The sequence below is a fragment of the Sapajus apella genome, unplaced genomic scaffold (assembly GCF_009761245.1).
Source record: "Sapajus apella isolate SASKATOON/1434 unplaced genomic scaffold, GSC_monkey_1.0 scaffold46, whole genome shotgun sequence".
NCBI lineage: Eukaryota > Metazoa > Chordata > Mammalia > Primates > Cebidae > Sapajus > Sapajus apella.
In genome coordinates this window covers 13,191,770-13,263,858 of record NW_022436986.1, presented here as the reverse complement: position 1 = coordinate 13,263,858, position 72,089 = coordinate 13,191,770, and the positions used below count along the sequence as shown (strand labels likewise).

At 41.1% G+C, this 72,089-nt stretch overlaps 1 long non-coding RNA gene across 1 annotated transcript; it reads right to left on the bottom strand.

Annotated features, from left to right (window-relative positions):
* Positions 1–28,568: 28,568 nt before the first annotated feature.
* LOC116524812 lies at positions 28,569–49,364 on the bottom strand. The gene is made up of 3 exons (XR_004257495.1): positions 49,354–49,364; positions 42,044–42,049; positions 28,569–28,682 (listed from the first exon to the last, which is right to left on the bottom strand). It is a non-coding gene; the product is annotated as an uncharacterized LOC116524812 (long non-coding RNA).
* Positions 49,365–72,089: the final 22,725 nt, after the last annotated feature.

Here is a 72,089-nt window from a genome sequence, read left to right as displayed (position 1 = left end):
CAGGGTCATTAGCATATCCATCGCCTCAAACACATCATTTCTTTGTGTTGGGAACATTAAAAAATCTGGTCTTTCTATAATGCTTTGGAGTGTACCTCTTTATATAGCATTTTTAGTGGTTATCTAGATATTATATTGTATACACACAACTTATCACAATCCACTGGTGGTATCATTTTACTAGTTCAAGTGAAGTGCCAGAAACCTTACCTCCTTTTATATCCCATTATCCTCCTCCTTTTACAATATAATTGCCTTAAATATTTCCTCTCCATATGTTTGGAACCACATCAGACAGTGTTACAATTTTTGTTTCAACCATCAAACATAATTTCGAAAATTCAAGTGCAAAAAGAAAGTCTATTATATATACTCATATTTTTGTTTATCATGTCTTGTATTGTTTCCCAAAATTCAGAAATTCTTTTATTGTTTCCTTTCTGTTTAGAAAACTTTTGTCATTCTTTGAGGGTAAGTCTGCAGATGACAAATTCTTTTAGTTTTTCTTAATCAGTGAATGTCCTATTTTTCCTTAATTTTTGAAGGATAATTTGCTGGAGGTAGGATTCTGGGTTGACAAAATTCTATACTTTTTAGCACTGGAAAATGTTGTGCCACTGTCTTCTGACCTACATGGTTTTTGATGAGAAATCCACTGTAATTTAAATTATTTTCTCATGTAAGTAAGGAATTTTACTGTGGCTGCTTTTAAGATTTTTTTCCTTGTCTTTAGTTTTCAGAGATTTGACTCTGATATGTCTTGGTGTAGATTACTTTGGGTTTATCTTGTTGGAGTCTCGCTCAACATTGTGAATCTGTAGATTTTATGTCTTTTGCCAAATTTGGAAAGTTTTCAATTATTATTTTGTTAAGCGATTTTTCAGCCCCACCCTCTCTCTCTTCTCCTTTCATTACCCTGATGACACTAATATTAAATATTTTCTTATAGTCCTAGACGTCGGTGAGTTTTTAAAAAAATGTTTTTTCTGTTGTCTCTGTAATTTCTACTATGCAATCTTTCACCTCAGTGATTTTTTTTCCGTTATTTTCTTCATTCTGCTGTTAAGCATATCCTTTTTTTGTTTTTAACATTCCAGTTCTATTTTTAGTTCCAAAGTTTTCATTTGGTCCTTTTTTATATCTTCTGCTTTTTTGCTGAGGCTTTCCCATTTGTGATTTGTCTAAAGTATGTTTGTATCACTTATTGAAACATTTTGTGGTGACTGCTTTATAATCTTTGACATAATTCTAATATCTCTATCATTTTAAGTGATAAAATCTATGGATTTTTTCATTTGATTTGAAATTTTTTTCAGTTCTTTCTGATTCTTGACATGTTGAAGAATTCTCCATTGAAACCTGGGCAATTTTGCTACTGTGTTATGAGACTATGGGCCTTATTTAAGCTGTCCATTTTATCTGGCTTCCTCTGACACTATTTCAACAAAGGAAGGAGAAGCAGTGCTGTGCTGTTACTGGCAGGTAGGGGTAGAACTCTGGTTTCCCCACTAAGTCTCTGTTAACACATGAGATGGGGGGGCTCATCATTACTGCTTGGGGATGGTGGGAGCTGTGGTTCTTTCTAGGCCTCTACTAATAACTCCCTGACTAAAAGGGGTAGGAATGCCTCTTTCTCGTTCCACAGGTGGACTCTCTGACGCCACAGAGGTGAAAGGGTGGCTTTATTATTACTGGGCAGAGGTGAAAGTCCTGATGCTCCACTAGGCTCCACTTATGCCCAGGAGGGAGGGAGGGGACACCTCATTACTAACAGGTGGGAGGTAGAAACTCAGGCTCACCAGCCTGACATCATGAGGAAAGGTATGAGCTCATGACCACCCACTGAGGATGGACATCCCAGCTACCTTCTTTGGCTTTCTGGACACCACCCCAGCAGGTGAGGAGGTGTGGTGGGTGGGGCACTTCATTACAACCTGGAGAGGGTGGGAGTCTAAGCTTCATACTCTATGCCTTTGTGTGTGTGGTGGGGTGGGTAAGGATAGCTTTTATCTGTGTTGTTTGCCTGCAGTACAGTGGTTACTGCCTAAAAGTTTCTATCTTGCCAGGCTGCCCCTTTCCTGGTCTCTTGGCTGGATAGAACTGGCTTCTGTTGTTTGTACTTATTGACATTTCTGGTTTGCAGCTTCTTCAGTCCCAAGTCTTGGATACATAAGGTGAAATGAAAACCCAGGGAACTCACCATGTCCAGAAGTTCCTAGCTGGTCTGTCTTCTTACGTTTACCTTTCAGGGTGTTCTTGTGTTTGTTTTATATATAATGTCCAGGGTTTTAGTTGTAGTTAGGAGATAGAATAGGGAATGATCCATCTATCCCACCTTTTTGGAAGCAGAAAGGAGAAGTCCCCACTTCAGCATTTTGTGTTTTTTGTAACAGTGGAAATATTTGATAGCTATCTTATATCAAAGTCCAGGACATGTTAATAAAATCTGTATAGTCGGCCATTCTGCTTAATGAGCAAATGTTTGAACTCTTTTGTTCAAAGGTTTTGGCTTCTAGTTCTGTGTCTACCTAGGAAGTTTTCGAACAATTCTACGGGGTTTGGGTTTGGGATAGATCCTTTCCAACATTTAATCTGTGCCCTGGATGAAGATATAGAAAGCATTCTTCTCATCTGCAAGGTTCTCAACTCTAGAAGTGAGTTTTAAACTATGTACTAAGCAGTCCTGGACAATTAGACATGCCTGCTGGAGACCCTGAGTGGATCATATGAGGTAGCCAGTGGTTTATGAAGCTGTTCTTAGAGTTCTTTGGTGAGAAACTTTTGCTTTCTAGAGTTCTGTCATCCCTCTTAAAGCTGGTTCACCTCTCGTTTCACATGTTTCTGGCAGAGACAGTCAGGAAAGGAGGAGAGCAGAAAACCTTGCCGTAGTTGTTCATTAGCCTTTAATAAGAACAGGAGCACAACCAGAGAAATGAAACAATGTCCCATTGCAAAGGACACCAACCCCCTGAGGACAACTGTGGCTGACAGAGGTTTATCCTGATTTTGAGATTGATGTTTTACTAATATGGTATTAACTCTGCCTTTCTATCATCCTGGGAAATGCCAACAACAAGGGCCTCAGTGTTGAAATGCAAACTGTGGAAGAGGCTTTAGTACAGGAACTGCTAATAAGGAAGTTGTTGATATTGCAGCTGGATTATTCTAGCAAATTTATTTTCTTCTTGGTAACTGCTCTGTGGAGGGGATGGAGTCTGAACTCCCTAGCCTGGTGGGTAAGGCTCCTGATGATCTTGTTGCAGAACTGCAGATGGCTCATAATAGAAGGTCCATAGCTAACACACAGGGTTTTTAGGTCACCTGATGCCCAGGGGTTCTAGTATCATAGCATTTAGCTAGAAAAATATTCACATCTCCAGGCCTGGCACGGTGGCTCAAGCTTGTGATCCCAGCACTTTTGGAGGCTGAGGTGGGCAGATCACCTGAGGTCAGGAGTTGGAGACCAGCCTGACCAACATGGAGAAACCCGGTCTCTACTAAGAATACAAAATTAGCTGGGCATGGTGGCACATGCCTGTAATACCAACTACTCGAGAGGATGAGGCAGGAGAATCACTTGAACCTAGGAGGCAGAGGTTGCAGTGAGCTGTGATGGTGCCATTGCACTCCAGCCTGGGCAACAAGAATGAAACGCAATCTCAGAAAGAAAGAAAGAGAGAGAGAGAAAAAGAGACAGAGAAAGAAAGAAAAAGAAAAAATATTCACATCTCCAGAAAAGCCAGTGTAAGGAACTGCAGATAACTGAAGACCCATTTCTTAGTCTTTCAGACAGCCAGTCAACTACAGTTTTTGATGTCTTCTTTGTTACTTTGACTCTTGGGGTTGCCAAGTATTGTAACTCACTTATGCTCCATCCAGAAATACAAGCTCAGTAAAAAAGATACATAGGAAAAGCCTTGAAACTCATAGAAAACCAAGAAGCATCTCCACTATGAAAACTATCTGGAAGTTCATGGACAATCCAGGTTGCAAGAAACATTGCAGCAATTCTTCACCTGGCCCAGGTGCTCTTAGGGTGGCTGTTTCCACCCATTAATTTTGTCACATAACCCCTCTAATCTTCTTTGCATGTCTCCTTCTACCATGCTTATTCATTCCATTAGGTTGGTGCAAAAGTAATGGCAGTTTTTGCATTATTTTTAATGACAAAAAATGCCATAACGTTTGTACCAACCTAACATCATACCTCTTTAGTTCACTCACAGCACCTAGTACCTATCTTCTTTGGAACTTGTGAGCTGTGGTTTCTGTTGCCAATTGGGTGAATCTGTCTGCATGTTATGGTTTGAATTTTTGAGACCCTGATCAGCTAATTTTGTCCCTATTTTGGTGGTACTTTTGACACCTAGATTAAGTCATAAGTTGTTGGCATGCACTGGCTGCTCTTAGGTCAAGTGCTAAGAAAGAGGGCACCACACCATAAAGCATGATTGCCTAAGGCTGAGCCCTCAGCAGGGGCTCGGGAAGGGGAAGGCACCATTGGAGGGGCTCAAGGATGCAACCTTTACCAAAACTTACTTGTCTGGTTTTCTTGCACCATGTTAAACTCTGTGGATAGAGGTAAACTAAGGGAGCCCTTGATGGTGGGAGACACAGAGTCTAGTGGATATGGGACACTGGATCAGGATTAAGGTAAGGGATCTTCTGTGTGACTATTGCAAATCAGGTGTTTTTAAACAAAGTAGAACATAAAAGGGCTTAGCAAAGAATTGTTAAAGGTAATTAGAAGTAAGCTATTTATGGCCGGGTATGGTGGCCCTCGCCTATAATACTAGCACCTTGTGAGACCAGGGTGGGAGGATCACCTGAGATCGGGAGTTCGAGATCATCCTGGCCAACATGGTAAAACCCTATCTCTACTAAAAATACAAAAATTAGCTGGGCGTGTTGATGTATGCCTGTAATTCCAGCTACCCAGTAGGCTAAGGCAGAGAATCGCTTGAACCAGGAGGCAGAGGCTGCAGTGAGCCAAGATCTTACTGCTGTACTCCAGCCTGGATGACTGAGCAAGACTCCATCTCAAAAAAAAAAAAAAAAAAAAAAAAAAAAGAAGTCAGCTATTTATAGAACCTAGAGTGGAAACTTAAATAGTAGTTGAATTAAATCTAAACTGTGAAAAGTGGAGACAGTTTGAAGGAATTGGGAGAAGTATGCATTGCAATGAAAGAAGGTAATAAAAATCCACTGCAGTGTAGTATTAAGAACAAGGACTTTAGAGTCACAGATTTAGGTTTTAGTTCTGGTGTATCTCAAGCTAAATGAATGACTTTAAACAAGTTACTTAGCTTTCTGAAGTTTGGTTTCTTTCCTGTGAAAGTGGACTAACATTTACCTTGGAGTTTTTATAAGGATTAAATGCAATAATGCATATAACATACTTAACATAGAGCCTCAAACATAGATGTTCAATAAATACTAGTTTTTGTTGAGTTGGTGCAAAAGCAATTGTGATTTTTGCCATTAAAAGTGGCAAAATTACTTTTTGCCAGTACAGTAATTACTTTTAATGGCAAAAGTTGTAATTACTTTTGCACCAACCTAATAATTAACAATGATAAAGATGCATTCATGGCTTCAAAAAAAGTTCTTGGTTAACAATGCCTGAGAAGTCAACAAAAAGTCAGCTTTGTGGCTAGGAGAGGAGGTCGACCTGAGCTGGTATACATTGGGGGACCTTGTTTAGGTCCAGGGAGCTGGGCTATTAGCCAAAGAAGTTTCAGAAACTTTAGGCTTTGAAGTCCATCAGAAATTTTCCCCAGACACAGGACACTCCAAGCCACAGATGTGCACATCAGCAGGGGTTCAATGAATGATTATTGAATCAGAAAGTCAAAGAGATCTGAAACTTTCATGAGAAAGGGGAATGCTATAGTTCCTCTTTGGACCTTGGTTACTCCAGCTGTCAAATGAAATGCTTTCTTTGAGTTATGACATCTCAGGATTGTATTTTTATTATTTTTAAATTGGCAATGAAATGGCCTGTATTTATGATGTACACTGTGATGTTTTGAAATATGTATACACTGTGGAACCACTAAATCAAGTAAATTAACGTGTACATTATTACCTTACATGCTTATTTTTTTTGTGGTAACACTTAAAATATACTCTTAGCAATTTTTAAGTATATAATACAGTATTATTAACTATAGTCACCATGATGTACAGTAGATCTCTTGAACTTATTCCTGTGTCTAACTGAAATTTTGTATACTTCAACCATGATCTTCCCACCCACCCTCATACCCCCAGTCACTGGTAGCTACCATTCTACTCTTTACTTCTATGAATTCATGCTTTTTAGAATCACATATGAGTGAGATCATGTGAAGTTTGTCTTTCTGTGCCTGGCTTATTTCGCTTACATGATGTCCTCCAGGTTCATCAATGTTATCACAAATAACAGGCTTTCCTTCTTTTTAAATAGTATTGTTTAAATAGTTGAATAGTATTCCATTATATACACACACACACACACACACACACACACACACACACATATATATATATACACATACACATATATATATAATGGAATACTATTTTTTATATATATAATGCTTTTCAGGAAAGACTCTTCTAGTAGATCAGAGTGGGTGAAGAGTAAAGAAAGGAGATGGCACCAGCATATGACACAGCTCTTTTTTCTTTACAGTCTTAAAGAAAAAGTTACTGAATTTGGAATCTCTGGAGATTATTGTTGATTTAATTTTGGAGAAGTCATTTGCCTGCATTTATTTCTGGGGACCCTGCTGTATATTTTTATTGTTGGTCTTTCTTCCATAGATTCTTTACATTTTCTTTCTTTCTTTCTTTCTTTCTTTCTTTCTTTCTTTCTTTCTTTCTCTTTCCTTCTTTCTTTCTTTCTTTCTTTCTTTCTTTCTTTCTTTCTTTCTTTCTTTCTCTCTCTCTCTCTTTTTTTTTTTTTTTTTTTTTTTTTTTTTTTTTTTTTTTTTTTTTTTTTTGGCAGAGTCTCACTCTGTCACCCAGGCTGGAGTGCAGGGGCAGTGGCTCACTGCAATCTCTGCCTTACAGGTTCAAGTGATTCTCCTACCTCAGCCTCCCAAGTACATGGGATTACGGGCACCTGCCACCATGCATGGCTAATTTTTGTAGTTTTAGTAGAGACGGAGTTTTACCATGTTGGCCAGGCTGGTTTCGAGTTCCTGACCTCAGGTGAGTGATCCACTCGCCTCAGCCTCCCAAAGTGCTGGGATTACAGGTGCGAGCCACGGTGCCTGGCCACATTTCCTTTCTTGTCAAAAGAGAAGTAATTTATGTTTCAGTGAAAACCACAAAACAATGTCCCATTTCATAGACATTATCAGTAAATTCCAGAGCTAACATGGGGCCTGGTAGGCAGTACACACTAAGGAAATGTTTGTCACACGCTAAATAAATGAAGTGTCCTAGAAGAAAATGTAGGCAAAACCATTCAGGACATAGGCGTAGGCAAGGACTTCATGACTAAAACACCAAAAGCATTGGCAACAAAAGCCAAAATAGACAAATGGGACCTAATTAAACTCAAGAGCTTCTGTATAGCAAAAGAAACAATCATTAGAGTGAACTGGCAACCAACAGAATGGGAAAAAATTTTTGCAATCTACCCATCTGACAAAGGGCTAATATCCAGAATCTACAAAGAGCTAAAACAGACTTATAAGAAAAAAACAAACAAACCCATCCAAAAGTGGGAGAAGGATATGAACAGACACTTTTCAAAAGAAGACATATATGAGGCCAGGAAACATGAAAAAATGCTCATCATCACTGATTATTAGAGAAATGCAAATCAAAACCACATTGAGATACCCCCTCACTCCAGTTAGAATGACATCATTAAAAAATCTGGAGACAACAGATGCTGGAGAGAATGTGGAGAAATAGAAACGCTTTTACACTGTTAGTGGGAGTGTAAACTAGTTCAATCATTGTAGAAGACAGTGTGATACTTCCTCAAGGACCTAAAAATAGAAATTCCATTGACCCAGCAATCCTATTACTGGGTATATACCCAAAGGATTATAAATCATTCTGTTATAAAGACATAAGGACACATATGTTCATAGTGGCACTGTTCACAATAGCAAAGACCTGGAACCAACCCAAATGCCCATCAATGATAGACTGCACAAGGAAAATGTGGCACTTATACACCATGGAATACTATGCAGCCATAAAAAATGATGAGTTTGTGTCCTTTGTAGGGACATGAATGAACCTCGAAACCATCATTTTCAGCAAACTGACACAAGAACAGAAAATCAAACACCGCATGTTCTCACTCATAGGCGAGTGCTGAACAATGAAAACACATGTACACAGGGAGGGGAGCATCACATACTAGAGTCTGTTGGGGGGGACTAAGGGAGGGACAGTGGAGGGTAGGGAGATTGGGAAGGGATAACATGGGGAGAAATGCCAGATATAGGTGACGAGGGGGATGGAGGCAGCAAACCACATTGCCATGTGTGTACCTGTGTAACAATCCTGCATGCTCTGCGCATGTACCCCAGAACCTAGAGTACAAAAAAAAAAAAAAAAAGAGGAATCTAGTATAATCTGCCTATTTAACAGATTGGGAAACTGAAGCCTGAAGAAGAAAAATGAGTTACACAAAGTCATCAGTGACAGGGCAGGTACACAAACCCAAGATTCCTCCAAGCCTAAACATAATTATAAAACTCCAGGTTTGTAATGACTAGGTAGATATGATGAACAAAAGAGATTCAGTTTTAACTAGAAAATAGTCTCTGGCAGGCATTGGCAAAAATTTTATATAAAAAAGCCAGAGAGTAAATATTTTAGGCACTACAGGCCACGTGGTATTTGTCACATCTACTCAGCTCTATTATTGTAGCACCAAAATCACCACAGATAATATGTAAATGACTGAACAATAAAATTTTACTATTCGTGGACACAAAAATCTAAATTTTATACAATTTACATGTGTCATGAAATATTATTCTGATTTTTTTCTAACCATTTAAACGTGTATAAAAACATTCTTAGTTTTCAGGTTGTATGAAACAAGATGGTGGGCTGGATTTGGCCAAACTTTGGTCTGTGACATTACAAAACAAAAAAATTTCACCATCAAAAGTATCTTTTTTCTCCAGAATTTTTGGCAGCTGCAGAAATTCCCTTAGCTCTTCTCTCACACTGCAATTTGGGAAGAGTGCCATAAACTTAGAAGAATGGAATTCCAAAACTTATTTTAATTGTAATCTGTTTCTGTCCACAGTTTTTCAAAGGCTATCTTTTCAGGATCGGGCTAATTTCTTTTAGAATAGTTCTATGGGTTTGTTTGGTACTGAAAAAACTAAAATGGTCTATAATGACGGTTGGTTAAATAATTATTTGTTCATCCACATAGAATAATAAGCAGCAAAAATATTTATAAGATCTATTGATATGGAAAAATTTGTTAATAATTAAGTGTGGAAAGGCAAGTTATTAAACATTATCCAGTTCAATCTCATTGAAGTAAATTTAGTGCTATGTAAATCCATAGGAAAATTATAAATAAATATAACATGTTCAACAAAGATAACAGGTATTATTTGTATTTTTTCTTATATTTTTATTTTTCAAAAATTCATAATGGTGAATTGTGTAATAATTTTAAAATTACATGCAACAGAACCTTTAAAAGAACAAAAGTCTTCTGATTCTTTTTGGAAATTAGAAATTTATTATTCAGTTTTAAGAGGTCCTTAAAACTGTATATACAATCTGTATATAAGTCCTTTATGAAATATGTGATTTGCAAATATTTTCTCCTAGTCTATGGCTTCCCTTTTCATTCTTTTAAGTATGTCTTCAATAAAGCAAGTTTTTAATAACAGAGTCTCTAACTGGTGATCTTGATACAAACTGTACCAAAGACCAGATTCTACCCAAATAGTGGCATCAGCTTAGATCCTTCCTGCTCTGCATATTTTTCCACACATCAGCCCTGTTCAAAGGGCACAGATGCAGCCATGCATGACCATTTCTCCACTTGTTTTTGTTTCTTTCTCTTTTTTTGTTTTTTTTAAGCTACAAATATTTCCATTTTACAGATATACCTCTTGGATGGAGGAAGCGCTGATAAATTTGTTAATAGATAAATCAATTTCAGCATCCCTGAAAAGAACATTGTTTGTCAGTACAGCAAACTTCCAGCCTTGCTGGGGGGAATTTCTGTAACCTTTTGTCTCATGCAAATCTAATCCAAATGTTAGATATAATTAATTACTCAAAAATATTTCAGGGACATTATCTCTTTTGCTTATGTATAAATTCTTAAATTAGATGTGGAGGAAGGAAGGAAAGCAAAAATAAATATTCGTGGAATAATTACTGAGTGCTGGACATTGCACCTGTCTTTTCATTTACTTCTCATACAACTGCGTAAAGAAGTTAATAGTCCCTCTTTATAAGTGAGGGCTGCAAAGCTCAGAGGGGTGAAGTAATTTGGTCAGTGTTACACAGCTAGTATGGAGAGGAGCAGTATTAAGAGTACAACTCCACCTGGCTTCAAAGGCCATGTGCCTGTCATGATGCAGAGGTTATTAATTCAGTTTTACCCATGTAAATGGAGCTCACTCATTTTGCTTTTAGGAAAAACTTGAGAAACAAAAATTTAGTCAATGTCTTTAAGTCTCAAAACAATACTGAGTAAATATTTAATAAGCATATCTAAAAGACACAAATTTACATAAAATTAGAGTACACATCTCAGGAACTGTAATGAACGATCTGAAAACTGTCCTAGAATTCAAGATTTTTAGAGACAGGAGAGAAAGAGACCTTGGTGATTCTGTAGTTCAATCAGCTCATTTTATAGATGAGAAGACTGAGGGTCTAAGAAAAGACATGGTTTGTCGGAATTCCTAGCAATCAGTGAGACAGCTGGGGCTAGATTCAAGTCTTCCAACTTGTCTCCTTCTGCCTAGTCACAGGGTTTTATGCTTTTCTGTTCAGCAAATTAGACTCTGTGTGAAATGTCCAAGAGGTTTTGAGAGCTCAAACTGAGGAAGGAAACAAAGATGATGATTAAGAAAAATGTCCTGCTCTTGAAGACCCTCCAGTCTATTGCAGGAACATCCTTGGGAAACGAATTCAGCACGTTCAGTGTGAGAATAGAAGTGGACATACATTGATGGTTCACACAGCTGCAGGAGGTAAATATATTTTATTTTTTTCCTGTGTGTGCTGTGTGTGTGAGTGTATGTATATGTGTGTGTCTTTTCCACGGGTGACCTCTTAAATTCTCAATTAAATTCAGTTTTGAATCACAAAAACCTAATTTTAAAGGTATCCCTAAATAGTACTTCTTGAGATATAAGAGTTAGATTTATAACTGGTCAATTGCTTAGTCTCTCAAGAAGTAAAATTTAGGGATACCCTTAAAAATCTAGTTTTTGTAATTCAAAGCAGAATTTAATTGAGAATTTAAGGGGTCACCTATGGAAAAGACACACTTCTTGAGATATAAAAGTTGGATTTATAACTGGTCAGTTCCTTAGCCTTTTGTTCAGGTGCATGTGGCTTGAAGAAACAACTCTGGTTCAGAGGGAAAAATTGCTGACAGTTTACAACAGAGCATTCCCCAAGCAAAAAAAAAGTGTTGAAAATCTTTCTGGGTAGCCAAACTCTTGGCAAACAAGGAGTTTGTCAACCTGCTTGGGTCCTTGCCAGAAGCCTTTGTTGTACAGGCTCACAGCTCCTAATAAACCCTTTTGAGGCACAAGCTTGTTGCATGCCTCTTGGTGCTTCTTTTTTGACAGCATCTGAAGGTCTTTATGAAGAAAAATCACCTTTAACCAAGGAACTGCCCTGTGTTTCAGACTTGTTGTGTAATCTTGATCCAGTTTTTTCTCTCTGGACTTCAGGTTCTCTCTGTAAAAGGAAAATGTAGGACTGTCTCTGGGGCAGCAAATTCATGCCACTTATACCAGTGGTGTGCTAGAATTTCCTTGCACCAGCTCATGAGAACCAATTGTTACATTTTTAGAAATTTTGTGAGCCAGTTCACAACTTATTGGTCGCTTGAAATCAGCAATGTGAGAAGGTTTACACCACATATTGATAAATACTACAAATCAGGATGTCACTGTCCCACTGCCATCAACCCTGAGAATTAGTTACTAGTACTAGTTAAACATTTGCCAGTATACTATTGTCTTTATCCCACATCTGTGCTGTTCTGCAGTCATGGAAGATAATGCTAATCATTCACAGAATTTTCACCTAGTCCAGCCTGCATATGACTTAGCAGTTTTCCCTTTCTCCCTTCCTATCTCACCTCTATTCCTTGCTCTGCCTTTCCTTTCCCTCTCCTCCCCACCTCTCCCTTCCATTCTCTTCTCCTCCCTTCCCTTCCTCTCCTCTTCCTTCCCTTCTTCTCCCTTCCCTTCCCCTCCAGTTCCTTCCCCTCCCCTGCTATTTCTTTCCCTCCCCTCCCCCTTCTCCTTCCCCTCCCTTCTTTTCAGTGTCTTCCTTCCTTTCCCTTTCCATTCTTTAAAGCAAAATAATCTTTTAAGTGACTTCATGTGCCAGGCAGTGGGGACAGAGTAATAAACAAAATCTTTAAGATATTTCTTCTCATAACATTTATTTTTTAGTGGCAAGAAACAGGTATTAAACCAGTAAAAATAAAAAGAAAACATAACTTCATGTAGTATACGTGCTGTAAAGGAAACAGATTCAGGTGGTATGTTAGTGCCTAAGAAGACACATTCATCAGGCAAGACACCCCTGAGAAAGTGGCTTTGAGCTGAGACCTGCATGATAAAAAGGAAAATGATCGTCTTGCACACCCAAGGGAAGGACATTCTGGGGAGAGGGAACAGCAAGGGCTAAGGCCCTGTGGTGGGTGAGAATAAACTTGTGTTGAAGAAAGCACAAGCTGCATGCCTAGTATGCAGGATAATAAGAGGTGAGAGAAGTAGGTGGGTTGAGATTTTAGAGTCACATAGTAATGAATGTGGAATTAATTGCAAAAGAAATGGGAAGTTGATGGGGCAGTGGGAAGGGTTCAGCTACTATTCAGCTACTATTAACTGATGAGATTTCTAAAAATTAATGGGGGTGAAATTCATATAACGTAAAATTAATAATCTGAAAGTGAGCAGTTCGGTGGCATTTAGTGCACTCACAATGTTGTGCAGCCAGCACCTCTATCTAGTTCCAAAGTATTTTTGTCATTCCAGAAGAAAACTCCAGACCCATTAAACTCTACCAACAAGATTTGAAGTGCCAGACTGAGCTTTCTTGATAGTGGATCACCTTTCACTTTTGTTCCACTTCATATGAATCTATGATTCCATGAGCCTTAATTACATATAGCAGAGCTTCTTAGGTTACTGAGGACTCGCTTTTCAGGTACAGAAGAAAATGTCTCAGATTAAACCTAATGTCTTAAAAGACCCTGGTCTCATTACCAGTGGGGTTCTCTCTTTTATAATGTAAAACATTGTGCTAAAATTTTAAGAATTAAATTCTTAGAGCAACCTTATTTACTTTCAGAGTTGTTGTAGGTAGTATTTCCTGTAGTAGTTAATGCTAGTTACCGAAATACTCAACATGGTTTTTTCATTACCTATTACCAGTTTTCTCTATTTGTAAACCAAAATCTCAATGCCTTTGGCAAGGACTCTAGAGGTCTTCATTTTCCTCTTTGATCAACTTCTTTAGCTCAGTGTGGCCCATCCTGCTTCTCTGCAATAGCCTCTTCACTACCTGGGACAGTGCTCATGTGCCCAGCACTGTATAGTAGACTGGTAACATGGGGGTAACTTCTGGAGTTGTTCCAAACCATCAGAAATGGCTCTTTCATGAGCAGGTCTTATCACACAACATAAATGTCACAGGAATTGAAGATTATTTTGTTAATCTTTTTTTTTTTTGCTTTGGAGTGCAGTGGTGCAATCATGGCTCACTGCAGTCTCAATCTCCTGGGCTCAAGTAATCATCCTACCTCAGACTCCTGAGTAGGGACTACAGGTGTGAGCTACTGCACTCAGCCTTATGCTGTTGATCTTTAATATGTTCTTATATATCCTCAAATTTCAGACAATCCAATTCCAAAAGCATTACGAATCTCACAGCTTGATTAATGTTGCTCCCTCTGCTATGTCTTACTCACGGAGAGAGGAAAAATGGGTAGATGTTAGTGTCATTTATTTCTCTCTCTCTTTCTCTCTCTCTCTCTCTCTCTCTCACACACACACACACAGAGACACACACACAGAAAGAAGAAGAGAGAGAGAAGAGAAAGAGAGAGGGAACATGGGATAAGAAGATTTGGAAGTCGGATGTAGGTAATTTTGGACATATTTGAGAAATATACCAGTACAACATCAAGTGAAAATGTGGCCATTGTGTATGTGATTCTAAGGTCGGGGAATGAAGTCTGTGTTGGGAGTTTAAATTTTAGTTATCAGATTGCATATGGCAGCTGAAACTGTGGGATTACATGAGATGGTCCAGGGAGACGATATAAAGCGACCATAAAAGACGACCTAGGGCAGAATACAGCACCAACATTTAAAAATAGAGAAAGAAAAGATTCGGAATGTCCAAGAGCTTCCTAGAATAGGATGTACAACAGTCTTCCGGGCAATATACTTTCATGAAGGGACACGATCTCTTCTCTGGGCCAGGAAAAGCTTCAAGGTGGTGTGGAAGTACCAGCTGTGATACTCTTGAGGGACAGTAATCACCAGATGTCCTCCGGCCACGTCTACTTCAGTTGCTCTCAACTCTTTCTTTCCAACACAGAACTTGAACTTCAGACCTATATTTTCCAGTGCTTCCTCAATACCCACCAGTATCTCATCCTTCTTCGCAAAGCCAATCCCCACTGAAAAGTGTTTAGAAGGTGGAATATCAGGGATCAGAGACTGCCTAATGGGAGGAGTGAAGACAAGGAAGGTGTTCACCAATCAAAGGCTGCACCGTCCTTTAAAAGAAAGACATATAAGGAGAGAAAACCTGTATGTTTTTAAAGAAAAGATGTGCTTTCAGAAGTATTTCCTATATTAAATTTCTATATCTACTGTAGACTTGAGCTCTTGATAGCTAACTCTGTGTTATTTATTTCTGTGTCCGAGAACTTAGAGCAGTGTCTGGCACAGATAAGAGCTATGAACAAATGTTTATATCATTGATTTGAACGCACTTTCAAATGGGGCCAGCAACAGCTTCCCACGAGGATTTATCACAAACATTCCCTAGTCACTTTTGCTTAGGCAATAATTTCATCAGTTAAATTAGGGAATTGGGTCACATTCTGGGACAAGCAGCATAAAACTTTTCTCAATTGCACCAGACTAGCTTATTACAGCTATCTACACTTTATCACTGATATCATTGTTTTCACTGCTAACCTTCATATGCGTGTGTGTGTGTGTGTGTGTGTGTGTGTGTGTGTATGAGAGAGAGCACATACGAGAGTGCACACAAGAAAGCTCCATTTTATATATATACACACAACCATTTAATATATATAAAACCATTACATATACATAACGTATATATATTATTGTGTATTATGTATACACATACATTACACATGTATATATGTAATATACATACGTCAGTATATATTACATATGTACATGTGTATGTATATTATGTATATACAGAAATATATAGTTTTTATATATGTATATGGAATGGTTATATATATAATGGTTATATATTATATACAATGAAATTAAAACCTTGGTTTAGAGCAACTGAATCATTAATTATCCATGATAAATTCCATACTTAGAAGAACCATCAAGGGAGTGAAGGATGGGTGTTATTGTTTAATGGGGACAGTTTCTATTTTAGCAGATACAAAGGGTTCCGAAAGTGGATGGTGGTGGTTGCACAATAGTGTGGATGTACTTAGTCATTTAACTGTACCTTAAGAAATGGTTAGAGTGGTATTTTATGTTATATATGTTTTGACATATGTATTGGGAACCACAATTAAAAATAATAATTAGGGCACAAGTGGTGGCTTACACATGTAATCCCAGCACTTTGGGAGGCTGAGGAGGGTGGATCACCTGAGGTCAGGAGTTCGTGACCAGCCTGCCCAACATGGTGAAACCTCATCTCTACTAAAAATATAAAAATTAGCCAGGTGTGGTGGAGGGTGCCTATAATCCTAGCTACTCGGGAGGCTGAGGCAGGAGAATCGCTTGAACCCAGGAGGCGGAGGCTGCAGTGAGCTGAGATTGCGCCATTGCACGCCAGCCTGGGCGACAGAGTGAGACACCATTTCAAAAAGTAATAATAATAATAATAAAAGTTATAGCTCAATTTGAAAAAAAGAAACTATCGTTTCTTTTTCTTTTCTTTTCTTTCTTTTTTTTTTTTTTGAGACAGAGTCTTGCTCTGTCGCCCAGGACGGAGTACAGTGGCACAATCTCGGCTCACTGCAATCTCTGCCTCCCAGGCTCAAGCAATTCTCGCACCCCAGCATCCCAAGTAGCTGGGATTACAGGCATGCACCACCATGCCTAGCTAATTTTTACATTTTTAGTAGATATGGTGTTCCACTATGTTGGCCAGGCTGGTCTCAAACTGCTGACCTCAAGTGATCTGCCTGCCTTGGCCTCCCAAAGTGCTGAGATTACAGGCATGGGCTGTGGCGACTGGTCACTATCATTTTCTAAATAAGGGTTTTGGGGTTACTGTTGTCTCTCAGCAGGAAGGTAGAGAGGAAGTATAAGCTGGGGTACTCATCTGCAGTGCATGAAGGATGGCATTATGTGACTCTGTGAGTAAGCTGTACAGGAAGGGTTGTGGGTTGAATTGCGTCCTCCTGTGAAAGATGTTTAAGTCCCAATCCCCCCTATCTGTGTATCTAACCTTTCTTGGAACAGGATGTAATCAAGTTAAGATAAGCTCATACTGGGTTAGGGTGGATCTTAAACCAACATGCCTGGTGTCCTTATAGAATAAAAGGGACATGGGGAAAGGAGACACCACATGATGAGGCAGGATTGGAGTGAGGCACCTACAGCCAAGGAACACCAGGGGTTGCCCACAGCCACCAGAGTGAAGAAAGAGGCAAAGAAGGGCTCTGCCGTTGCCTTCGGAGACGGCATGCCAACACTCTTATTTCAGTCTTCTGGCCTCCTGAAATGTGAGAGAATAAATTTCTGCTGTTTTAAGTCACTCCATTTGTGGTAATTTGTTACAGCAGCCTGAAGAAACTAATACAGGTGCCAAGGAGAAGGGGATCCCTACCAACCCTTTCTGGGGTTGATTTGATTGGCTAACGGGGATTGGCTGATATTAATCATCTTTACAGAACATTCTGACTGTATACCAACCTCATTAAGGAGTATGTGTGTGTGTGTTTGTGTGTGTGTGTGTGTGTGTGTAGGAGGGAGTCTTGCCACTACAGGTAAGGATTCATAAAAGAATGACTGACAGTCCTTCTTTAATGGGTGACAGGAGGCAGAATTTAAAGGCTACCTATGTGTTAAGAAGCTATGACAACACCAATCAAATGTTTCCATTTCAAGGAGACAAACTACTGAGATAGTTTAGCCACTTCTCCACAGGAAAGAGGTAGTTTGGAGTATTGGAAAGGATGTGAGTTTTAGCATGAGATGAAAGAGAATTAGTTACACGCTTTAGGAAGCTTATAGTCTTGAAAGGGTAATAAGATACAAATAATTAAATCTATTAAAAAGAAGAATGATTCAACTCCATCTGTGAGATACAAAATGCCCCAAGAGTACATATGATTCTAACTCTCCAGAAACATTTCCAGGAAAGAAGGGCACCCCAGTGAATTTCCGGGAACATGGGGGCAGAGAGGGCTGGCCATCTAGTTAGGAGGAAGAGAGTGAATAAAATGCAGAGAAAGGGACAATCAAGGCCTAGGGAAGCTTAATGAGAGCCTTCATTCCATAATGGCAGGTGGCATCAAAGGCCAGGCTAAAAATTACAGGTTTGCTTTACCAAATGTTGAGGAGACGCTGAAGGTTTCTGAGCAGGAGAGCAATGTGATCTGAGCTAGGGCTTTGAGTAGAGTATTATGGTGGCTGGGTTTAATATGAATTAGATACACAAAAATATGGAAGCAGGGAGAACAATTGAAAATTTATTCTTAAACCAGTTGTATTTTCTTGGGTGGCAGCTTGCTTCTTGATTTTCTATTCTTTAGAGATTTAATTACAAATGAGGCTTGGAATCTATAAAGAAAGTTCATAGAACAAGAGAGTGTTCAACAGTAAAGTTAGAATAAAGGAGCAAGTCAGCTGCCTCCATTTTCCCTCTTCCTGTCACCCTAAATAATAATAAGTACCAGGGAAGCTACTGATTCATTTGTTTTTATCATTTCTTTACAGTTAACAGAATGTAAGAAGAACAATTTTTCTAAGCAATTTAATTGTGAGCCCCTGATTTCTAATTGTAATACAGAATTACTGTAGGCTAATTGAGATTTACTAGTCACCTACAAAGTCTACATTGAGAAACCTTAGTTATTTATTCCAAAAGAGTTATAAATGTTCTATCCAGTAACAGGAAACACTCTCTCTCCCCTCAAAAAAGTGTATATGACCCATTTTCTATTTTTCTGTCAGACAAAATGAAAAAAAGCTTTATTGATTCCTGTGGGAAAATGTATATTCTAATAATTTTATATCTGTTATATTTTAGTATAGAAAACCATGTAGAAAAATGTCAGTTAAAGAATTTGGCACTGCCTTTTTGTCACTAAAATGTTAATTTCTGGGAATATTGTAGAAATTGCAATAAAGAAGCAACTTTCTCATTTCTAACTTTATGCTTAAGTTATATTGAAGATAATATTTGCTGTCATAAATTAACACACAAATTAGATTATGTGTGTAACTAGGTGAGCCAATGCATTCTTCAGGCCCAGAGTTTGCTCATTGCTGATTTAGGCAAAACCTTTTATTGCACACCTGGGAAAATGAATTCTAAAGATGTAAAGTGATTTGCTTGTGGTCACATTTCTAGTAAATTATTTAATTCTAACACAGGTCATTCATTTAGGAGCCTGCATATTTAGCGTCTTATTATTTTTCTACTATTTACACTCTCACGTAGATCCTTCTCTTAGGTTACACAGAAAGCAATTTGGGCTAATACCCTGTCATTCACTCCTGAAAGCAAAACACCATTCACAACTTTTCAACTCATTTTCAGAACTGTAGATTTTTGGGGTTGTTACCACTACTTGTATTGGTTCCATGAGAATGTAACCAGGACACCAGTTCTTTCCTGTTCTCTTATCTGAACTAACTTACAGAATTAAATTGTACAACAGCATTTGTGAACACTGTGGATTTCCCTGGAGATTGTATAAAGAGCGCAGAGAAGGCTTCACCATCCACTGAACAGCATTCAGCTTGGAATCCCAAGTTCAGACATCTTTCTTTATCTCAGTCCCTTTTCTATTGCCCAACCATAAGGGGTCCTTCTTCCTATCCTTTGCACCAATGGCAAGATGGCCATTTTCCTGTCCCACTGGTCAGCTCCACCACAATTGCTACCTCCAAAATACCCCCAGAGGATCAGTGAAAGAAAAGGTTGGCCAGTTCATAGACCCACCACTGTAGCAAGCAAGGGAGAAGCCCCCTTCTGCACTTGATCTCTTTTGAACTCTTGCTCTTATATACATAGCTTTCACAGCATTTTCCCACAAATTATAGAAATGCTCTACCAGAGGAGAAATTCTATTTTCTACTCATTATTGGGGTGATAGATGAGTAAAGCAAATGATGCCCCTCAGATGTTGTAGATGAAAACTTCTGTGCACAAGGGTGGAGAAGAATCTTTAAAGCCAATGATTGAGATTTTGTGTACTCTTCTGTGCTCAAGGTTGGTTGCTTAATTAATACCAACTGGCTCATTCACCGCTAGCTAACACAAGGAAATACTTAGAGGACTGGTTTTCTGATATTAAATATTAGTTTTGAAACTCAAATAATTCTTATTATTAAGCTTAGCTCAAAGTTGAATTTAATTAGCTTTAAGAATAGAACTGTAAATAGAAAAGGCATTCATCAACAAGCATATTATACTTCGTTGCAGATCAGCTTACACATCATGTATCTCTTCATGATGATGAAAAATAACATGTTTGGGGAAAAATATTAGCATAATGCTATCAAAGGAATTTGCCTGACATAAATGTATATTAAAAGAAGTTTTTTATATGCAAATGTATATATGTATGTAAATACTACTGTGATGTCTTTTTATATGCATATATACAAATATATATATAATATACATTCTACAAATATATGTATATAAAAAGACTTCTTTTGTCACAGTAATATTGTATTTCTCCATGGCTTCAATTTTTTTTTCCTAAGATTTTCCTCACCATCAGACATTCAGAAACATTTCCTGAAGGATCATTTAGTAAATTAATACTGCTATATTAATATTCTTAAATCCTTTAATAATTCTTTGAATAATTCCTAAATGACTCTAAGAACTGTAGCCTTGGAAATAAATCCTAAGAACAAAATGAACATGGTTTTGTTGGAAGGACCAGCCAGAGAAAATAGGCATCTTAAAATGCAGTCTAAAAGTGGCAAAAGCTTTCAGACAACCATTAACTATCCTCGTGGAGGAATAGATTAAAATGTCTCAAAGAAATAGAAATGTTAAATGTTCTAATTTTGCATCAAGTATGTAATTTCTTTTTTATTTTGTTTCATATCCAACCAGTTGGAACCTACAAAATAATACAGCACAGATTTCTTTTTGTTGGTCTTATAATACTTCCCCTGTTATAATTATGCATGCAGTTCGGGGACTGTCACAGCCAAACTGATGTCCTCCCTTGGGACCATGAGGAACAATTGCCCTTCCCCATGGGGTGGCTCTGAAAGCTGAGTCTAAAAGCTGAGCCTGTTTAATGAATGGCAGCAGCCCTCTGGACTGTGCCACCCTTTGTGGATGGGACAGAGAAGCTACACAATTGGGCCAGAATACTTTCTCTCAAATGGTCAACTGCAAATTGTGTATGACTGCAGCAGAGCTCTATAATAACCAAGGAGGAGAAACCATGACAGTTTTTAAAAGCACTGAAAAACATGTTTGTTTTTCTAAATACCTTAGGGTCTTTTTGTTTATTTTTTTACTTGTCCCAGTTTGTTTCCATCCTTTTCTAGACTTTTATGTCATCAAATGAACAAGGCATGGACATTTTATTTGCAAACTGGGTAATACATAATGTATTTCTGTGTTCCAAACCCCACATGATGTAACTTCAAATCCACAATGTGTGAAAAACAGGTATTAATTTAATCGCTCTCTAAATATCTATCTTTTAATTCTCTCTGAATTGCTCTCCCATCTCACAGGGTTTTAAACTTCCAGAAAATGCAATGATGAGTTCTAGTAGACCCTGCTTTTGCCTCTGGATACTGGAACTCGAGCATGTATGTCAGGCTTTAATTTGCAAAAGCTATGTACACATTAATAAAATAGATTATGTTAGGGGAGATGGTGGTGTCAAATTATTGCTTATGTCATTTCTTAAGCAGTTTTGCTCTTAATGCTTAAAAGGAGGCTAGCACAACTTTTTGTGCACAAAAAGTTAGTGATTTCCTCCCCCAATAGTAATGAAATTACCTCTGTTGAGTAAACTTGTAAAGTCATTTTAAAAGCTGAAAAGTTGAAAGAAAAAAAAAAACCTTCCAGAAAATGAACCTATAGAATGTGTCATAAATAGGGTCACAATGTGGGCCTTGGAGGCAGGGATTGAAATCCCTGCTTGGCTAATACTGGGATTTTTAGAAAAATGTTTTAGCTTCTCTGTAACTCAACTTGTTGTCTGTAAAATGGGCCAGTAAAGCTGTCAGCATATCTGAAATGATTAAATTATAGAATGTGAAATATAGCTGTAGGAGAGGAACAGAGGTTAGGCCAGGGGTTCAGGAGCCAGCAGCCTGGGTTTGATTCCCCATTCAACCACTTACTATGTACGTCAAACCCCTTCACTTCTCTGTGCTTCACACTTTCCTCATACATAGAATGAAAACAGGCCCAGCGTGACAGCTCACACCTGTAATCCCAGTACTTTGGGAGGCCAAGGCAAGTGGATCACTTGAGGTCAGGAGTTCAAGACCAACCTGGCCAACATGATGAAACCCATCTCTACTATTAATAAATATACAAAAATTACTTGGGAGGCTGAGGCAGGAGAATCACTTGAACTTAAAAAGAAAAGGTTGCTGTAAGCTTAGATCACACCACTGCACTCCATCCTAGGTGACAGAGTGAGATTCTGTCTCAAACAAAAAGAAAGAAACAAAAACATTGTGTACTTTGGCTGGTTGTTGGAAGGCTTAAATGACTTCACACATGCAAAGTACTTAAACAATGCCTGCCCCACAGTAAACAGGCGATGAATACCTGCCACTGTCATTGAACAGCATAACTTTCCTGCTCTCAATCTACCTTCTCATGTTAATGGGGTGTCAGAGTCATATCTTCTCTCTCCACCTTAAGCTCAAGGATACTTGAGTAAACCTGACCAGGTCCAAAGTTCGGCTATTTTCCCATAGAGAGATAACACAGTGTCCCTTTATGAGTTTATGAGTGTGTGGTGGTGTAGCTGTGGGGTGCCCGCTGACAATGGCTAGATTTCTGTCTTGCAAGGTTTAGAAGTGCAGGTAGGGTGTTGATGGCATTTCTTAAGCTGTTGTGTTGATGGCATTTATTCCAGGGAAGAAAAAGTTGCAAAGCTAAATGATGACCCCAACCACCAAATGGTCCCATCTGCCCTGGCCAGTCTGTGGGGTTGGGGTGAGTGCCTTAGGCCAGCAGGGCTCTGGGTTATGATCCTCATTCAGGAGACACCTGAAGAAGGCCTAGTGCTTCTGCAGAGCTTCGGATTACACAGTAATCACCAAAGAGCTGACCCCCAAGAAGTACTCGCCTAGTCATACCAGGCAGAGTAGGACCCTTGCTTGTATACAAGGTACAGGGAATGATTGGCCTAAGGGAAGTCATAGTGATCCAGTGAAATAACTGATTGTCAGAGATCTGGTCATGAGAACAGCCGCAGGAGAATAGCCCAATACAGTTGAGTCAGCCAAGTGGAAGCCCATACCTACTCTGCAAGAGGAACTTAAGACATTTGACACCTGCCTCAGTCAAGGAAACCAGAGTATCCAGGCACAAGCTTCACAAGTGGAGTTTTATTAGACTTGCACCCTCCCATTGGACTGGGGCCTTCTATTAGACAAACTAGTATTAAGTTTGTCCTGAAGCTGCACCCATACATATGTTAATCTTGGCCTAAAGGTTTCTTCATACATATTAAACTGTAACCTAACTTGCTGTGTACACAGAATGTAACGTACTCTTGTAACAGGCAGCTGAGCCTCAGCCAATCACTGCAGCTGAGTTTCAGTCCATTACAGGTAGCCAAATGTTTAAACAGTGTTCAGTTAAGGCAAATGCCAACCTGTACCTAATCCTGCTGTTTCTGTACCTTGCTTCTGTGTTCTGTATGTCACTTTCCTTTTTTGGTCCATAAATGTCACCCAAGTAGCAGCCCTGGAGTTGCTCTGAACCTATTCTGGTCCTTCAGACTGCCCAATTGGTAAGTTGATCTTCATTCAATTAAACTCTGTTACATTTGATTATTCTAAAGTTTTTCTTTTAACACTATTTTCAGAATTTTTACATCATCTGGGTAAATTCTGATAGGACACCTACATACTAAAAACACCCTCTCTCCCATAATCTGGGTGACTTTGGGTTGTGGAATAAGCCTGGCATAGTGGGTGAAGCAATGAGTTCCCGCCTGTGTATTTCCTGGGTGTGGGCTCCTTGCTCCTCCAGGCAATGGATGTGTAAGCAGGTGGTTGTCCGCCTTTGAACCGGCACACCCAGTGACCCCCTACACATATGCCCCAGCCTTGCAAATGATTGCTTAAGGCCAGCAGTTCTGATTTGTGAGTTGGGTGCCTGGTCTGTCGTATACACAAGGCTTTGGTAGTGAGATCTGTAGAGTCCCTTTCCTCTTCATTTTTGCTCTAATGTAATTTAATCCCAGGCCCTCAAAGCTGACTTTTTGCATAAGATAAGGACTTAATGGAATCTTGTGAAGGCAGAACTCTAAATACTTGGTCACAGGCCTCCCTTTACCAGTTCTCCAAAGGCGACAGGCAGTGGTGGTGGAGATGTTGGGGTTATTACTCCCAGAGCTTCCTCTTCCTCTTAAATAGTACCCCAGTCTTAACGAGATAACCTCAAAATAGATCACTAAGTAGTTTAGCAATCCAGAAATAATCTTTCACAAATATCCTATAATGCCTTTACCTGCCCCAAAGCCATCCTATTCTGAGAAGCACTAAACGTACCCTGTCAGCCAAGGTCTTCTTTTTAAAGATGGACAGATTCTTGCTACAGCAGAAAATAAATGTGTTCTCTGCAGGTCATCAAAATAGCCAGGTATTTGGCAAAATAAGTTGCTGTATTCACAGCCTTTTTTTTTTTTTTTTTTTTTTTTTTTAAGAAAACAAACATGAGGTCTGGACTATAAGACCCTTAGGGACCCAGCAATTAGTTGGGATATTTTATCTGAAATATTTGGCCATCAGAATATTGGAAAGGTTATTCTGGGACAGCTGCAGGCACTTCTCATGATGACTTTTTAAAAAGATAATTTAAAAACTTTTAAAGCCTGCCAACCTCAAGTTATGTAATCCATTCGAGCCATGTTGCTAAAGCTGAATCCTAAATAGAACCCATGAAACCAAAAGCTTTGTCCCTCCTGGGGACATTGTCTCTAGAGGATTATTGTAGAATGCTGAGGAAGTCATTTTACCTGAATAAAGGGTTGTGGCATGGTAGAAGTCATGCTGATGCATTGAAGACTCAGTGTTTGAATGACTGATTTGGCCTTCTTCTAGCTTGGAGCTAACAGAGTAGATCTCACACCAGCACTACAGCGTTAAGGTAGAGACAACATGATAATGGCAAAGTAGAATTACCACAACCTCAGCAAGTCAGTACGGTCAGAATCAAGGTTGTTTGCTTGGAAGGAAGTATGTAGAGGAGAGTTAATACTGGCAGTAAAGTGGGTGTGGCCCTCTAGGGTCAGTATTAAGCTAACATTCTTAAGGTGGTCTCACTGGCATCGAAAAGCAGATACTCATTTAAATCAGGCAAACATTTGTAATATCCAGCAATTGTCATCATCTGATTTAGCTACCAAGACCTCCCCTGGAAAGCCTTATGACTCCCTTGCCTGTTTTATGCACAGACATTTCTATCTTCATTTGGGACAATCCCTGAAGAAGACACCAATATCTTGCTTTTATTTTTTGCAGGTGATTTCTCTTGACTTTACCCTGTCTTTGTTTTGATGTCTGTAGAGAGTGCTGAACACTGGCCTGGCCGCAGTTACTTTCTTTTTTAGCCTGGCTTGGCTTGGCTACTGAATAATTTAAGACCTGTTTTGGAACTACGTTTGGGAGTTGGAATGATGTGGAAGTGAAGGTCAGATAAATAACTGTTGTCATGAAGAGACCCAGGCAGAAATGGGTCTGCAGAGGCACAGAGAATGTTCTTCATGGGCCCTGTTCCATTGGTTACAAATGACCCTTTTATTTTCCTTGGAAGGGCTAAAGAAAGTTGTCCCCTGGGAATGTTCTCCCAAATCCAAGGCCCCTTGCTCTTGCAGAAAGATATAAGAGCTTGTAGTCCTGAGGGTTATCTCTTTCCAGGAATTCCTCATTTGGAAAAAGAGATGGTGTTGGAATCCATCTGAGATGCTCACATGTTGGGGTCAGAAGGTAGTGACTGGATGGATGCCGTTTTTCTAGTTTAGATGAATAAAGACTTCCTTTGCTATTGCACTAGCTGAGCCTTTACAATACACAAATCAGATCATGTCCCTTCCCTGCTTAAAGCTCTCTGACGATTCACCATTGATTCCAGAGTCAAGTCCTAGATTTCCATCTGCCATTTTAGCCCTCCATGATCAGCCAGTGCTTGCCTCCCTGGCCTTTCTCCTCAGTGTGGACCCTCCCTACTCATCCTTTATGGCAAGGGGTTGGCATACCACAATCCAAATTTGGCTCTCAAGGACTAAACTATAAGCTAAGAATGGTTTTTACATCTCTGAACAGCCACATATTAAATGATTATGCAAGGAGCTTGCAAGGCAAAAGGGATTCAGTTAAGGGTTTTCTCGGCAGATGAACAGCATGTGAAGCCATACAAGTGTCAAGACTTCATATCAGGAGGAAGTTGTTGTGGGATCATAGAAGGATTTTTCACAGAGAATGGCAAAGTCATATACGCCCCATATGGTAGGAGCAGAAAGGAGAGGGCAGGGTCAACCTGGGAGCAGGGAGACCAGATAGGAGTTAATTTTACTCGTTCAGTTAAGCAGTCATGATATATAAACTAAGGCAAATGTGAGGGTGAGGGGAGGAGGATGAGCACTCAGATTTGAGATTGCTTAATGAATTATTGGTTACAGATGGGCTGTCACTGTGGGGTGGGGGAAAGCTTCGCTCTGGTTCCCTCTCACAGGTGGTTGGTTCTGGTCACTGCGGAGATGATGGAGAAGCACCTGAGCTAGAGAATGCCTTGGAAGTCAAGGTGCTGGCTGGCAGGGAGGATGAGGCATTGGGTCTTTCATTCAAATGTGAATACCTTCAGGCATCACCTCCTCTAGGAAGACTTCAGACCAAGTTAGGGTGCTCCTCTGTTGGAGCATTAGTTAGTCATTCAGAACCTTTACCAAGTAGCTTTTAATTGGTTTATACTTTTCTTTTTTTACCCCACTTAGATGGGATGAACTCATTCAAAGTTGATGTAGTGATTAATTAATCTTTTTTTCCTCAGGGCCGGGCAGCATCCAGTTGCTTAATAAGTGATCATTGAGCTTCACTGAGTAGAGGTGGGGCCTCTTGGGGAAGGTCCGCCAGGGTGATGTGGTGGGCAGAGCAACCGCTGTGTCCTCCAACAGACCTGATTAAAATCTTTCCACTTTCTACCTTTGTGAGTGTTGACAAAAAGGGTCAAACTCTGTAAAACATTTAAAGAGATTTATTCTGAACCAACTATGAGTGACCATGGCCTGTGACACAGCTCTCAGGAGGTCCTGAGAACAAAGGCCTAAGGTGGTCAGGGTGTGGATTGGTTTTATACATTTTAGGGATACATGAGACTTGAATGAAATACATTTAAGAAATACATTGGTTCAGTCCAGAAAGGTGGGACAACTCAAAGTGGGGGTGGAGGGGTGTTGGAGTTAGGGGTTCCAGGTTAAGTTACAGGAAGATTTAAAATGTTTCTAACTGGTAATTAACTAAAAGAGTTATCAATAGAAAGGAATGTCTGGGTTAAGATGTTGTAGAGACCAAAGTTTTATCATGCAGGTTGCAGGCCTCCGAGACAATAGATTTTACATGCTTTTTATCAGACTTAAGGTTGATGTTGATGTTAAACCTGGAGAGACGTAATGAGTTATGTCCCACCCCCACTTTTCTTCATGGCCTGAACCAGTCTTTCAGGTTAAATTTTAAAGCGTCTTGGCCTAGGAGGAAGTCCTTTCAGATGGTTGGAGGGTCTTAGAATTTTATTTTTGGTTTACATGAGTTTTGCCAGATCACTTTATTTTTATATAAAAACTGGCATATTTCATTTTATTGTGCTTTGTTTCACTGTGCTTTCAGATTTTGAGTTTTTGACAAGTTGAAGGTTTGTGGCAACCTCGTGTTGAGCAAATCTATGGGTGCCTTTTTTTCTACAGCACGTGTTCACTTTGTGTCTCTGTGTCACATTTTAGTAATTCTTGTAATATTTCAAACTTTTGGCCAGGTGTGGTAGCTCACTCCTGTAATCCCAGCACTTTGGGAGGACAAAGGCGGATGGATCATCTGAGGTCAGGAGTTTGAGACCAGCCTGGCCAACATGGTGAAACCCCATCTCTACTAAAAATACAAAAATCACCTGGGCTGGTGGCAGGTGCCTGTAATCCCAGCTACTAGGGAGGCTGAGACAGGAGAATCACTTGAACCCAGGAGGTGGAGGTTGCAGTGAGCTGAGGGGTACAGAGCAAGACTCTATCTCAGAACACTTTTGCATTATTTTTGTATCTGTTATGGTTATCTGTCATTCTGTCGCCCCAGAGTAGAGTGCAATGGTGTGAACTCGGCTCACTGCAACTTTTGCTGCCTGGGTTCAAGGGGTTCTCCTGCCTCAGGCTCCCAGGTAGCTGGGATTACAGATGCCTGCCACTGCATCAGTGACCCTTGATATTACTATTGTAATTGGTTTGAGGCACCACAAATTGTGCCCATCTAACAGAGCAAACTTAACAAATAAATGTTGTGTGTGTTCTCACTGCTCCATCACTGGCCATTTTTCTCTCTCTCTCTCCCCTCCTGCCTCTCTATTCCCTGAGACATGACAATATTGAAGTTAGGCCAATAAATACTTCTACAATGGCATCTCAGTGTTCAAAAGTGAAAGGAAAAGTTGCACATCCTTCACTTTAAATCAAAAGCTAGGAATCAATTAAGCTTAGTGAGGAAGGCATATTGAAAGCCGAGATAGGTTGAAAGCTAGGCCTTTTGTGACAAAAAGCCAAGTTGTGAATGCATTGGAAAAGTTATTGAAGGAAATTAAAAGTGCTACTCTAGTTACTACACAAATGACAAGAATGCAAAACAGCTTTATTGCTGATACTGAGAAAGCTTTAATGGTTGGGATATAAAATCAAACTGCTGCAGCGTTCCCTTAAGTCAAAGCCTAATTCAGAGCAACGGCCAAACTCTCTTCTATTCTATGAAAGCTGAGAAAGGTAAGGAGCTGCCGAAGAAAAATATGAAACTAGAAGAGTTTGACTCAAGAGGTTTAAGAAAAGATGCTGTCTTCATAACAAAGGGTGAAACAGCAAGTGCAAATGTAGAAGCTGCAGCAAGTTACCCAGAAGATCCAGCTAAGACAAATTGATGATGGTGGCTCCATTAAACAACATGTTTTCTTTCTTCTTTTTATTTTTTTTCCTTTGAGACTGGGTCTCATTCTGTCGCCCCAGAGTGGAGTGCAATGGTGTGAACTCGGCTCACTGCAACTTTTGCTGCCTGGGTTCAAGGGGTTCTCCTGCCTCAGCCTCCCAGGTAGCTGGGATTACAGATGCCTGCCACTGCATTCAGCTAATTTTTGTAGTTTTAATAGAGACAGGATTTCACCATTTTTGGCCAGGCTGGTCTTGAACTCCTACCTCATAATCCACCTGCCTTGGACTCCCAAAGTGCTGGGATTAGAGGCATGAGCCACCATGTCTGGCCACATTTTCAATGCAGACAAAACAGCCTTCTATTGGAAGAAGGTGCCATTTAGGACTTTCCATAGCTAGAAAGAAGAAGTCAATGCCTGGCTTCAAAACTTCAAAGGACAGGCTGACTCTCTTGTTAGGGATTCAAGCAGCTGGGGACTTTTAAGTTGAAGCCAATGCTCATTTCCCATCCTGAAAAGCCCAGAACCCTTAAGAATTATGCTAAATCTACTCTGCTTTTGCTGTATAAATGGAATGACAAAGCCTGGATGACAGCATTCTATATATACCATGGTTTATTGAATATTTGAAGCCCACTGTTGAGACCTACTGCTTAGAAAAAGATTCCTTTCAAAATATTAAAGCTCATTAAGAATGTACATGATCAACCAAAAGCTCTGATGGAGATGTGTAGAAGATCAATATTTGTTTTTCATGCATGTTAACAGAATATCTGTTCTTTAGCCCATGGATTCAAGAAGTAATTTTGATTTTTAAGTCTTATTGTTTAATAAATATATCATAATGTTATAGCTGCCATAGATGGTGATTCCTCTGATAGAAAAGTTAATCCCAACCTTCACAGATCACTGTGAGGCATTCAAGATTTTAGTGTAATCCCAGCACTTTGGGAGGCCGAGGCGGGTGGATCACGAGGTCAAGAGATCGAGACCATCCTGGTCAACATGGTGAAACCCCGTCTCTACTAAAAATACAAAAAATTAGCTGGGCATGGTGGCGCGTGCCTGTAATCCCAGCTACTCAGGAGGCTGAGGCAGGAGAATTGCCTGAACCCAGGAGGCGGAGGTTGCGGTGAGCCGAGATCGCGCCATTGCATTCCAGCCTGGGTAACAAGAGCGAAACTCTGTGTCAAAAAAAAAAAAAAAAAGAAAAGAAAAGATTTTAGTGGAGGAAGTAACTGTAGATGTGGTGAAAATAGCAAGAGAACTACAATTAGAAGTACAGCCTGAGGATTTGACTGAATCTCATGATAAAATTTCATTATAAAATTTGAACAGAGGAAGAGTTGCTTTTTATGGAGGCGAGGAGAAAGTAATTTATTGAGGTGGAAACTACTCCTGGTGAAGATGCTATGAATATTGTTGAAATGAGAAAAAAAAAATTTAGAATATTAAATAAACTTAGTTGAAAAAGCAGTGACAGGGGTTGAGAGAATTGACTCCAATTTTGAAGGAAGTTAGGAAATTCTACTGTGAGTAAAATGCTATCAAACAGCATTGCATGCTACAGGGAACTCTTTCCTGAAAGGAAGAGTCAATTGAAGCAACAAACTTCATTGTTGTCTTATTTTAATAAATAGCCATAGTCACCTCGATTTTCATCAACCAGCACCCTAATCAGTCAGCAGCCATCCATATTGAGGCAAGATACTCCACCAGCAAAATAATTATGATTCCCTGAAGGCTTAGATGATATTATAATTGGCATTTTGTTTTAGCAATAAAGGATTTTTTAAATTAAGGTATGTACTTTTATTAGACATAATGCTATTGCACATTTAAGAGACCAACAGTATAGTATAAACATAGCTTTTATATGCATTGGGACACTAAAAAAATTTATGTAATTCATTTTATTGTGATCTTTGCTTTATTTCTGTGATCTGGAATAAAACATATAATATTTCCCATATATAAAGAAAATGTACTTTTCCTTCATATTTTTCAGGGCTACCATAAGGATGAAATGGAGGCAGCTTACATGGATAATGGAAAGAACATGGGAGTTTGGAAGTTGGAAGGTCTGGATTCCAATCCTCGGTCTGACACCAGGAGTAATTTTTTCCTGCTCTCATAGCCTCAGTTTGTTCATTTGTAACATGAGGGTGTTGGATTAGATTATGTTCCCCTTCCTTCTGGAATTCTATTAGAATTTATGAAACTAGATGACATGTAGAATTGTCATGCAAATGTAAATCCAGAAGCAAATTTCGATGGTTTGAATATATCCTCCTGAAAGCATGTGTTGGAAACTTAATCCCCAGTGCAACAGTGTTGAAGGGTAGGGCCTAATGGGAGGTGTTTAGGTCATGAGGGCTCCACCCTCATGAATAGATTAATGTCAGTTATTAAAGGAGTTCATGCCAGGAGTTCAATCTCTGGCTTTCCTGCCTTCTCTTCTACCTTCTACCATGGGATGATGTTAACCAGAAGGCCCACACCAGATTCTGGCACCTTGATCTTGGACTTCCCAGCCTCCAGCACTGTGAGAATCTCTTTTCTTTACAAATTACCCAGTCTGTGGTATTCTGTTACAGTAACACAAAACAGACTGAGACATAAGTGACAGAAAAGAGTCATATTTTAGAGTCCAAAAGGGGCTTCACCAGTAAATTGTATATACTTAAAGAGTGGCCTCATGGTGGGTATGATACCACTCACATTCCATCATCAGAGCTGAGGCATTCACTCCCCAGCTGCTGGGAGTGTTGCCTACTAACTATATACGAAAACATCCTTAGCTGAAGGGAGCTGCCTTTCCCAAGGTAGCCCCCTCTGTGGGGGACAGCCTCTATTCAACCACTAGTCAAGTGGTGGGGATAAAAAGTCCCAGCCCTCTCATCTCAGTTTTGGAGATCTCTCAGAGGCATTTCAGCCTCAGAGCTCCCCTGGGTTCTGTTGGAACTACGTCTCAGCTCTCCCGCTTCAACTCCACCCAATTCTGCTTTCTTCACTTCCTCACAGGTATTCTTAGGGCATTTCCAAGAAAACATCTGCACACAAATCCAGGCATTTCTCCTTGGACTTGATCTCTGACTTCTCTCCTGGCTTCTGGACCTCTGTGGACTTGGCTTGGGCACCTCATCGATAGGCCAAGGTGGAAGGCGGCAAAACCTGGGCTCCCTTATGCTCCTCACTCAACAGTTACAGAAATGCAAGTTGGGACCTTTTACGCTAAAGATAACATCTGTGTATCCCATTGTACTTTAAAATAGCAAAGAAGATTTCTCCTCCCAGGAAGACTGTTCTAATAGCTAAAGTCAGACAAAGTAGTAAGTCAGAAGGATTGGTCAGTAAAGCCCCCTCCAAATGGTGCCATGGCAAAAATAAAAACAAAAGACTCTAGGAAAATGAATTATACTTAATGAATCTTAGCTCTATAAGTCAGCAACTGGAAGGTGGGGGCATAAGCTTTCTTTTTCACGGGGCTTGTACCAATTGTCTGAGCCTCACAGTTTGGTCAAATCTCAGCCACAAGTTTTGTTCTGATATCATAAGTCTTGGAATGAAGAAGCTAGAACTTCATTCTGTTCTCCAAGTTCCGAGTACTATAAAGAATACTATAAAGAACTAGAACCTCATTCTGTTCTCCAAGTTCCGAGTACTATAAGAAAAGAAAAAAGAGATCAATGGTTATAATTCTTTGAATAGCTAGATAAATATTGACTAAGAGGGCCTATGAAAAAGAAGCATTCAGATCTGCCCTGAAAAATTAGCTTCCCTTCCTCCCTCCCTCCCCTACTGTTCAGCATCTCTGCTGCAAGAATCTGGCTCCGTTATTTCTCTCAGTGGGAGCTGCCATTTTAATGACTCAGCACAGCACTTTTTCAGCAGGAGATCCTGCCTCAGGTGGCAGATCAGGCCTGGGAGAATTGAGGTCTCATTTAAACTAAGTCAGAAATTTCCCAACTGGTTTTAAAGTGAAATAGATTTGTAAAAATAACAATAATAATTATTTGACAGTGCTGTTATAGCTCCCATATCAAAATTTAATCTTTAAAGTAGAATCCATTCTTTTTCTTTCCCAAGGAAACTAACTCTGTCAGGCATTACCAACCTGAGTTGAAACATTCACCAGCTCAGAGAAACCTCATGTGCTTGAATAAGACAGCAGCAGAACAATTCATTTGAGTTTGAGGTCTTTCTTAAATACTCATTATTGTTCACATATTAGGCATTGTATTTAGATTTTTAAGAGTTATTTGATCTTCTTTATACTTTAAACCTCTGAAAAAAGTATATAGAACCCAAACTTCTTCATTTGGGGGAAATGGTTGATATATTTCTATGTAATTTACATCATTTTTTAAAAAGTTGCCCTCATGAGCATTCATTTCATTTTATAAAATTGGGATATAATTTACATACAATGAAATGCACTAGTCATAATGAGGCTTGCTGTCTTCCTCAGTCCAAGGTCCATCTGGTAAGCTCCTCCCTCCCATTTTCTCAAAGTGCCACCCCGGTCAGCCGTGGCCCATTCTCAAGCCATTCTCCTCTTGGGATCTCCTCTGCATTGGGCCTCTCTAAGATCCCTGCCTATCCTCAAAGGCCTTCTGGTATGCTCTCTGTACTGCTTCATCTGGGCTGAGACCTGCTTGCATCTGAGCCCACAGTATCTTTCATGGCTGCAATGGACTGAATATTTGTGTCCCTCACATTCATATGTTGAAACCCTAACCCCAATGTGATCGTATTTGGAGTTGAGTCCTTTGGGAAGTGATTAGGTCATGAGGGTGGCACTCTCATTAATAGGATTAGTGTCCTTTTAAGAAGAGCCCGGACAGTTAGTTAGCTCTCTTTCCATGTGAGGATACAATGAGAAGTTGATAGTCTGCAAACCAGAAGAGGGCTCTCAGGAGAACCCAACCTTACTGGCACCCTGATGGTAGACTTCCCAGCCTCCAAAACTGTTGAAGTTAATTTCTGTTGTTTATAAACCAGTCTATGGTGCTTTGTCCTAGCCACTGGAGCCGACCAAGCCTCTCAAGAAAAGGTTGCTCCTGCTCTCATACCTTCCACTTCAGGGCCACACCATGGAGCTGGGAACCTTCCTACCTTTCTGCTCACCTGTCCAGAACACTATCTGACTCTTTCCTTATGCATCTTCTTTTAGACAATCCCACTGCTCTTTTCCTAACTCCAGTGATGTTCTTTACTAACCTTTGTGCCACTTTCTTTCAGTCATCAGGGATTTTTGTACCCTATTCACAGACTTCTTCTCCTCCCACATACCTGTCATCTTTTTAAAAGACTTAAAATCCGCAAAGATGAGCTTTTCAACCAACCCCTTTATAGATCCCTAAGCTTGTCCCACTGTCTAGTCTTCTTGATGGCCACTTCTACCCAGAACTATCAGCGTGTGGTATCTCCCTATTGCCCTGGACTTCTGAGGCCCCAGCCCTCTGTCCAACTCACCAGCTCATAAGGCTCATGAGGCTCCTGCAAGCAGCATTTCCCAAACTGGAACTAATATCTGATCTTCCCCACCATCTCTTCAATGGCTTTCCATTGATTTGACTGGGATTTGCAAGTGCTGCCATGCTCTTTCCAACACACCAGTTCTATACCCTAAAGCCAAATTCTCATGTAATATTTTAAATTTTGGACCTTGCATATCCATATCATGGTAAGCTGGCTAGCTTTTAATCAAACCCATTCACTCCTCCTGCTCTGCTCATGCAGTAAGATTACGTTTCTTGCCTTTCTTGCTGTTCGGTGGGGTCATACAATGGCAATCTAGCTGATGGAATATGAGTGGTGGTGTCCCTCTGAGGCCTGGCCCACCAAAATCTCCCACATCTAATCCTTGATGCTCTTCTGCTTTTGCAAACTGGATGCTAACACCAGGATGACCTTGAAAGTCACTTGATGCAGATGGCAAACTCTGCCACCTTGAATCCCTAATTGGAACACAAGCTCATCTCTACCTTCCCGTGCAGACTGCTCCCCTTGACTGAAGAAAAACATACACATTGACCACAAATAAAAAGCAAGCTTTTAACAGAGTTAAGCCACTGAAATTTTAGAATTTGTTACAACAGTTAGTTTTATCTAACAAATACAAATGTGTAAGGAGAAGGAATTCCAAAATGGATCATATTCAAATAGAGTCATCAGGGACCAAGAACTGGGCCACACTGAAGGCAGCAAGCTTTGGGCGAGGCAACAAAGAGACCTGAGGTTCTCTCTTCTTTGTAGTTTTTTTTTTTTTTTTTAATAAAATGTTTTATTCTTTCCAGAATGTTCCATTCATGGAACTGGTGCTATCCCTGTCTCTATGTGTAATGCCAGATAGGAATGAGGGAATGATCCAGAGAAAAGGAGGAATTCAGCAGGGTGAGAGGAGCTAATAATGACCTCCCCTCCCACAATCTAGATGTTCCCCCACCCCCAGCCCCTCAGCCATTCAAGTGGCAGACAAAGTGTTTATGTTCTTTTTGTGGTATGCACCCACGAGGGACCTGTGACATCAGTAAGCAGCTAGGGAGGGAATTTGGAATCCTGGATCCTAGCTGTCTTTTCTTCTGTCATAACTGACCACAGGAATTAGGATGGGAAGTAGAGCACAAGACAGGTAAGAAAGAAAGGTTTAGGGCCAAGGCTGTGAGCAAGGCTCCCAAGCCCCTGGCAGTCTGTTTAATGTGTGAGTGACATGTGGCCCAGGGGACAAACTTGTGGGTGTTTCACCAGTGAAAGATACCACATAGGCCTGAGCATCTGGACCGAAAATCCCCTGACAAACTGGTGTTTCTCTGTGCTTGCTGTAATGGATTGTTCTAGCCATGATGCTAATGAGAGAAACTACTTAAGGACCAAGTCTTCCCCCTTCACCCTGCCTCTGTTTTGTCTAGCATTCCTGCAGTCTGGCATCTTCACTCAGAAACATTATCTCCCCAGATCTTGCAGAGTCCCTAAGTGGTAGTTGTAGCATATCACCTTGGGGAGTTCAAAGCACCTTATGAATATTATCTCATTAAATCCCTCAGCCTTTTCCCCCAGGAGTAAAGCCACACCCCCTCCCCTACTCCAACTCACAATCCCTGCTTCACTGAAACCAGACTCTGAATAATAAATATTGTGATTTATTGCAAGTCATTTAGAAGGAACTGTAAATGGACCCTCAACTTCTCCATCCATCTGAAAGGCACCATCTTAATGTGTATATAGAAGAAATAATGGCTGTTCTGACACCTACTTACCTGGGACACTAGTAATTTATGGTTCTTGGGCAGAGAGTGCCAGATGCCCTTTATTCCCATGGGACAAAGAAATCCCAGAATCCTTATTCTTTCCCTGAATACTGGCATTTCACACCTTCCACTCCTCTCACTCTCCCAGCAATACAGCAGGCATCTGGAAGTATTTGCTGCTCTTTAAATGTACCAATTTTCTTCAGGCTTTCAAAGCTCTGAATAAACTGTTTCCTCTGTCAGAATGCTCCTCTCCACCCCAATCATCCTCTACTTTGTGATCTCCTGTTCATCCTTAAGAACCAGCTCAAATCTCATGTCTTTCATCAAATCTTCTTTGACTTCTACAGGATGAGTTAGTTGATCTTTCCTCTAATCTTCCACAGCTTCAAATAGAAGAGCTACCACTTCTATCAAGCTCTAGTTACATGTGTACATATATATTATCATTTAATTCACATGATAGCCCTCTGAAGTTGGTGATACAATCATAACTAATTTTACTGATAAGAAAAAAAGAGGCTTAAAGAGGTTAATAACTCTCCCAATGTTTCATTGATAATTAGGAGGTAAAGCCAAATTTCAAACCAAGGTCAGACAGCAAAGCCCACAATCTTTTACTTCATAAGCTGCCTCCACATTTTTTTTTTTTTGCTCACTTGTTGACCTCTCTATTAGGCTTGAGCTTCTTAAGTTAAGGGATTATGACCTTCATGCTTCTATCTTTGTACCTAGCACAGTACTTAGTATAAAATAAGCGCTCAGTAAATGTTTGTGGAAAGAATGGGTTAAAGAAAAAATGAATACTAATTTTGTTGCTTCAGATAAATTTGTCTTGTATTTTTAAATTTGGGGGAGCATGTAAGTTGCCATATTTCCCTTCTGATGAAATGTGGAGAAGAGGGGTCCCTATGGAGAGGAGAGGATTATTTCACCAATGAGGCAAATCCAGGAGTCATTAAAATTGGGCTATACACTTGAACTCATGGAAGCTCTTGAAGAGCTCGGCCTCCAGTGGGCTTCCCCATAGAGTAATTGGAATATAAACATAATCTCTGAGCTCATTCATCCTTTTAGCGAATATCAATAGAGTTCTCTCTATGTGGCAAGCATTGGGCTGGGCTTTGGGGAAACAAGAGTTAGCACAAATAGTCATGGTCCTTAAAGTGGACTTTTGTTGTTTGCTTGTCCAGTATCTCTTCTGCTAACAGAACCACTATTTTTTCTTGGGAAAATATTCTTCCTGTTCTCAGTGTGTTTTAGGTTGGGCAATTTCCGGTTCTTGGCTGTGAGTTAGGGCACTGGGCCAGGCACGACCAGTCACTGTGTTGTGTCCTCTTTATCCACAGTGATTGGCTTAGGAATGGTCATGTGGCTCAAGTTCGGCAAACGATTGTCAGTGATGAGTTTTTGACTGGAACTATAACATGCATCAGGTCTCAACGGGTTCATTGAGAATACATTCTGAGAAATGTGTCCTTAGGCAATTTCATCCTTGTATGAATATCACAGAATGTACTCACACAAACCTAGATGGGATAGCCTACTACACACCTAGGCTGTATAGTATAGCCTATTTCTCCTAGGCTACAAACCTGTAGAGCATGTCACTGTACAAAATACTGTAGGCAATTGTAACACAATGGTAAGTATTTGTGTATCTAAACATAGAAAAAGTGCAGTAAAATATTGTATAATCTTACGGGACCACCATTGTACATGTGGTCCATTGTTGTTTGAAATGTTGTTATGTAATGCATAACTGTGTTAGAAACGTGAATCTTTATTTCTTCTGGTTAAATATAAACGTGGAATTACTGAAAGAGAATCAAATCAATTCAAAGGAAATCAGAGCTGAGATTTTGAGGGAGCAAGTGTAGACTGATGGCATAATTTCAGGTTTTAGAAATGGCCACATCTAAAGCAAGCAGAAGCCCTGGATTTCCCATTCACATGAGCCAATACAATTCCCTTTTTTCCTAAGCCATTTTAAGATGGATTTCTTTCACTTGCAATGAAATGAGACCTAAATAACAATAGCATTGGCTCTTGGAAGTGGGGTTTTATAAGTGACATCCTAAAATGTAGAACTGGCTGAATCACAATAGGTTGCAGAACAGCAAGTCTGTTCTTGGCTGGGAAGTCAGCTGGGTTGAACTGTCTTATGTAATATCTTAAGGCTCAAACCATGTTCTAGAGATAGAAAATATAATTATATTGGAAAGAACGGTCCATTTCTTATGGCGTTCAGTAATGTCCTATAAGGAAGAAGCAAGCTTAATGGGAAGAAAAGAGAGCCTCTCTCAGAGAAGCCCACCCTGTATCAGTCAGCAGTCCAGAATGGCAGAGAGGAGTACTGTGAGTTGGAAAAGCTAAATTCTCTATCCCAGGATAAACTTAACATAAATGAAGTGAAGGGAGGCTAAACACAAAGGGAGGAGATTAGAACCTGGAGGCAGCATGATATCCAACCCTTCCAAACATCATCTTTCTTTTGTAGCATAAAAAGTCATTCTCTGGGATGCAATGGGAAGCAAAAGGAATTTCAGTCTTGCCTCCCTGCCTCAGTGCATCATTAGCATAGTAGATGGAAGAAGAAGGCCTGCTGCCAAGGGACAGAAGCTTCCAGATGGTGGTTGAGATTCAAGGACCCATCTTTCTGACTTTGGATTTGACCAAATGCAAATCAAGTGTTATTTAAGAAAGCTGTAATGCCTGAAAAACACAAAACCTGACAAATGATAATCTGCAACACAGTGATCAATAATTGGGGCAGTCCCAGGCTCATGAACTCACGAAGAGAAAGCAAGTAGCCATGGGAAGGGAAGCCTCTTGTTGTCCCGCTTAGTTATGGCTACAGGAGCAATAGACAAGGAATTTCCCTGAAGGGAAGACAGATGGGTTGACCAAGGAATACCTTTCATCACAGGGCAGAGATGCCCTGGTCATTCCTACCCTCCATGCTCTTATCCCCATGGTAGATGCTATACACTAATGATTACAATATATTTTTTCTCCTTTGTTCAAGAGGGAGTTTTTAGTTGTAGTTATCTTTTTCTTTCTCACTGTGTATCATGTATTTTGGGGAGGAGTGAGTGAATTTGTCATTTACCATGAGTTTCTAGACACAAGAAACTTTATCCACAGCAAAATAAGATTTTCATTGCAGAAATCCTGTCTTTGAAGAGAAATGCAGTCAACTAGTGAAGATTGTATAGATACTATGAGCACTGGCTCTGGAATCAGATTGCTTGTGTTGGTATCCCAAGTCCACTACTTAACTTGCATAACTGAGCAACTAGTAACACTCCACTGTGCCTCTGTTTCTTCATATGTAAACCTGGAATAAAACAGTACTATCTTTTTTTTAAAATAATTTTGTGAGGATGAAATAAGTCAATACATGTAAAGCAATTGTAGCAACTGGCATAAATTAAGAGCTTAATAAGTGTTAGTTATTTTTATTATTTATATGGACTTCCCTTTAGAAATGTATGAGTGTGTTTTCAGTTTTAGATGGAATATTTGTATCATGTTAGGTGGGGGAATTTTGGAAACTGTATGTACATATGTTGGGCAATGGAGTTGTCTGAATGAATACTGTATTTTTCTTCTGGTAACTGAATACATTTTTTCCTTAAAGAATCATTTCTGTGGTAGATGTGGGTTGGATAAAGATTATCACCTTGGCCCCTCTAATATGGGGCTAAGAGTACATACTGCACAGAATTGGTAGTATTAAATGTAACATTCGAAGGCACTAGAACAATGCTGAACACATAATAGTGAGTCCAAAGTCTCAGGACTCTTCATTGATGCTGCCTATACTATTAGACCCTGGAACTCAACAATGGCAAAAGAAATAAAAGATTCAGGGACCCCTCTCCCCAACACCCTTACCTGCTGCTTGACTCCTGATCTATTACTTCCTGAAATGGGCTGTTCTGATAAATGTCTATTAATTTGGTGCAGGGAATGCGTAAGGGGAGAGAGTCAAGTGGATCACTTTGAGCCTAATACAGCCTAATTACCCACATTCTGGTCTTACCAGGAAGGCTCCCAATGTCCCTTCTGTGCCTGTTCAGTGTGTGCCCTTGCCTACAATGTCCTCCCTCCTCTCCTTCCTCTACACAGAGTTTAAACCACTTTTTAACTTCAAACCCAACTCATTCCTTCCCTCCTCTCCAGCCACCTGCACCTCACTTTGTCTTGGCCAATGCAATATTTTTTGCTCTTTCAAGTCTCTAGAAGCAGAGTCAGCAAATTATGACCCATGAGACAAATCCTGCCTTTCCCACATGTTTTTGTAAATAAAGTTCTAAAATGCCCATTCATTTATGTATTCTCTGCGGTTGCTTTCAGGTTATAATGCAGTTGAATAATTGCCACAGAGATTCTATGGCCAATAAAGTTGACAACATTTAATATTTTGCTCCTTACAGAAAAAGTCTGCAAGCCCCAGCTCTAGAATGTAGGCATGACCTAGGAGCTCATTAGAAATGCAGAATCTCAGGACAACCTCAGACCAACAGGTGATTTTTATGCACATTGAAATTTGGGAAAGTGCGTTGAAGCCCTTTTAGGGCAACAGGGAATCCTGTCTCACATTCACAGCACTTAGCCCACTTCAGGATATGCATGAGGGTCTCAGCTGGTGCAAGCTGATTGAATGGATACATAGGAAAGTCCTGGGCCTAGACAGTGATTCTCAGAGTGTGGTCCTCAGATCCCCCCAGCATCCACAGCACCTCTGAACTTGTTAGAAATGCAAATTCTAGGGTCCACTTCAGACCAAGTGAATTAGAGACTCTGCAGGTGAAGCTCAGCCATTTGGGTTTAATGAGCCCTCCAGGTGATTCAAATGCAAGTTACATAGAGCTCCAGAGATTGACTAATTTGGTTTAGGGTAGGAGCCTGTTACTGAGATATAGTACATATAATCTCCCAGGTGAATGTAATTTTTAGCCGGGTTTAAGAACCTCAGGTTTAGATCCTCTCATCCAAAAAATGATTTATTGTGCACTTACTATGTGGACATATATCTGTATCTATACATGGTGTGGGCATATATCTGTATCTATATTAATCTCTGTCCCCAAAACAATCACCTAATAGAGGCATCATGTAAATCAATAAATTTCATTCAGTGTAATGTCTGCTATAGCAGAAGTGGCCTGGCACCAAAGGAGGAGGGTGATAAACTCACTTAAAAGGTCACATTGGCTTCCAGAAGGAGAAAATATTTGAGCTGAGTTTTAAAGGATGAACAGGACTTCCCAGGGAATTTCAGACAAAGGGAAGAGCATGTGCAAAGGCACCCGGGCACAGAACAGGAACACATGAAATTGCACTGTCAGAAAATTGCAAGAAGCTTGATGTGGCAGTGCTGACTCTGAAACTGGAAAGGTAGCTGAAGAAGTTCCCAACCTACAGGGAGAAGTCTAATGAGGTGGACTTAAATAGTCTTTAGTCCACGGAGCCTTTGTGCCAAGGTTGGCTAGAATCCATCTGTATCTCATTGCCTAGTGGAGAATGGCCACATAGGGAGAAATTCAGGTGCAGACAGAATGCTCTGGAGGAAGAAGGAGACCCAGTCGCTGAAGTTCCCAGGCATTCCACTTGGTCCCCACTGTCTTTGAAGGGAAAGCAGATTTCAATGAGCAGGAACTGTAGCATCTCTACATCCAGGTAGCCACACCCACAGGCACACCTGGGCTGAGAGGAGCTGGACCGACTTTTCCTAGGAATAAACACCCGCTATCTGCCCCCACCCAAGCCAAGACTCCCTCCTCAGCTGGTGGGTCCGACAGACAGATGGGGCTGGCGGGGCCGCCCTAGTCGTGCAGCCGGGGAGCGGATGTGCCAACACACAGCTGCTGACTTTCTCCCCCCCTCACATTAAAACTGGAACATTTTGCACTTTTCTTCTCCAACTCTTTCAAAGCAAGTCATTTTCCTCCTCTGGAAGGACGCCCATTGTTCCTTTGACATTAAAGATAGGTCTTCACTGTTTTCTCTTAAGGCAGCAATTGGTGAAGTTAAGATGTATTATGGGGACTTGTCAGAAGGATACGACATTATACAAAGGAATGATGTGAAACAAAAATTGCTCTCTTCAACCTTCCAACCTCTCCCGCATACAGATTTCAAGCCATTTTTCTGCCCTCGTGTGTTCCCGGCACAGCTGGGAATTGGGGGTAATTGAAGAGATGGAGTTTGTGGTTCTCTGCTGATGGCCCCTCTGGCTGCCGGGGAAGCAAGGTGGAACAGGAAATTATTCAGTGGACAGTGCAGGAGGGGAGAGGGAGGAGTCAGGGGATGGGAGACTCAGGAGGAAAACCTCACACATGTTTTTCTTAGGAATTTCTTAGGAATGCTTACTTCAGGTTCTCAGGGTTGCAGGACGGTTGGTTAGTTTTAAAAAGCGAAAGGTCTTCTCTTTCCCACAGTGAATTCAGAGTTGATTTCCCAGTGACTTTTACTCAGGATGACACGGTTAAATATTACTACTGAAAAGTGGTTCTATCTCAATTTTGAGCGGAGGGTCGAGCCAGAGTCACAATTTTCTCCTTCGTTCATTAATTTGATTGGGCTCTGGTCCCCACTCATCACTTACGAAACGTGTCACCTTAGGTAAATTAACATCCCCCTGCCTTGGTTTCCTCATTTATAAAATGGGAATGAGAATTAGAGTTTCCTTATAGGGCTGTTACATGGGTTAAGTGATACAATGCCCATAATTAGTATGGTGCCTGGCAGTGTAAGTCCTCAGTAAATGTTTGGCACATGTTATTATTTTCATCATTATTAGTCCACAGACATTTATTAAGTGCCACTGATACTGACTTGTGCTCTGGACAGATGGAGATGAACAAAATGGGAAGTTGCTGGTGTTCCACCGGGAGAGGCAATGATGGTTCAGGGTTGGTGGTAAACTCTGGGAAAGAGGAGTCACAGGCTGCTATGGCAGGCAAGGGAGGGGTACCTGCCCTAATCCAGTGGTCAGGAAGGGCTTCTGGAGGAGGTGGCTCCTGAGGGAGACTTGAAGGATGAACAGTGGAAAAGGAGACAGTGTTAAGTGCAGAAGTCAGCAAAGTCTCTTCCTGCCAGAGAGAACAGCATGTGCAGATATCAAAAGACACTGAAGCTTTCCCAGAACTGTGTGCAGGTCTAAGTGCCTGGAGCACAGATAGAACTGTTTGATGGGGAGTTGTAGGGGATGTGGCTGGAAAGGATCGTCTCGCCCCCTCAGGAAGTGCTTTGGGCAGGAGATAAAAGGCTGGGATTTTACCCTGAAGCAATAGGGAAATACTTCACGGTTTTCAGTAGGCATGTGGCATGGCTGCTGGGAGGAAAGCACCTTGGGTGGATAGGAACCTGGTCAGAAAGACACTAAAGGGATCCATCAGGGCCCTGAAGAGAAAGAACTGGGACAGAGGCCATGTAGATGGGGACCTGGGGGTGCTCCTGGGGAAGTCGGAAGCTAGAATATCTGGCATTTGGTAATAACCTGATGCAGGAGGGGTTGAGGAAGCATCCCCCACATAAACCACCAGCTCTCTGCCTTCAGTGACTCATGAGTGGTCCTTCACAGAGATGGGACACCAGGAGTAGCCAGTGAAGACTCTGATCCATTACAGACATGCTGCATTTGAGGTGCCTTGTGAAGTAGCCGGGGTGAATGCTATCAAGAGGCTCAGGGATCTCGGGAGCCCTGGGTAGGTGATGTGTATTATCCATGCAGAGGGAGCAGTTGAAGCCATGGGGTGAATGAGGTCACTCAGGGCAAGGAAAATGCCAAAAGAAGGTGGTTGAACACAAAGTCCTGGGGAGAGCAAAATTAAAGAGATAGAATGAGGCACAGAAGTCAGTTAGGAGACTTAATTAAAAGAAGAGGCCAGAGTGGTATGGAAGGAGAACCAGGAGAAAAGGGATATTATGGAGAATCATGAATAAGGAGCAGTCACAGGCGTTGGTGGCCACTGAGAAACCAATTGAGGTAAGCATCTGTAAGTGGCTCCTGGATTTACAGCGAAGGCAGGTTGTCAGCGATGGAGGCAAGGAGAGAGCCAGTTGTGGTGACGACATAAGTTGAGGATGGAAGATGGATACTGATGAGGCAGGGTTTGCCATTAAAAACCTTGGCAGTCAGAGAAGCTGCAATAGAACCTCGTGCTTTTCAAGCTCTGCAGGTGCCTGTGGAGTGTGTTATAAACACATCCACACAGGCCCTTACCAGATCTGAACCAGAGTCTTCAGAGGCGGAATCTGAGAACTGACCCTTGGAAAAGGCTGCCTCGATGATTCTGCTGTGAGAATTCCAAATACCTGGGATTAGGGCATAAACACTGGGGTTAGCAGCAGAAACGTTGCATCTAAATCTAGCACCAGCCCATGTGAGTTGGAAACCACATAAGTGGGGCATAGATTTGACTACAGACCAATGGTAATTTGCTATCTATGTGAGTGGGCAAATCATTCGCTTCTTCCATACCCAGCCTTCTCATCTACAAGACAAGGAGAGTACTAGCCCTCTCTGGGTTATTGTAGGTGTTGGTGAAAAAATCTACAACTGAAAGCACTCATTATTGCTTTATTAATATTGTTGTTAGCTGCGTGACCTTGGGCTAATTTTACAACCTTTCTGGACTCTCATTTCCTCATTTGTATAACAGAAGCAGTTGTTTCTTACTCAGCAGATATTAGAAGACCAAATCAATAATGCATGGGAAAGTCCCTGACATACAGCAGGTGCTCAGTGAATACTAATGTTGTGCATTAGTGCAGAGGTTACCCTCAGAGATGGTCACTAGTTAGGAAGACTATCTGCAGTGGCAGCTCAAGTCGGCCCTCTGCCTCCCCAGCTCCTAGCAGGGACTGTGACCCTGAGGGTCCTGCAGGTGAGCCACAGAAATCTGGATGGCTAGTTCTGGTCACAGGCTTTGCAGAAGCAGTGAAGAGGATGGGGCCAGCTGCCAACTATTAACCATCCCAGTCTGGGGTCTTAAAAAATTGCTGTTACCCCTTCTAGACTACAGAGTAGCCTCTGGTTCCATGGGAGATAGGTGACCCAAGGACAGGGTCCTCTACGTACCTAAAGGCCTTGGGAAACAAGGAAAAGGCTGAGAATTGAGATGTTCACACCAGCAGGAAAGAACTAGCCCAATGCCCTGGATTTTCCTCATGGCTATTGCACAGTCAGAGACTGAGAGCTACCGTGCAACATGGGAAGATTGATAGCCCACTCTTCTCAGGCCCAGTGGGAAGTAGACAGAAGGAAGGATGGACAGGGGAGTGGTGCTGAGGCCAGCTTTCTGCCTTCTAGCTGCTCTGGGGACACTGTTCTTTCTGTTTTGTTTAGGGCTGCAGTTGGAAAGTTGGGCTCCTTTGGGATCTCTGCTACAGATGGCAATATGACAATGAGCAGTATTCATTCAGCACCTTACAACTTACAAAGCGCTTTCACCCAAGCTGGATCATTTGATCTTTTTAACCACACAATACAGGAGGCCCAGCAGGAAATGGCTGTCTCCATTTTACAGATGAGGAAATAGTAGCTTTGAAAGACTGACTTAGGCCTCAGGATTGGTGTGTGCCAGGGCCTGGATTCAAATTCAAAATCATCTGGCTCCACAGCTAGTGCTCTTTCTACTAGCCAGAAGTTGCTTTAAATATGGTAGCCCTGGACTGAGAGACAGGAGAGCTGGTTTCTTTTCAAGACTTGGCCCCAGCCTTGCTCTATGGTCCGTGACAAGCCACTTAACTGCTCTGGGGCTTGAGTTAGCCATGCTAACAATACAGATCTTGGAACAGAAAATTGGAAAGATTCCTTCCAACTGGACTGTCTCGCTGTATTAATGCTGACAGTGCTCTTAGCCACCAGTTGTTCCAGACTCAACCTCTGAAATGCTAACTTCTGAAGGGATCCTCTAGACTCCACCCAGCACTCCAGGGAAACATCCCCTGCTGGAGAGCTCTTTATTCCTACCTGAAAGCCATGATGAAGAACAGAGTTGATTCGGAAAGGGGGAATTCCACAGACATCAAAAATCACCAGCAGGGTGGTGCCATCCTTTTTGCCAGTTCCTGGTGTCTGTGCCCAGCTGCTCCCCCAAGCATGACACCAAGCCTGGCTCTCTCTGCCCCTTTAGGGCCCTTCTGTAGCATCTGCAGAAGGTTTTAGGCTGAATAGGTCTCCCTTACTTTTCTGATTGGCTTGTGTGTCCCTAGGGTCTGTACAAAAGCAGCAGCTCAGCAGGACCTCAGCATGGTTTGTGAAATAAATTGGTAACAGAATTATCCATCACTCTGTGGCTTTATGTCCACTTAGGCTCTGCTGAGTGGCATCTTCACTTCCCAGAAGGACCTGCTGTTTTCCTCCTGAGCATCAATTTTTCCTTGGGAGCCAAACTTTGATTTCTATAGTTTACAATCACAGAAAAAGCAAAAGAAAAATGTTAAAATTAATGAAGCCCTTCTCTCCTAGAGCTCACCTAGGCAGGCTCTTGGCTGGGTGGAAGGATGGAGGTTAACTTTCTTTGCACTTGGGGAGAGCATATCTGGGGCCCGGTGGTCTGACCAGCTCTGCCAAGCAGAAGGAAGGCTGGACTTCCCTGGGGTCCAGACCTTGGCCTAAAGGCCTCTTCCTTTATTTTGCTTTGGTTTCTTTGAACTTTTGGCTCAATACACAGATTATGGAGAGGGGTCTAAGGAACAAATCCTCTCCAGTTTCGCATGGATTATTCTGGAATTAGGCCGCTGCTATCAATTTTATTTGGTGATCCCAGTTGGATCTCCAAATTATACCTGTAATTTGGTGCACTCTGTGTATTGCAGTCTGTCAGAGAAATCCTATAATTATTTTTTAAGTGACAAAGTTTTAAGGAACAGCTAAATAAATGTAGCTAAATTTAGTGCACTGTCTGTACAATGAAATGTGGCAGGAGGCAGAGATATGATCAGTGGCTGGTAGAAAGAGAATTTTGTTACTATCCAAAAGGTGGCAGCAAAAATTACCTCAATTAACTTAACAAGAAGCCCGTTCTACTCTGCCAGCCTGCCCGGGAACCCTGGCATGCACCTTTTTCCTTTTCTGCCAGGATTCCAGGCCTTCCTCACCAAGATGTCCCTGGCTCCATCTGCTGCTCCCGTCTGAGGCTGATCCCCTTGCCCTAGTCACGTCCTGCCTCCTCCCTGAGATACTCCAGCCCAGCATTCCAGAAGGAGCAGTGTCAAGAGTTCATATCTCCAAGAAACCTCAGTGCAGATCAGCACCTAACAGGGAGGCCAGAGAGACAAAGCAAGGGCCCATTTCTGCCCTCTACTTACTCCATAGAAAACAAGAGATTTTCTACAAACCCAAAAGTGTATGATCGTGGAAGAAAACATGATCCATACCTTATATAGCTGTTCATTTAAGCTTTTGATTATTTTGTTTTTGTTTTTTGAGATGGAGTCTCGCTCTGTCACCCAGACTGGAGTGCAGAGGCATGACAGCTCACTGCAACCTCCTCCTCCTGGGTTCAAGTGATTCTTCTACCTCAGCCTCCCAAGTAGCTGAGATTACAGGTGCCTGCCACCATACCTGGCTAATTTTTGTATCTTTAGTCGAGATGGGGTTTCGCCATGTTGGCCAGGCTGGTCTGGAACTCCTGACTTCAAGTGATCTGCCCACTTTGGCCTCTCAAAGTCCTGGGATTACTGGCAATGAGCCATCCCGCCCAGCTTACGCTTTTCATTTTGAGAATATACTCTGTGCTGGATCTTTAGAATGACTTAGATGACTGAATGGATTCATTAAGAAAATATTGTGCTTTTTCTATGTGTTACATGCCCTTCTAGATTCTGGGTTTACAGCAGTGTACGAAAGGGGAGTACTTGCCTACATGTAACTAACATTCTACTGGGGACACTAAATAAGATAAATGGAAAAGCTATGTGCTTGATTATAAAATTATGTGCTTCAGAAGTACAAAGGAGAAAGATAAAACAAGATAAAGGGCATGAACTGCAGAGGAGGCTGTGACAGTTTTAGATAGTGTGGCCAGGGCCAACCTTGCTGAGAAGGACAAGGACATGAAGGTGGTAAGGAGGCAGCCCTGTACTGTATGAATAGACCCCGAAGAGGGAAATGTGAAGTGGGTTGTTGGAGAAACAGAATAAGAACTGCAGCTTCCTGCTTAAGAAGGTCAGGGGGAATTGGAGAAGAGAGATATGTTTAAAAACTAATTACTATTCTAAGTTCATTGTAGCTGTTTAGGCCAGGGATCAGCATGCTATGTGTTTTTGTACAGCCTGTGAGCTAAGATTGGTTTTTACATTTTTAAATGGTTGGGAAAAAAATCAAAAGAAGACTATTTTGTGACACATGAAAACTATATGAAATTCAAATTTCAGAGTCCATAAATAAAGTTTTATTGGAACAAGGCCATGCTCATTCATTTATATATTTTCTATGGCTGCTTTTGTGCTATAATGGCAGAGTTGAGTAGTTATGATAGGGAGCATATGGCCTGCAAAGCCTAAAATATTTACTATTTGGCCCTTTACAGAAAACATTCACCAACTCCTGCTCTAGGCAATACGAGAGAGTGGTTAGACTTTGGTTTTGGGGTCAGGAGCCCCTGATTCCAGGTTTGGGTAGGGCCACCACTTGGCGGTTGTAAGGCTTTGGGCAAACGTCTACTCTGTGACTTTTCCTCATTTCTGAGATAGGGACAAAAGTACTGTATTATTACTCCATTTAATGGTGCTATAAAGGAATACCCCAGGCTGGACCATTTATAAAGAGGTTTATTTGGCTCATGGTTCTGAAGGCTATACAAGATGTATAGTGCCGGTATGTCCTTCTGGTGAGGGCCTCAGGAAACTTTCAATCATAGCAGAAGGCGAAGGGGGAGCAGGTCTGTCACGTGGCAAGAGAGGAGCAAGAGAGGGGAGGGGGTGCCAGACTCTTCTTAACAATAAGATTTTACATAAACGAATAGAGCAAGAACTCACTCATTACCTGTTACCACCAGGAGAGCACCAAGCCATTCGTGAGCGATCTGCCCTGGTGACCCAGACACCTCCTACTCAGTCCTACCTCCAACACTGAGGATCACATTTTAACCCGAGATTTGGAGGGAACAAATATTCAAACCGTATCAATTACCTACCCTCTTAGGATAAGAGAATTGAATGAAATAAAAAATATGAAGCACATAGTAAAGGCTTAATATCTGTAGTCATCATAATGATTATACATAGTAAAGTATGAAGGTAGGATAAAGGGATTTATGGAGTGAGGAATGTTTGTAGCCTTCTGAAAATTCATATATTGGAGCCCTAACTCCTAATATGATGTTATTTGCAGGTGAGGCCTTTGGAGGTTGATTAGATTTAAATGAGATAGTGAGGGTAGAGTCCTCATAGATGCATGCCCTTATAAAGAGAGACCAGAGAGCTTTCTCTCTCTCTGACCACCATGTGGGGACACAGAGAGGAGGCAGCCACCTGCAGCCCAGGAAGAGAGCCCTCACTGGAACGTGACCATGCTGGCACCCTAATTTTGGACCTCTAGCCTCCCAGAATTGTGAGAAACGAGTGTCTGTTGTTTACACCACCCAGTTCATGGTGTTTTGTTTATGGCATCCTGAACAGACTAATGCAAGGTAGGAGCAACTGTCTTTACCTGGGTAAGTCAAAGAAGTGGTTGCTGCGGATGAACAGAATTTCCCCGGGTGGAGAAGGAAGGAAAAGGCAGAACTCATGGGCAAAAGCAATGGGGTGTTTGGGGACTGGAGAGGACAGTTCTGGCCACTTGCAGCACAGACGGCAGTAATGGAGGTGAGAGAAAGGGTGGGATTTGGTAGAGCTGAGGCTGGAGAAGCACATTTGTGAAAGGCTTGCATCCCATACTCTGGGTAGGCTTGTTCGTTAAGTTCTACCTATTTGATATTTGAAGTGCTCCATTCTCCATCCCTGAAGACATTTTAGACTGCAGGGAGAAATGTCAGCTAACAAGAAAACCTCCTCTTTGTTCTTTCATGGCTATGGATGGTTCCTGAGCTGTTCTCTGTGGTTAACAGCTGCTAATCATGGGAATATACAGAGGTGAATAAGAAAGACACAACCCTTGATGTCAGGGAAAAAGTGTTATGAGAAATAAGGATTTTATTTTATTTTTTTAAAGAAAGGGGCTGGGCACAGTGGGAAAGCACTTTGCGAAACTGAGATGAGGGGATTACATGAGCTCAGGAGTTTGAGACCAGCCTTGGCAACACAGTGAGACCCCTAATTCTACAAAAACTAAAACAATGAGCTGGGTATGATGGGATGCAGCTGTGGTCCCAGCTATCCCAGGGGCTAAGGTGGAAGGATCACTTGAACCCCGAGGTTGAGGCTGCTGTGAGCTATGATTTTGACACTGCACACCAGCACAGATTTTTTTTTTTTTTTTTTAATAAAAGGAAGGAACACAAGATGCTAAGGAAAAAGCCTGTTGCAGCATAACAAGGGTTTTTAAGGGGTTTTAAATATGCAAGTGACATTACAGATTTTAGGTTTTATTTTTTTATTTTATAAATGGGGTCCTGCTATGTTGCCCAGGCTGGCCTCGAACTCCTGGGCTCAAGTGATCCTCCAGCCTAGCCTCCTGAGTAGCTGGGATTACAGATATGCACCACCACACCCAGCACTGGCCATCTTTTTGAGCCTGGAGGGAGCTCAAATGGAAGAAGCTGTTGCTGTAGCCCATGGAAGAAATAGTGGCAGCTTAAGCTAAGGAAGTGACTGTGGGAATGAGGGAGTGGACCTGTAGAAAAAGGTGTGGAAGGAAGAATTCATAGGGCTTGCTGATTGGGTGTAGAGTGTGAGGGAGAACAAATAGACAATGAGCAGAAATCTGTCTGTGCAACTGCTGGATGGTGATGCCATTTACTGAGATGGGGAACGGGAGAGATCACTGGTTTCAGGGGAGTGAGGGTGTAGTGGGGATCACGAGCTCAGAATTAGGGATGCTGAGTTGGAGATGCTTGTGGGAACATCCAAGTGGGGGCCTTCCTTGAGGTATTTTGCTATCTCATTCTGAAGATCAGGGAAGAGATACTGGGCTGGAGCTAGAAACTGGAGAGCTGTTAATAAATGGATGGCAACTAATGCCCTCCCTGGAGTGGCTGAGGTCACTCAGACACAGGTCCTGTGTGCCCCCATGCTGCCCCCCAGCCATGGAATAAACCCTGCTTAATAGTCTGCCTTTTGAAAACAGACAGACAGCTGGGCAGAGTGGCTCATACCTGTAATCCTAGCACTTTGGGAGGCTGAGGCAGGCAGATCATGAGGTCAGGAGTTTGAGACCAGCTGGCCAGCATGGTAAAATCCCACCCTACTAAAAATACAAAATAATTAGCCAGGCATAGTAGCATGCACCTATAGTCTCAGCTACTCAGGAGGCTGAGACAGAAGAATGACTTGAACCTAGGAGACGGAGGCTGCAGTGAGCCAAGATCGTGCCACTGCCCTCCAGCCTGGGCCACAGAGCAAGACTCTAACTCAAAAAAGAAAAGAAAAGAAAAGAAAAAAGAAAAGACAAGACACACACACACACACACACACACACACACACACACGTGCATACACAAATAAATACTTCCATCCCTGATGACTCAGTGGCACGTATCTGGCCCTGATTGTGTAGACAGTTTTACAGGAAGTTGCCAACACAATGAACCTTCTGAAGCCTTTAATGAAACAATTATAGTATGTGGAAGGAACAATCAATCAACTGTAAACTCAGTGGTGAGAATTTTACAGAGACAGAGGGTCGATGATGGGCTTGCTGTGGTTAAGTCAAAGAGAGTAACCTGATCCCTTATTGGAGATGAAGTACACATAATATGGGAAATTCCCCACCCCTCCACTAGCAGGCACAAAGAAAAAAATTCCTGTTACAAGGCTGCTGCCTCACGCCAATCAGTGCTGCTCTCAAAGTGTTGTGAAATCCCGAAAAAAACAATTGCCCACATTTTGGGATGTTATGCCTTATAAATACCTTTGTACCCCAGTGAGATCTCTGCGTGTCATATCACTCAGCGCTCCACCTTTCTCATTTGATTCTTGAATCTCAAAGATCTGTGCTAAGGGAGATGTCCTATCGAAGGCAATTATTATGGTATTCTTGTTTGCACTGCTTTATAGCAGTCCTCTGCATGTATTACTTCTAATTCTCATAATGAGCCTGCAGGATAGGTATTATTGGGCTCAATTTATAATGAGGAAAGAGAGACTCAGAGTTTACATAACCTGTCCTGTGTCACAGAGCTCATATGTGACAGGGCTGGATCAACCCAGGACTGTGTGACTCCAGTGTGCATCTCCTTCCCCATGCCCTGCCACCTTCCAATCTGCGTCTCAACACCTTTAGTGACCTTCCCTCTGTTCAGCCCATTCTCTTGACTGCTGGACTATCAGAAGATTCTTACTGAAATCTCCACCCATTGTACTGGGCTTACCTTCTAGAGACACTCATACAAAAGATTTAGGATGTTTGAAGACAGCAATCATACCCTCTCATTATTCTCCCCTGCAGTAAACACTTCCAGTTTCTTCAGCCCTGTCCCACGTGCTGTGGGGAGGCAGCCGCTGCTGGCTGCCTTCCTAACAGCCATTCTCTCTTCCCCCGCAATTTCCTCGCCAGAAGCTCACCTCCTACTGTGGAAGCTGAAAGGCCCAGAAACTCGCTCCTGAGATCGGAATACTGAGAAGCTGATTTTGGAGCTAGGGAATGAAGACATTGGAGATGCAGAGAGATGACTGTGGCATAAAGGAAGTACCTGGATCCTGATCCAGACCCTCACCAGCTGCGGGCAACTTGTGTAAACTCTCTCAGTGTATTCACCTATAAAATGGGGATGAACATACTCACTCACTGCAGGAAGACAGATTTGCATTAAGCATATAAGCACCCAGCATAGCGCTGGACACAGAAGTTATATAGTAGAGGGATGCTATTACTTTTATAGCCATTACTGAAGATGGGAGCTGCATTCTTGACAGACTTTTGCTTACTTTATGCAGAGTATGGTATGAGATTCACACATAGATTAGGCAAAGGGACATTCATATCCTGTTTACTCGTGTAAATGTTTCCCCTCCCTGCAAAATATAACACGCAAGCAGTAATATTTGTGTATATGTATTCATTATTGACTTTGTTTTGTTGGGTAAAATGTTATCCCAAACACAGGTGCCAATATTTGTCTCAGGAAAGGAATTCTCATATTTTGGGAATCACAGATACATTAATTGTTTAGCCTTTCTTTCAAGAAGCTTACAATCACTGAAAGCCAAAGATATAGATGTGCATTATAATTACCTACAGAATTCAGTACAGTAACAGGCTGTACATGATTGTAGCCTAAAAGCAATAGGCTGTATGCCACACAGCCTAGGTGTGTAGTAAGCTATACCATCTAGGTTTGTGTAAGTACACCCTGATGTTTGTATGATGACAAAATCACCTGACAACACATTTCTCAGAACATAGTTCCATTGTTAAGTGATGCATGACTGTGTTTACACACATTAATGTAAAAATACATATGTATCTATATATGCTTATCTACACTTATGCACATACACATACATTCCCATGTTTTCCAGATATCTCTGATTACTCTCCCTTCTGGAACACAGGAGACATAAAGTCTCCCAATCTCCTTATGATGGAGTGGGGTCATATGACTAATTCTGGCCAATGAGTTGTAAGTAGAAGTGACATGCAACTTCTGACATGTGTCACTTCTGGATTATAACATTTAATTCGCAGGACAAACCCTTTCCATCTTTTTTACTTCCAGCAACATTTAAATCAGTGGTTGCTTCATCAGCTTTGGTCCCAAGTAAGGGAATTTAGAACAAAGTTCTCAGCTGCCCTCAGTGTACTAATCATAATGCGAACAAGTCAGAAACCTTTATCACCAGCCACTGGGAGAATGTAGTAACAATCTCTAAGCATGGCCAGTCCCAACACTGAGGGCCCCCAGCAGCCCAGTGTTTATTGGTACAGTTCATAGCTTTAGCAGAGAAAGAAACTCTCTCTTTTAATCATCTTAATAGGCTGTCTCATGGAGAGACCCTCTTTGGCTTTCTTTTGTTATGTCCTGTCCTTTGTATCCATCACTGAGGACAGGAAAATGTTGTAACAGAGTTGGCCAGATCTGGACCATGTGGCTTTCATCTAGAGAATGGGGAAACACTATGATAGGTGGTCCTCCTGGAAGCATTTCTCAAACAGAATGAGGGAGGCAGCACAGAAAATACGATGGGGACTGTGACCCATGGGTATAGCTAAGGATCTTTTCTTTCCTTTTTCTTTCTTAGCCTTGTTTCTTCCTTCCCTCTATAGATCTTACTTCCTCCCCTACCTCTTATCCATGACAGTACATTTTCAGATTCAGAAACAATGTCATAGCTTCCTTGGTGTCCCCAGTATCTGACATAGGGGAGGGAATCTGATGTCAATAATTGTGGAGGGAATAAACAAATGAAAGAGGACGTGTAAGATAAGACAGAGCCAGAATGAAGAAGCACTTTTTATTTTTTCTGTGACTGGGTGATCAAACATCAAACAATGGATTATATTGACATAAAACCTCCCAGGATAGGCCAAAAAATGTTTAATTCTCATATTGACATAAAATCTCCCAGGATAGGCCAAAAAATATTTAATTCTCACTCTTCAGAATTCCCTTTAACAAATGCAACCAAACACCTGGGAATGAGAGACCTGTCACTGCATTATCCATTTGATTTCAAACTGGAAACTCTAGACAGATTCCCTTGCCTGCAATTAGCCAGGTGGAGCACAGACAAGTTAATATCAACAGCTCATCTTGATGTCTACGCTGTCTCCAGAATCCAGGGAAAGGTGTTCTTCCCTTTAATCCTCTGTGGCAGGACAGATGGCACTTACAACCCAATCCAGCACTTGGGAAATGTTTTTTATGCCGCCAATTAAGATGCGTTTCCTCCACTGTGTCCATCACTTGCACTTGCAGGACAACCAGTACCCTCACCATGAGCCTATTCCATCTGATCATTCCTTGTCCATTGGGGCATGTTGCTACAGATTCAAACAGTGTTGCGAAGGAAGAAAGTGAGAGTTGAATCCGTAATGGAAACTTTCCAGTATGCTCCTAGAGAGTTCAGCAAGTTCTTTTGTTTTCATCCTATTGACAATTACTATGAACCTGCTATGTGCCAACTGATACTAGAGGGAAAGCAAAAGGTGACCAAGACTCTGCCCTTGAACTCACAGTGTTGTAGAAAGACAGATTATTATATAGCTCACTAAAATTCATTGTGAAAATGCTTTAAGTAGAGACAGTTTCAGGTACTGATGAACACAGAAAAGGGAAGGCTCACTAACTTGGGGGAAGGGCCCAAATCAAGCCTCAGTTACAGGGAGCCCATTAGTCTGTATTTGTATTAAAATAGTAACCCACCTTCTTATAGTGAAATATGGTTTTAAAAACATTTCCACATATTTGTCTCATTATTTCCAACAACCTTTGTATAGAAATTACTCTTCTTCTCTATTTACAACTTAAGGAGTTAGGGTTCAGATAGGCTAAGAGATTTGCTCAAAATTACAAACAAAAATGGAAAAGCAGGACTCAAAACTAGGTTTTTTGGTTTCAGAGTTTATTTTAAACTTATTTTGAATTGAGCAGGTTCTCAGCTGCAAGCAAAAGTTAACAATAACAAAATTAAAACAAACAAACACCTCTCTGGCACTAAGCTTGAAGGCACTGTAGCCAGGACCCAACCAGGATCAAGAGCTGACAACTGACTTGGTGAAATCACCAGTGTAACCTTCCCTGAGCATTAGATACCATAGCATGCATACCTGAAACCACCAACATACTTTGTGCTACCTCTTGGACTTCTGCTTCAGATGCTTCTAGAAACTCAGTAGAGTTGCCCCACCCCTTGGCAGGTGGATTATCAGGAATCCCTGGTTTTTGGGTTTGTAACTTCAAGTAGAATCTGGAGATAGTGTACTGATGGGCAGAGTCTCCATCAGGTCCCCTAAATGCAGGGAAGGTAAGTGCCTGGTATTTTCAGTTTCTTTTGTGGGCATTGGACTCAACTTCACACATTTGGTAATTCCCAGTCATGAGAAGGAGGTTTAGATGCCAGGTAGCAACATTTTATATTCCCTTCAACATTACCTCTCAATATTGCTTATTTCCCTGCTTAAAAATTATATTTATTCAGCTCAGTTGCTCACACCCTGAAGCCCTTTTTAGCCCAGCATGAACAAGCAAGACTGCTCCTAACCACCTCCTTTATCATGCAGCATGACCACAGCTTCATCATCACAATCATGCCAGAACCAGCCCACTTCATTATTGATCAAACCCATTCATTTAGGTGTGTGGTTAAAGCTTCTTCCCTCAATGACTGGCCAACCGAGCTTTAATCATGGAAAGTCAGTGACTTTCACTTCTGAGCACTGATTGAGAAAGAAGGAACAAGAGTCCCTACTCATCTGTGGAATGAAAAATGTCTTTCTCTGTTGAATAGGAATGGTGTTGGTGGCTGTGCTTTGAAAAGGGGTCATATGGGGAGGGACTCGCTGTCTCAGATCTATAAATCTTTTAGACCCATGATTCTTTTTTTTTTTTTTTTTAACTTCAAGGTCGGTGTGCAAGTGAACTTAAATAAATTTACAAAACAACCCCATAAAAAGGTAGGCAAAAGACATGAACAGACATTTCTCAAAAGAAGACATACATGTGGCCAACAAGCATATGAAAAAAAAAGCTCGTCATCACTAATCATTAGAGAAATGCAAGTCAAAACCGCAATAAGATACCATCTCACACCAGTCAGAATGCTATTATTAGAAAGTAAAAAACAAACAAACAAACAAACAAACAAAAAACAGATGCTGGCTAGTTTGTGGAGAAAAAAGAACACTTATACACTGTTGGTGGGAGTGTAAATTAGTTCAATCACTGAGGAAGACAATGTGACAATTCCTCAAAGACCTAAAGACAGAAATACCATTCAACCCAGCAATTCCATTGATGGGTATATACTCCCCAAAATATAAATCATTGTCTTATAAAGACACATGCATGTATATGTTCATTGTAGCACTATTCACAATAGCAAAGACCCATGATTCTTCAAGTGTGGTCTCCTGGATGTTAGCAAAAGCAACTGGGAACATTTTAGAAGTGAAAATTCTTAAGCCCCATCCCGGACCTACTAAGTAAAAAATTCTGGGGGTGGAACACAAGCACTTGGGTGTTAACAAAACCTTCCCTGTGATTCTTGGGCATGCTGAAGCTTGAGAACTACTACTTTAGACCAAGAAACAACTTCTGATGTGGGCACCAAGCTTAAGATTTTCATGTACTCAACTATCTTTCAGTTTCCCTTAGTGAATCTGGATGGGAACTGAAGAAACTTTATTCACAGCAGTAAATATATCCCATATCATCCTTTTAGGTAAGTCTAATAGTAAAAATTCAGCCTCAAAGAAACCTATAGTGGGCATTCCACCAAAATAATCAATGATTAACTCTTACATTATTTCATATCCATCACCTAATTCTGCCCACATTACAGCCCCAGAAGGAAAGTAATTTTCAAGGTGAAGAAACAGACTAAGAAAGGTTATTTCCCCAAGGTTACATATCAAGAAGTAGGGAAACTTACAAAGTCTATACTGTGCCAGAGCTATGGGCATGATGAGAGACCTGGGCAGGGGCGGGGGGATTATCTCACCACCTATCTGTAATTATATCACAAACACCTCAACTAATCATCTCTTTCTGCTAAAGAAGTATGTCTCTTTGACTTGGTGAAATTCTCTATAATTTTTCTTTCTTGAGGAATCCCTCTTTATAAAAGCAATTTTATTCAAATGTCCCATTATCTCTATGGCTTTATAACAAAAATGATTCAACAGATGAGTCCATCCTAGGAGAGAAAAGCAGAGGGTACAAAAGGAAGATCAAGTAGTAGCCACCAAATCCAACTCGTCAGGTTTAGACACAAGTGGTCCCTTCACAAGTTCTTGTGAAATAAGATACGTTTTAAAAGATACTCCTAAGCCCTCTTTACTTTTACTGAACTATTTCTAATCACATATAACTATTTCCCCCCATTAAATCCTAACTGTATTAGTCTGTTCTCACACTGCTAATAAAGACATACCTGAGACTTGGTAATAAAAAAAAGAGGTTTAATTGACTTACAGTTCAGCATGGCTGGGGAGGCCTCAGGAAATTTACAATCATGGCAGAAGGGGAAGCAAACATCCTTATTCACATGGCAGCAGCAAGGAGAATTGCAGGGTGAAGTTGGGGACAGCCCCTTATAAAACCATCAGATCTCAAGAGAACTCACTATTACAAGAACAGCATGGAGGTAAGGGTTCATGATTCAATTAAATCTGGACGGGTGCCTCCTATGACTCCTGGGGATTGTGGAAACCACAATTTAAGATGAGATTTGGGTGGGGAGATGGCCAATCATATCATCCCATTTTGCTTCCTTCCTATTCCTAACCTATCCTGAATTCCATGGACAGTTATAGCAGCTACATTCAACTTTCTCAGTTTCCCCCTCATCCCCCAAAACACACAATCCCCTCCTGCCCTAGATAAATTCACTGTTCTCTTTGCTCTTGTTCCTAAACTATTGTTCACTCCCAAATTAAAGTGTACAGCCATGTTTTGGATCAGCTTTCCTTAAAATCTATGCCTTTCCAGGCAAAGACTTCATGACCAAATACCCAAAGCAATTGCAACAAAAGCCAAAATTGACAAATGGTATCTAATCAAACTAAGGAGCTTCTGCTCACCAAAAGAAACTATCATCAGAGTGAACAGGCAACTTACAAAACAGGAGAAAATATTTGCAAGCTACCCAGCTGACAAAGGTCTAATATTCAGAATCTACAAAGAACTTAAAGAAATTTACAAGAAAACAAACAACCCCATCAAAAAGTGGGCAAAGGATATAAACAGACACTTCTCAAAAGAAGATATTTATGTAGTCAACAAACATATGAAAAAAACTCATCATCACTGGTCATTAGAGAAATGCAAATCAAAACCACAATCAGATACCATCTTATGCCAGTTAGAATGGTGATCATTAAAAAGTCAGGAAACAGATGCTGGTGACGCTATGGAGAAGAAATGCTTTCACACTTTTGGTGGGAGTGCAAATTAGTTCAACCATTGTGGAAGACAGTTTGATGAGTCCTCAAGGATCTAGACCCAGAAATACCATTTGACCCAGAAACCCCATTACTGGGTATTCACCCAAAGGATTATAAATCATCTACTATAAAGACACATGCATATGTATATTTATTGCAGCACTATTTACAATAGCAAACACTTGGAAGCAACGCAAATGTCCATCAATAATAGCTTGGATAAAGAAAATGTGGCACATATACACCATAGAATACTATACAGCCATAAAAAAGAATGAGTTCATGTCCTTTGCAGGGGTGTGGATGAAGCTGGAAGCCATCATTCTCAGCAAACCAACACAGAAACAGAAAACCAAACACCACCCGTTCTGACTTATAAGTGAGAGATGAGAACACATGGATACAGGGAGGGGAACATCATACACCAAGGCCTGTCGGGTGGTTGGGGGGAAGGGGAGGGAAAGCATTAGGACAAGCCTGATGCACGCGGGGCTTAAAACCTAGATGGCAGATTGACAGGTGCAACAAATCATTATAGCACATGTATACTTATGTAACAAACCTGCACATTCTGCACATGTACCCCAGAACTTAAAATTAAAAAAACTATGCCTTCTCCCAAAATGGGATTCTCCATCCTGAAAAGGCTTCCATTGCCCTACCAATTTCTTCCCTTGCTCTCCACTGCTCTATTTCCAAATCTTACTCCTCTCCTCTGGCTCTTGTCACTCCCAGATCTCATTCAGGTGTCCTTGCATCCTATGTCTCAGAGAAGATAATGGCCACCAAACAGGAGCATCCCCAACTCTCCTCCCCTCTACTTCCTGCATGATCTGATAGGTACCTTTAACCACCTCTTCCTCTTTTTCTCTCATCACAAAGAAAGAGATGGCCTTTCTTTCTTCCAAGTCTAGTCCATCTAAATACCTCAGCTTTGCTTTATTTAATTTTTTTCATGTATTTCATATTTTGTCTTATCCTCTCCCTCCTCTTATTTCTTGCTTCATCAAACTCCCTCCTCTTTTACCTTCAACCTCTATTTCCCTTCATTTTTCTTCCACTCAAACTGTAAATCTGATCAAGTTTCTCATTTAAAACATTTCTTCTTCTCTATCTTCTATAACTCTAAAACATCATCCATGACCACAGATTCTATTTCCTCTTTCTTTAACTCATCAACCTAGAGCCTTTTGATTCCTTCTTCCATCACTTCTCTAAGATGGCTGATTCCATGTAGGCATATCCATGGGCTTGTCCAGAATCTTAATGTATCTGTTATGTGCATTTGACGTTCTTGAATCTTCTCTTTTAAACCCCTCACCGTTTTTTTTTTTTTTTAATTCCCTAATACCAATCTTCTTCTGTTCTATTTTTATCTCTTGTTTCTGCTTTAAATGTTGGTGTTTACCATAATACTGTTCTCAATTTATTGTTCTTGCTTTTTTTTTTTTTTTTTTAAACAGGACTTTACAACACCCACATGGTGATGTTGAGGTGCTGCCACAGAACAAAGGGGAAGCTAGCCTCTGTGAAGCTCCCACAAGATCACCTTCATTGTGTTGGTATGGCTGTTACCATCTGACTTCTATTTCACAGTTCTACAGCCTCCCCGCAAACCTGATTCTTGTCAATGCATAAGAGTAGATTTATCTCTTTGAGGTGAATGTACATTAACCAAGCTCAAAACACGTATGTGTAATTCCAGAAAACCAATTTGTTAATTTATAATAGATATAAAAATTGGACCTATATTTTTTCTTGGATAAATACTTGAGAGTACTATGTCTGGGTGAGTAGGGAGGCTTATATTTAACCTTATAAAAAATTGCAAAACAGTTTTTCAAAGTGATTGTATCATTTTACATTTTCACCGTCAACATATAAGACTTCAAGCTCCACATTCTCATCAACATTTGATCTTGTCAGTCTTTAATTTTAGTTATATGAATGGATTTGAAGTAGTATGCCATTAGAAGTTTAATTTGTATTTCCACTGATGACTAATGTATTGAATATCTATTCATATAGTTACTGGTTATATACGTATATATTCTTAATAGCCAAAAACTAGAAATAACTTTAAAAATCCATTAAGAAAATGGTATACCCATACAATAAAATACTAGTCAGCAATTGTATTAATCAGTGTTCTCTAGAGGGCACAGGAATAATAGGATAGATGAATATATGAAAGGGAGTTTATTAAGGAGGATTGACTTACGTGATCACAAGGTGAAGTACCACAATAGGCCATCTGCAAGCTGAGGAGCATGGAAGCAAGTCCAAGTTCCAAAACCTTAAAAGTAGGGAAGCCGACAGGGCAGCCTTCAGCCTGTGGCCGAAGGCCCAAGAGCCCCTGGCAAACTACTGGTGTAGTCCAAGAGTCCAAAAGCTGAAGAACTTGGAGTTCAATGTTCAACAGCAGTGAGCATTTAACACAGGAAAAAGATGAAGGCTGGAAGACTCAGCCAGTCTCTTTGCATAGCAAGAGTGATCTTTACTCCCATTCTCAAGTTCCTCATCTCCATCTGAGAGCACCGCAGCCTGGACTTTATTGTCCATATTACTATTGGCATTTTGGTCAAAGCCATTCAACCAGTCTCCAGGAAGTTCCAAACTTTCCCACGTCTTCCTGTCTTCTGAGCCCTCCAAGTCTCTAGGAAGTTCCAAACTTTCCCACATTTTCCTGTCTTCTTCTGAGTCCTCCAAACTGTTTCAACCTCTGCCTGTTACCCAGTTCCAAAGTTGCCTCCACATTTTTGGGTATTTTTACAGCAGTGCCCCACTACCTGGATCCCAATTTACTGTATTAGTCCATTCTCAAGCTGCTATAAGGACATACCCAAGACTGGGTAATTTATAAAGGAAATAGTTCTGATGGGCTCACAGTTCAGCATGACTGGGGAGGCCTTGGAAACTTACAATTACGGTGGAAGGGGAAGCAAATACATCCTCCTTCATGTGGCAGCAGGAAGGAGAATCATGAGTGCCCAGCAAACTAGGAAGTGCTTTATAAAACCAACAGATCTCGAGAGAACTAATGCACTATCACGAGAATAGGACAGGGGAAACTGCCCTGCCATGATTCAATTATCCCCACCTGGTCCCTCCCACAACATATGGGGATTATTGGAATTACAATTCAAGATGAGATTTAGGTGGGGACACAGCCAAACCATATCAGCAATTAAGAGGAATGCCTACAAATTCACATAGCAATGGAAATAAAATTTACAGACATATAAGTGAAAGAAGCCAGACACAAAAGAGCATACACTGTATAATTCCATTTATATGATGTTTAAGAACGGTTGAAACTAATTCATGGGAAATATAACTCTGGCAGTAGTTGCTCGGGAGGTGGCAAGACTGATAAGAGAAAAACACAAGAGAACCTTCTGGGGCTATGAAAGTAGTTTATATTTTTATCAGGAGTGTGGGTTATAAGAGTATATGCATTTTGTCAAAATTCATAGAATTGTAAGATCTGTGTATTTTGCTGTATGTAAGTTATACCTCAATTTCTAAATTAAAAAAAAATGTATTGAAGTCTTTTACTAGTGTCCTCTCCCTTTTAAGTCAGAACTGCTTGGCAGAGCAGGAGGTGGGGGCTGGGGAAGGGTAAAAGATTGTTGGGTGAGCCTGGAATTAGCACAGAGGAAGTAAGGTGAATTGAATGTTTAATAGCATTACACTAAGATGCCTGAAGAGGGCCTGCCCTGAAGACTTGAAGTCTATAAGCTAACAATCTTCCTTGGGTCATCTAAAGCTAAAAAAGGAAAAAAAAAAAAACCCACAAAATTCAGTAAATAGAAAATTCTATAAAATTATCCTGGCTTAGCTGGGGGGTAATTTTACTGGTCTTACGGAGGTTTACTGGCTGTTTTTAGTTGACTGGTCAGTGGAGGCTAAGCTCAGTCAGAACCCTGGGTTGCCTGGGTCCCCTCTCTTTCCATATAGTCTCAGGACTTCTTTCCCCACATGGATTTCTATAAGGTCTCTCTACCAGAGCTACCCTCTTTCTAATGTGGAGACTCAGGGCTCCTAACAGCAGAAAAGTAGAAGCTGCTAGGTCTTGAGGTTTATGCCTATGACTGGCACAGCATCACTTCCTCTGCAGTCTACTAGTTGAAGCACATCACAGGACAAGCCCACACTCAAGGGAAGGGACTAAACGACGTGTGGTTCATTGAGGGCCATCACTGTAACAAAGTCTCACCAATATTTTGCATATATTGATTTATACCATAGGAAAGAACTTTCCAATATGACTGTCCACATCTGTTTTTGATATTCTTGATGTTGTCTAGTATTTCTAACTCCATCTTCTGAATAATATACTTGCTAAGATATAATAGGGCCCAGTTTATTTTGGGTACCACTGTCTTGCACAGGTGACTTTGCATATCTTGAAAGGAAAAAATTTACTTCCAAGTTCTTGGCAGAACATCTTGGCAGAACATCTTTCAGCTTTCAGGTACTGACAATTATGATTTTAGGGAGCTTTTGCCCTTGCTATGTCTTTGCCTTCCATGTCTGGATTTTAGAACCAGCACAGATTTGAGCTCTGGCTGTTTTCAATGGTTTTACAAGGCTGCAGGTACTTGGCAAATAAGCTAGGATAAGATTTTGAGTTAACCCGAGAATTTTCCCTGCTTCACACACACATACCTCCACATTTCTAATGTATCATGGGAACCTTCTACTTATTTCAAGGCAGCAGCTAGGGCAATTGGAGCTCACTGCCTCAAAGAAGGGAGGCCATAGCCAAACAAAAGACAACAAAGGCATCAATTCTCAATCTTCAGTTTCAAAAGAGCCTTTTCAAAGTCCTGGCAAAGAAAATAGGTTGATAGAAAAAGTTGTTGAGTTTCAAAAGCTTGGCTTTTTTTTGTGCCAAAAGCCACATGCTACGAGAATTGGGGCTATTGAGTGATAATATATAAAAGCTAATGGTCTACTTCTGTAGAGTCTGTAAAACTTCCAAGGGCTAAACTGAGGGAGGGGGATCTGAGGGGAAGCGAGGAACTTACAGAGAGTATTCATGAGAATTGATCATGAACATGATACAGTTTACCAAAAACGGAAAGCTGGGTTCTCTCAAGTAGACTCTAAGATGAGGTTTGGGATGCAAAATACTGATTTGCAATTAATGATTAGGAAAGGGAAAAAGAAGAAAACAGAATTGGGTAGGGGGAAAAGTTGAGCTGCAAGGTGCCCTTGACAAAACCTTAAGCAGCAGGAACTCTGGAGCAAATAGTACCCCCAAAGTGATTCTGCATTGGGCAGAATGGCTGGACCCCCACCTTACTTAGTCACTGGATACAAGCTGCTCTGGGAAGGGCATGACCTTGGGCAAGGTGGCTTTCTGTACCTGGGAGAAGCTGACAGCTGGAGACCATCTGCTGACTGTCCTCAACTCCCTGCGCCTGAGTAGCAACATCTTGCATAAAGAGGGATCTGGGCAGTCGTTTATCTCCATGTCTGCCACACTAATTCTCTCCTCCCTGAGATTGATCTCAGGCCAGGAGATAATAGAACATCTGAATAGGTTTGAAAAGCCTGAAGAAAGAATCTGTGTAGAACTTCCCAAGTGTAGCCCAAAAGTAGCATAGTGAACATGAAGCGGAGAGGAAATGGGAATAAGATACATAGAGGCTCCCAAATAGCTCTTTCAGTCTTGTATGGTCCCAGACTGCCATGGGAGAGTGTCCAAAGTTTCTGAAGTTGTCTGTGACCCTGAGAAGGTACAGCAATGATTGATAGAGGGTCAACCATGGACTGCTTGGACTAATTAACACCTGGAGTTGACAGTCGGGCCCAGGACATGTCAGCCAATAAAAGTGAGATTAACCAAAGACTACTCAGAACAAAGTTCTTAGGTGATTCCAAGCAATGGCAGATGCCAGCCGAAAACCACATCTCCCTCTCCTTTTTCTGACAGAGGCTAGGATTCCATAAGGCCCCTCTGAGACCTACGATTTCCATCAATTAGTATACATCTCAGGTCTTAAGCAGAAGAAGGGGGTGGGGAAAACCCAAATGGACTGAGATTAAACTTGAAGTGACAGAGAAAATCCTAAGTGACTGCGTTCCTTTAGAATTAAGTAGATTGAGTTTTCTGCCATTAGACAACATGGTGGCTTTAGGTAGCTACTAAGTTCAGTTACAAGAAAAAGTATTTTGAATGTTATATTTTGATTCAAATGCACCATGGACTGAAAATCCATGCTGGCTATATAAATAAGAAATAATTATTGCATTAACAGTAGGAGAGACAGAAATATAAACGGAAAGATTCAAGCTTGGCCAAGTGCATGGCACAAGTGAGGACGCTATCTTAAAATCCAGACACCATTGGTGCAGTTGATATTGGTAGATGATTTCTGTAAATCAACTTGGAGATATAGATATAGATATAGATAAACACATATATAATCAAGAACCTTAAATTATTTATTTTTGCAGCTTTACTTTTAAGTATGAGTCTTAAGAAAATAACCAGCTGTCATTCTGAATGCAATACAAAGAATAGAGAAAGCAAGAAAATGGATTAGGAGACTAATCTTACAAGATCCTGGACAATAAACAATAGCATTTTACACTTGGGTGGTGGCAGTGGAGATGGAAGATGTAGGAAAATGGATTTTTTTTTTGGTGTAGAGGTAAGACTGATAGACTGAATGTGTGGCAAGGTTAAAGCTATGACTTTTAGTTTTCGGCTTAAGCAGTTGGGTGAATAATGCTGGCATTTACAAATACTGGGAAGATTAGAGGAGGCAACATTTTTGCAGAGAGAAGGTAGAAAGCAAGTGATTTATTATGGCCGTATTGAGTTTTTGATGCTATTAAATATCTGTAAGGCTCTGTCTCTTTGACATCTAGTCTGGAGCTTGGTGGAGAGAACAGGGTTGGAGATATTAATTTGAGACTCATGCACATAAAGATAGCATTCAAAGCATGAGACTGGATGAGATCATTTACTAAGCGAGTTACTGAATGTAGATATAAAAGGAATCAAGTGGATGATTGGATCAAGTGTATAAGATTATTACAGATTTTTATTTGCTTCTTTTGCCCAGTTTTCACAATGAAAATACATTAATTCTATAAACAGAAGACAAGTAAAATTATAATAGGTCTGCTGCTGCCACTCAGAAACACATCTATGAAACTCCCTGCTTTTTTTCCCCAGAAAAAGCATTTCACTTAGTTGGGCCTTAAGAATCTAAATGTGCCTATTTAGTTGGGAATCTCTGAGATGGTGTTTGCATGAAAATCAACATCTCACCTCTTCTGCAGTGCAAATGAGCCACTCAGCCTCTCGCACACTCCCCAAACCTGCATCTTGCTGCTGATTGAACCTGTGCCTAATTATGTGTTGCTGCTTGAATTCTGAAGTATGTAATAGCAATGTTTATTTGCCAAGATTGACAGTGATGACTAAGTAGTTTTCCTCTTCATGGTTTTCTTTTTCTCTTTTTAAGTGAAGTAGAGGGTAGTTCTGCCTGTCATGCTACTACCCCAGAGAGTTGGCAGTGTTGTCCCTGGCTAGTGTGAATTGAGGCAGAAACCCAGATATCTCAGGAGCATTTTGTCAGAAGCCCTAGTGAGACAGGGTTTCCCTAATTCATCTGGCGTGACTTTCAGGCAATGGTAAAAGGACTTCTTGGCCTAAACATTTATTCATTCCACTGAAATTCACTATGTCCCTTAATTGTTCCTGGCCCTACATACTGAGCTGAGACACAAAGATAAATATGACCTTGTATATGCTCTCAAGGAATGCAAATTCTAGTGATTCAATTTGAGTTCAGTTTATTAAGGGTAATGATGGGGGAAGTGTGGGATAACACAGGAGCGCATAAGCAGAGAGCAGGGTATGGTTCAGGGTCAAGGCTACTTGGAAAGGATAAAATAGCTAACATCTATTGAACTGCCAGGGACAGTTCTTCATGCTTTACATGGATTAATCCATTCATTCCTTCCAACAACCTGCGAGGTAGGTACTCATAGAATAAAAGGCTATTATTCTCATTTTATGGGAGAAAAAAATTGAGGCACAAAGTGGTTAAATGTTATCTGAGTTTTTAAAGTCAAAGAAAAGTTAGTTAGTCTGGGGGTGAAGGGAAGTGTTCCCAGAAATTGGAGCAGCATGTGGAAATGCATGAGAATGAAGTCACTGAGGGACTGCAGGTATTCATTAATTCATTAAACATTAATTCATTTATGTTAGGAGGGGGCCAGAGAAAAAGATCAGAACCCAAACCCTTGATGACATCATTGAGCTGCTGATCCTACTGCATGGTGTATCTGACTTCTGAGTTTTTGGGGGAGAGATGAAGATGGAGGGTTCTGAGATGTTTTCAGAAAGGAAGTGTCAGAGTCTAATGTGCTTTCATTCAGGCTGTTTTGTGTGGTCTGATTAGACTGGAGGAAACCGGATAGGAAGTGGTTATAGTGGTGTTGAGCAACAACAAAAACTAACCTACAGCCACTTGGAGTGAGTGTGGACAGAGGCTGATGGATTCAAGGGATGTCATGCAGTAAACAATTGGACCTGGGGAACTATAGGAGGTGAGGGGCTAATGTGAGGGGTCAGGGCCAATGTCCAGGTTTCTCCTTGGGTGACTGGGCAAATGGTGGTGTTTTCCTGAGTCCAGGAGACCCAGGGGAGGAGCAGGTCTTGTGTAGACAGATGGTCCATGGGGCTTGTTCTTTGAGGTTCCTTGAGTGTGGGTCTCTGGGGAATAGGAGAGACCAGTGCCCAAGCAAACTGGAAGAAAGACATGAATGTATAGATGGAAACCCAAAGGCAGGAACCAGCCAACCAGCATCTCTCAACCTGCCTCTTATCAGCAACCTGAAATTTCAGCATATTCCTGAAAACTTAAGGGGAGGAAGATCTTAAAGATGTTCTTACAAGCAAGGGGTGGTAAATATAAATTAATTGGATAGCACTTGTTATTAGTATTGTAATACATGTTAAATGTCACTGACATTTTACGCCTTTTTAAAAACTCTATTTTAGGAAAAATTTGAAACATATTCATGAGAACTTTCCTAGGTTTATTATTGATGTTTCCTCCTCTTCCTCCCACCCTCTGTTCTCTGTAAGGCTGTAATTTCTCTAAATCCAAATTCTCCTACTCTGACAGTTTAGAAGCCCATTCTTTCTGGTAGGGAAGGCAGGTCTTTATTTATTAGCATCCTATTTCACAGATAAGGAAAAGAAGACGTGGAGACAGTAAGTGATGTTCTCATGATCTCATTCTGAGTCAATAGTGGAGCTGATGTTTCAAGACAGACCCTTCAGGTCCCAAAGGCCTGTGTTTCCCCCCACCCTCACCAGCTCCCTGAGAAATAGGTTGGGTAGATAGAAGACACAGGCTTGGAAGAGGGTCTGCACTCCCCTCATCGTTTTCAAGCAGAGTCTTCTGGTTCTTTAAAAATAATGAGCACTGAACAGTTTGGGTTGTTAAGAGCAGCAGATCTGCTAGCCTCCTTTTTAGAGTCAAGGATATGGTCTGAAATGAAGGGATGTGGTGTTGCTTGCAAAACTCTAAAAATGCTTTCACTTCGCTAGAGAAGTTTACCACTACCCTCTCTAAGCAAAAGGATGGTTGAGAGAGACTCATCAGACTGGACATGGCTCTATTGTGCCTAGATCAGTTAAAGATTCCTTCAGTAGAGGACATTTCAATGCCAGGAGAGGTGCCATGAGAGCCCTAGCCCCTCCCACTTCGTTGATGGACTTCCCCATTGGAATAGTTTCTAGGAGCACCAAGACACATTTATTTATTCACCAAATAGTTATGCAGCACCTATGCAAAGTATACTACCAGTTGCTTAGCGTACATCTGGCTCTACTTTCCCCCTTTCTAATTAAACCTAGATTTAAAAAAATAGCTCATTCCTATTCTAGATAGAAATCATAATTTGTCTGAGACAATCAGATGTTGGTGATTACCTCCCAAGGGCTGTATGTGTGGGCCAACCTAAACTGACCCAATCAGATTATAAGGAAGATTTTATAGACTATGCTTGGGAAAGAGGTTTCCCTCTTCTCTCTTCTAGATGTGAATCATAAAGTAAGTGGTATTGAGGGTCATGCTGTGATCACAAGGACAACCACCTTAACGGTGGAACTGAATTGATGATGGCGAGAGAAAAAGGTCAGACCTCAACTCTTGATGAGATCATTGAGCTGCTGAACCTACTGCATGGTGTATCTGACTTCTGATTTTTTGGAGTTATACATTTCCTCATTGTTTAAGCCAGTTTGAGTTTGAGTTGGGATCTGCTATTGCTTGCAGCACAAAGCATCCTAACTAAATCAATGATTTCTTTGTTCCAGGAACAGTGCCAGGACCTGGAAACACTAGTCAATAAAACACAGTCTTTGCTCATTGTGGAGTGAGGGAGGCACACAAGTAAGCAGAACACTTCAATTCTGACTTATCCTTTAAACTAGGACAGTGACTATATTTCTAAATCTGACCATAATCAATAACCAATTTAGGATAATTAATAGACACAAGACGTTTCTACTAATTGTCAAAGCATGACCATCTATCACTTGGGAAGCCTCTTCACTGGCAGTGCCAGGTGTGGGGTGGTGGGATGCACAGTGAGTATGAGAACCCTCTGCAGTGGTAGAAAAGCATTTGCAGAGCAATACAGCTGTTTCTAGAAGACTCAAACAGAGATGCAGTACAGAAAAAAAAAAAAGACTAAAAAGTGAGGGTGGCACCTGCTCAATCAATTATACAGAGTGAAATTAGAGGCCCCTTGGGCCACACCTCCTTTCAAAGGGCAGCACTGAGATCCTGCCCCACTTCTGCGTCAGTCAGGCTGTAAATACTTATGGAGCAGCCTTACAACAGGCCAGGTATGCTCATAGGTGTGGGGATATAAAAGGAAGCCTGAGAGAGCCCCTGCCCTCCAGGAGCATGCATTTCACACTCTGTAGCCCTCCTCTGGCCCAGATACTGCTTTATCACATGGCATTTTCACAGTGGATACTTTTATTCCCCTTTTTACAGATTTAAAAAAAAAAAAAACTAAGGCATAAAGGAGGCTAAATAGCACCCAAAGTTTCAAAGCTCATAAGAGAACTCAAACCTGGCTCTACCTGACCCCAGAGCCTGTACTGTAAGCTCTACCCATCTTCCGTCGTCACACTTACAACTGAAGAAATCAAGCCATTTACATTTCTGCAAGGCCAGCAAGGGAAAAATCAGTGGGTGTCGCAGAGATGTACTAAAATCAATGGGCACATATCAAGTGTCTACCACATACCAAGCCCATAATCAAGTCTCTCTAATCTGTTTTTATCTTAAGCCACCCTAAGGAAGGAGATCTTAGTGTCCTTTCTTTACAGGTGGGGAAACAAAGATTCAAGTCACTAAAGAATTAACCACAATAACAATGAGAATGATGAAGATCAATTATACCAGTTGAGCACAAACTATGGGCAAGGCCTTATTTACTGTATTGAATCCCTGTAATATGTATGTTACTAGGTACTTTTATGTCAGTAACTTTTATGCCAAAAATAGATGAAGAAACTGAAGTGTGAAAAGGTTAAGTGCCCCAGACCATACTATAAATGGATGTCAAGATTTGAACTAAGGCAACTTGGCTTCAGAGACTCCACTCTTCTTTTTTTTGAGACAGAGTCTTGTTTTGTCACCAGGCACCAGGCTGGAATGCAGTGGCAAGATCTCAACTCACTGCAACCTCCATCTCTGGGGTTTAAGCAATTCTCCTGCTTCAGCCTCCCAAGTAGCTGGGACTACAGGCATGTGCCACCACACCCAGCTAATATTTTTTTAATATTTTTACTAGAGACGGCGTTTCACCATGTTGGCCAGGATGGTCTCAATCTCTTGACCTTGTGATCCGCCCACCTCAGCCTCCCAAAGTGCTGGGATTACAGGCATGAGCCACTGCACCCAGCTGAGAGACTCCACTTTTAACCAGGATTGTATTATATTTATTCGAGTCTACTGTCATGAAATGGAGTGCAAATTCAATCGTGTTAATTCCTAGTTCATGTTCCTCCTCCTATTCCACAATACCTCCAACATTTTGGCATCTAGGTTAGCATTAGGAGGTCCATCGGGGTAAAGTCCCTCCCCTGACTCAAATCTGAACATGCAGTGAGTGCTTGCAGACTAGACCCATATAATTTAGGGTTCCACTTTTTTTCTATTTACGCTTTGATGACCCCTCTCCTCTTTTGGCATCGGTGACATTCCTAGAGCAGCATCTCCCCTTCCATATGCCCAGCAGCCCTTCAGGCTGATGCCCTGTCAGGGACAGAAAGACAGGCAGACAGGCAGGGCTTCCCTGCTTGACAGGCTACAGGGAGCCAGAGTCTTGAGGACGTGTAGATGGGCCCAGGCCTGCATCTGCAGTCTTCCAAACAATCCCCTGGAGGAGGTTCTTCCTGCTCCAGGGAAAGGTCAGAATTTCAATCTCGTGTTTTCACACATCTTAAATGGATTCCAGAAGAACTGGGGCTGCCTGGTTCCTCTTTTTAAACAATGTGGTTAAGCTGCTGTAGCGTTGCTAGAGACTGCATTCCTCCCTCATTGTGA